The 62,217-nt window shown below is 36.1% G+C and overlaps 2 protein-coding genes across 2 annotated transcripts; both read left to right on the top strand.

Moving 5' to 3' along the window:
- Nucleotides 1-11,300: 11,300 nt before the first annotated feature.
- On the top strand, nt 11,301-39,127 carry CDPK2 (calcium-dependent protein kinase 2). Its single transcript, XM_010258098.3, has 8 exons — nt 11,301-12,086; nt 19,473-19,616; nt 19,736-19,888; nt 20,006-20,121; nt 37,573-37,740; nt 37,939-38,163; nt 38,327-38,488; nt 38,738-39,127. Exons 1-7 carry the CDS (start codon nt 11,543-11,545, stop codon nt 38,453-38,455), a joined length of 1,479 nt encoding a protein of 492 aa, XP_010256400.1. The 5' UTR covers nt 11,301-11,542; the 3' UTR covers nt 38,456-38,488; nt 38,738-39,127.
- Nucleotides 39,128-53,413: 14,286 nt separating this feature from the next.
- RPL21C (Ribosomal protein L21) lies at nt 53,414-58,819 on the top strand. The gene is made up of 5 exons (XM_010258097.3): nt 53,414-53,807; nt 53,912-53,992; nt 56,756-56,857; nt 56,938-57,012; nt 58,589-58,819. Exons 1-5 carry the CDS (start codon nt 53,478-53,480, stop codon nt 58,658-58,660), a joined length of 660 nt encoding a protein of 219 aa, XP_010256399.1. The 5' UTR covers nt 53,414-53,477; the 3' UTR covers nt 58,661-58,819.
- Nucleotides 58,820-62,217: the final 3,398 nt, after the last annotated feature.

The raw sequence follows: 62,217 nt of genomic DNA, 5'->3' as shown, positions 1-62,217 counted from the left end.
TTTTAGCAACTGTTTTTTGTCCGTTGTTGCAAAAACCTTGGCTAAAGGCCACTTTTCTTCGTAGAGCTGTTCAGAATCTCAACTTAATTTCAATTGGATAAACCTCCAAACCTCATAAATTGTTAATTTGAGATATTTGAGCAAGCCTCCTCTTGTTAAAACTTAAATAAAATTGAGAATTGGAGAGTAAAGAGAATATAAGATTGTATAAGAATTGGTGTGATGAGAATAGTAGAGGATAAGGATATTTATAGGAATTAAAAATAATTCAATTATCTAAAATACCCTAAAAACTAATTTTTTTAATTGCTAAGAGGGATATTTTGGTCATTATAAAGCCATTTATTATTTTATCTAAACTAGCTATTATATAGCTTTTAGGGGAAATTGTTGTCAGGCATACCATACTCCCCTAAAGCCAAAATTGTTGTCAGGCATACCTAAAGCCAAAATGCATAAATACCCCTCTATATAGTTGTTTATAATTGTTGAGGGGCATCCCGACAGATAGTTTCCTCAGGCATACCATACTCAGTCGACTATGAGCCCACAAGCCGTACCGACATGCAAGGTGGCATGGCCCACTCAATCATATCGTACTATGTCAACCCATAGACCTAAAACCCCAAACCTGGCACGACCCGTATTGTGCCTAACTCTAGTTTTTCTTGTTCGCCCCTACTTTTGCCTCCACATTACCCAATGTTGATCCCGGCTACCTCTACCTAGCGTGGCGTCTTAGGATGGGTAGCCTGGATACTTCCTAACTTTTGGCATTTTTATAGGAAGTGGCGGCTCTCATACTCCAACCAGCATTATCATACTTGCCAATTCAAGATTTTACCATTACACGAAACAATGGTTCCTTTAACACTAAATAGTAAATACTAAAAATAGAAAAAAAAAACAGTCTAATACAGTTGATATTGTCATTTAGTCCTTAAAGGCTTATTTGGATAAGTTTTCCTGCATAACCCTACCTTTTCTTTCAAACCAAACACAGCCTAAATTATATATTTAATTTCTAGCTGCAAAGTCAGCCTTTCAACTTTTCTTTGACTTTGACTTGTATTTTAGTTTTATCATTTTCTTTAAAATAATGTTTATAACATTATCATATGTTACATGTCTCATAAGACTCGGATTTATCAACTTATTGACCCAATGAACTAGTCTTTCATCTTTTTTGACTTTATTGATTCCAAATCTATGGTTACATTTACAAAACATAGAAAATAGGTTGCACTAAAATCCGTTGGTTGCCATTTATTTTATTCGAGACTCACGCACTATGTTTGGTGTGACAAAATAAAATAGTCAAGAATTTTCCATCAACTTTCTGTTTTTCTGGCAAAAAAAGAAAAAATAAAACAAATCTTTTTCTCTCTTATCTTATATCAAACCAAAAACGTGACGGGATCTGCTCTTTACAAATGGGTGCCTTACAGGCACATCCACCATACATTGGGAACATCTTTTATGAATAATAATTGATAAGTATAGGAGATATTCCCATTGCATGATTGGATGTGCGTGTGAGGCTCCTGTGAGGCGCCAGGTGTGAGGAGCAGATCCAGTTTTACCAAAAACAGCCTTGAGACATTGCATAGTGGTCCCAAATCTCTAATCGGATAGGATGTCTAGGTTCAAATTTGAACCCACCAATTGGGCCTACAGTTGTTAGACTTGGACCAAACTGGATAATTGGACCATCAAAACTCAGAATGACAGCAAAAGCAGTTTTTTGGTAGCCCTACTTTCAGAAATGTTGACTTGGTCGAACCTACATATATATATATGTATGTATTAATATAATATTTATTATTTTAAGCTTATTTTGATATAAGATAGCTTTAGAAATTAATTTGTATGTTTTATTTGAGTGATCAATCCAGAAATCTCTTTCAAAAAAGAAAAAAAGAAAATCCATAAATCAAACCAAATGGTTTGACCACTCAACCCTTGACCCAGTAATCAAAATGGTTTTCTATGGTCTATAGGTTCTAACCGCCTTTCTTTTGGAGCTTCCTCATGCCTTCCTTTGCGATGCTTTCCTCTTTAGACTGCGATAGAAACCTTCTACTAGCTGTGAGTGGAAAATCTTGACCAATTCATTCACTCTTGGGTCAGGAAATTGATTGAGATCGACTGCTACATCAAACTGGGACTTCAATGTTATACTCTTTTTTTATTCAAAGTTCTCATTTATTCGGCTACCCAAGCCATTTGACCCGGTAATAATAACTCCTTACCTGCTTTTAATAATAAAAAAAAAAATTTAAATTGTTGATTGAGTTAAAGCATTGTTTTCAAAACCGGACCGGACCGGACGGTCGGATTGGAAAAACCGGGAACAAATCATTTAACCAGTTCTGTTTTTCTCCAAAACCATTGATTTTGGTCAGCAAACTGCTGAATTGACCGATTAACCGTTTGAATTGTTCGAACGGTTTTGACTATTTTCCAATTTTTTAAATTTTTTATTTTTTTGTCAAAATGAGCTGGCCGTTCGGGTCGAATGGTCGGACCGTTCCAACCGACCTGGTGACTAACAGTTAAACCGGTCAGACCGTTCCAATTTTTTTTAAAACCATGAGTTAGAGACCTGGTGACTAACAGTTGAACCATCAACTGGATTAAAAGGGTACAAATTATAGTATTTTCTTTGATAATTTTAGGTTTAAATTCTTTTAATCTTTATTGATATAAGTATCTGTAAATGTATTATTTTGTGCATATTTTATTGTATTTTACTATTTTTAATATTTATTCACGAATCATGACATCATGGGCTAACTGTTCAAGCAGCCACTAAAGGGTCAATCTTTGGCTTAATTTTTCTAAAGGGAACAATTATAACCCTCCCTTGGGTTTAGTAGCAATCCTAAAAACCTCGTTTGTGTTTTGATTCTAACAAAAACTCTCCATATGGTTTTGAAAAAATGTACAAATACCTTCCTTTTGTTTAGCTTTCTAGATGGAAAATGCTGATGTGATACATTATTTTTTTAAATATCAGATTTACCCTTGTTCAACTTTGTTCAGATGTACATGCACTAAAATACCCTAAAAAGAACATGTTCAATTCTCTTTATTTCATTTTTTCCTTTTTACCTTATTATGTTTGAAAATAGTACAAAGGAATTCCCTTTTGGAAGTTGTTAGGCATAGTAAAGTAGCATAGGGTAAATTTGGAGTTTTAAATTGTATACAATAATGCCTTAACAATAACAAGGGCATTTTAGTAACTTCAACATCTCTATTGCTTAAACGTTAGGGAAAGTGAAGTATTTGCATGTGGGAAGGGAGGGGTTGCTTCAAAAACACATGGGAGATTTATAGGATTGTCATAAAACTTATGGGAAGTTACCTTTTCTAAAACATTGATTTTGTTTAGAACTAAATGTCCCACTCTATGGTTGTTGGGTGAGGGTCTCTCCAAATCGAATGGGGACTCAACTTTGAACCTTAAAATTGAACCTAAGTTGGGCCCTAGCCTGAAAAGATTTGGTATTCATAGTCTTACTAATAATGTGCTTCTTATCTGTGATGGCACTAGGGATAGAAATTCTGTTGCTACATTTGGATTCTATGCTTTTTTTCATGATTTTAAATTTTTAATTACAGATAGAAGTTTAAACCCTATTTTGGACCCATTCAAAGTAGAATGTATGGCGGTTTGGGAAGCTCTAAATTTTGTGAAAGCCCAAGCTTGGTTGACAGTCACCATAATTTCTGATTCCAAATTATTGGATTTTTATCTTATTAGACATTAAATCCAATGGGGTTTGATTGGTTAATTACATGGAAAAACACACTTGCACATATATAGTTTTTCTTATATTAAAACCAATTTTCACTTTGTCACACATTAAAAATTACTAAACTTGCTTTGAGTTTTTTAAATAAGAACTTGTTTACACTCCTTAGAATTATAAAAAGATAATATGGAGGCTCGCTACCACGTGGGCGTGTGTGCACCACAATGAGGCGCTTTAGAGACATACTTTGCTCGCACCCGCATGAGCATAAGGCGCATTGGCTTTTGGTGCAAGGCTGAATCATGACCATTGATGTTTCAACAATTACAATATGATCGGGTGTGATCAAGAGGCACCATTCAAAAATTAACAGTCATTAACTATTAACTAACTTTTAACAGTCATAATGTTTGAAATTGCGATTGTTCAAAAAGGCTTTTCTGAACCAATACCTTCCTCTTCTCCATGGCTCTTTAGAAATTATTAAGGAGCATGAATCAAGCAAGTGAATACAAGATTTTGAAAATCACTCTTGTCCCTCATCAGTTCGATCTGCTACTATCTCATAGAAGGTTTCTTCAAAGACTTCTACTTTGCTGGTTATACATAACATTCCCAAGGCTCTATTGTATATTGGGAACGAATTTGCATATAACCCAACAACAAAGTCAATAAAATTGAGTAGGGGCAAATAACGTTCTAAAGACAATATCTTTAGACACGCCTCAGAACTTCTCCTCCAAGTTTTTGTGACCTCAATTCCCAACACTAATTACTCATTAATAGTTGCAATGGAGATCTTTGTGGCATTAGTTGATAGCTTTTGATCTGGATAGACAAAATTGTGAATATATTTCAAATTTTTTTTCTAAAGTGTATTTTGTTTTGTACAAAAATACGTCTAAGACTATGTGTTCACATGTGGTGATGGGTCTTATTGGTGGGGCTGCCCCAACAAGTTGGCTAGACTTTAGTATAGTTATATTTCACTTATTGACAAACGAACCAGTGAATAGAAATGGAAAGCATGAAAATTGTATTTCATTTCATACATCGATACATATATATAGAAATGTGTAACTACCTTAATATAAAGCTAGTAGAAAATTCTGGTAAAGTAATTGCACAACTTGAGTATGCTAGTGTAGTAGAAAGTCTGATGTATGTTATGCTTTATAGTAGACGATATCGCATATGTAGTAAGTAAACTTAGTCGGTTTACAAGTAATCCTGGTGTAGAGCATTGGAAGGCAATTAGGAAAGTTCTTGGATACCTCAAAAGGACCTTGTAATTTGGCTTATTATACTGCAATTATCTAGTTGCATTAGAAGTATACACTGATACGAATTGGATTATTGATAATGGAGATAACAAGTCCACTTCTAGATGGATTTTCGTCCTTGGTGGGGGTGCAATCTCTTGGGAATCCAAGAGACAAACTTATATATCTCACTTGACCGTGGAATCTGAATTCATAGTCTTGACGGCTGTTGGAAAAGAGGTTGAATGGATTAGGAATTTATTATTGGATATAAAACTTTAACCCAATCCTATGCCTTTAATTTTCGTCTACTATAATAGTGAAGCAACTCTGTTGAGAGCCTATAGTGGTACCTACAATTGTAAGTCCAGACATATAAGTCTGAGACATTAATTTTTTAGGTAACTGATTCAATATAAAGTCATTAGTATAACTTATGTAAAGTCAAGTAAAAACTTGATTGATCCTCTTACCAAAAGTTTGCTTAGAGAATTGGTAAGAACAACAACTAAAAAGATGAGATTAAAACTCTTTACTTAGTAACCAAAAATGGTAACAATATAAGTTATTGTAATGTGATTGTTAGTATTAATATTGAAAAATTTTCCATCACAACATAAACAAGGTTGTCCATTACGACGAGGGGTTGAGTTAAACTCTTAATGAAATTTTGAAATGTATTAAGTAATGGAACACATGGTGGAACTTCACCTATGTGAACATAAAAATTGGTGTTGCTTCTCATGATAGTTTGGGTTTGCTCTCGAGATTGTTCATGAAACTAGGAAAGAAAACCATGGCCATAATAGCGCTGGGCAAAAATTTGAAACTCTTGCAAAGATAGGACATTTTTATGTGTATGGGTTATCTTCGAGCTATCTTGAGATTGATTTAAAGTCTTACCACCAATAACTTTGACAAGACTCTGAGATATCTGTATTAATTAAATGTTTAAGTTATAAAACACTTTTTTTATATGCATAACTGTGTCATAGTAGTTTGGGTTGAGAGAGACCTATGTAATTAATCAATCAAAGTGGGGGATTATTAGATTTTAATCTCATTAGAAATTAAATCCAATGGGGTTTGATTAGTTAATTACATAGAAAAACACACATACACATATATAGTTTTTGTCATACTAAAAATAGTTTTCAACTTGCCCCACATTAAAAATTACTAAACTTGTTTTGAGTTTTTAAATAGGAGCTAGTTTACACTCCTTAGAATTATAAGAAGAGAGTATGGAGGCTTGTTACCGTGCAATGCACGCACACACGTGTGTGCGACGCAATAAGGTGCTTTAGAGGCACACTTTGCTCGCACCCGCATGGACATAAGGCATATTGACTTTTGGTGCAAGGCCGAATCATAACCCTTGATGTTTCAATGATACAATTTTGATCGGGTGTAATCAAGAGGCACCATTCAAAAGTTAACAAACATTAATTGTTAACTAACTTTTAATAGTCACAAGGTTTGAAATTGTGATTGTTCAAAAAGGCTTTTCTAAACCAGCACCTTCCTCTTCTCCATGACTCTTCGGAAATTATATAAGGAGCATGAATCAAGCAAGTGAATACAAGTTTTCGAAAATGACTCTTGTTTCTCACAGTTCGATCTGCTATTGTGTGACAGAAGGTTTGTTCAAAGACTTTTCTACTTTACTGGTTGTAGATAACGTTCTCAAGGCTCTGTTGTATCCTGGGAACAAATTTGCCTATACCCCAACAACAAACTCAGTAAAATTAAGTAGTGGCATTTAATGTTCTAAAGAAAGTGCCTTTAGGCACACTTTAGAGCTTTGCCTCCAATTTTTTGTGACCTCAATTCCCAATAGTAATTACTCATGAATGGTTGCAATAGAGATCTTTGTGACATTAGTTGGTAGATTTTGATATGGATAGACAAAATTGTGAATATATTTCAAACTTTTTTTCTAAAGTGTATTTTTTTGTACAAAATAGGTCTAAGACTATGTGTTCACATGTGGTGATGGGTCTTACTAGTGGGGCTGCCCCAAAGAGTTGGCTAGACTTTTAATATAGTTTTATTTCACTTATTGACAAACGAACCAGTGAATAGAAATGGCAAGAATGGAAATTGTATTTCATTTCATACATCGATACATATATATATAGAAATGTATAACCACCTTAGCCATTTGGCCCACATGTGTCATCTATACAGTTTTAACAAACTCAAGTGTTGCCTCACCTCTTACACTCCTCAAGTTGGGTGGCAAGGAAATAAATTGTTTTGAACCCAAAGCTTTGGTAAGTAAGTCAACTAGTTTTGATTGAGTGGGAAGATGACTGAGTTGTATAGCCTTAGATTATATATGCTCCCGAGCAAAATGACAATTGATATCAATGTGTTTTGTTTGTTCATGGAATATTGGATTTGTAGCAATATGAATGGTAGCCTTGCTATCACAAAATGGCTTATAGGTTGAGAGAGAGAAAGGCCAAGATCATGTAACACGCGCTTTAACCACAAAAGTTCTTTGGTAGCAATGGCCATGGCATGATACTTTGCTTTAGCTAAGGAGTGTGATATAGTGGCCTGTTTCTTGGTCTTCCAAGAAAGTATAGATTGCTTAAGTATGGTCAAATACTTAGTGGTAGAGCATCGAGTTAGGGGGTAGGTCATAGGTGGCTCAATCAAAATCACAATAAGGCTGAACAACTAAATCATTGGAGGCAAAACAGAAAATGCCACGTCCAGGCTCCCCCTTAATGTAATGAAGGACTCGTTTGGTAGCATCCATGTGTTCTTGATGTGGGGCATTTAAATGTTGGGTTAGCACATATATTGGGAAGGTTAGCTTTGGCATGGTGATGGAGGCACCAATATTGGCCTGGTGAGGGGAGAGGACACCAATATAGCCCTAGGATTATCCGAGGGATGAAAGTAATAAGGTGAGGTTAGATCAAGATCTCCAACCATTAATAAAACTGTATAACAATGAGTTTTATCAAGAAACTTTGTAAATTCTGCCAAGAAATAGAGTAGTCTTCAATAATGAGCTCTCTCAAGAATTGTTTCTATTGTAACAAGAATAGAAATCAGGCATCAAGAAATCTTGACAATGGTGGTATCAGTCTTGACCAGAAGCAATCAACATCAATAACTGTCGATCATTGAACTTGTATAGTTAGAAATAATATAGGGTTGGGCGTCAAGGCTCTAATACCATGACAAATGAACCAGCAAAGAGAAATATAAATTTATAAGTGTAAAACCTTATATTTTGTATGTATTTGCACAGTACATATTTGTATTTGTATTCTTTCCAAACTGAGCCTAAGGCTGTGTTTGGTTGCAATGCAAATAAATTTGTATTGATGCAAAACCATGGCAATGCAAATGATTTAAGTGTAAGTTCTAACCTATTTTAGTTTCAAATTTTAACTTATTTTGCTTGATTGCAGTAAAAGTGAAGTAAATTAAGACATGAAGCAGAATAAAGTAAAATCCAAAACAAAATTAAACAAGAATTTGCATTTTTTTACATTTGCACTCCCATGCATTTGTATTAGTGCAAATAAATTTGCACTGCAACCAAACACAACCTAAGGCTCAATTTGGAAGGAGTACAAATGCAAATATGTAGAGTGTAAAACCTTGTATTTTACACTCTAGGGTACAAATACGCAAACAGAGCCTAGGGTGCAAATTGAATTGCCCAAATTAAAGACCTTCAACTACATAGGCTTCTTAGGTCAGGGTTTGCGTCCATTCAAAATTCAACAAATGTGAATCTAACTTGATCCAAATTATAACCTTAGGCTGTGTTTGGTTGCAGAGCAATTTTATTTGGACTAGAACAAATGTATGGGAGTGCAAATGAAAAAAAAATGCAAAATTTGGTTTAATTTTGTTTTGGATTTTACTTTATTCTACTTTATATCTTATTTTACTTCATTTTTAATGCAACCAAACAAAGTAAGGTAAATTTTAATACAAAAATAAATCAAAACTTGCAACCAAATCATTTGCACTCCCATAGTTTCACACAAGTGCAAATTCATTTGCACTGCAACTAAACATAGCCTTAGTTCCAATTGGTTTTGGTTAATTTAGTCTGCTTCTCTACCATCACTGTTCCATTTCAATGACATTTTTTTTTTATTTAGTTTTTCTTTGAATACTTTTGTATTCATTGTTCACCAATTTATTTTTAAAAAACCGTGATTCTGTTTGAGTTTGGTCCAACCATCTAACCTAATTTGGATTTTGAAACATATATCCAAAGGTACGTAGCAAAAAATAAATGGTATAGATTATATTTGATCAAGTGTTAGAGCCTATTGGTTTCTTATTAATACCTCTTATCTTTAATTAATGCTTAAATTTTCAGTACTAAGAGCATTCAACTATAACTAATAAGATTGATTAGTAAGGATATGCCATTATTACTTCAAACATTTTCAGTTACTTCCCCTTTCACCCTTCTATTGTTTACATGTATATTCGTATTCTGCTAAGGTAATTTAATTGTTTTGGTTGATCTTGTGGAATACAAGTTCTAATAAATTGTTCATAATAAATAAATAACAACAATACCGAAAAAAACAATGTTTAACTATCAATTAACTATTTATTAAATGTTCAATTATTCAATCATTTTTATTAATTACTTATCTTTTGAATTTTTAATTGTTTATTAAGTATTTAGCAACTTAGTAACTATTTAGTGATGATTAATTGACAGGCATATGCATAGTATAGTTTAATTAATTATCAATTAACTATTATATGCATAGTAGTATAATTAATTATTAGTATAGTTTAATTATCATTTTTTGAGAACCCACCATTCAGATTTGACAGGCATTAGATTTCATAATCAACAAAGATTCATCACTAATGTATACTTATAAAAATAATTAACAAAGTATTGACTTTCTTTTAGTATTAGAGTCATCGATTTAATGCAATCAAACAAGGCCTTAGCCAATAGCCACGTGCCTACCCATCTTTTCAAAAAAGAAAAAAGTGCATATTTCTACCAAAAAAAGTTGGAATAATCAGCATCACGTGGAACCCATGTTAATAACATGAAGAACACTTTTATTTTTTTAGTAAAATCAATTTTAATTGATTTTTATTAAAATACATATAAAAAATTATTAAAATGCAAATATTAACAAATAAAATTGAATTTCTTAAATTTATCATATAGACTATTAGAAGTGCACATGTTATGTCACCATTTACAAGTAAAGGATAAAAATGTAAATTAAATATTTAAACATTTTATAAGAAAAATTTAACCTTTATATCTATACGGAAGCCAAGGCCCAAGGGTATAAACTATAAAGTATAGAGGATACGAAGAATATGTCATGGGTGTTGCCTAATGTTTTTGAACCGTTATTAATTTGGATGGTTGGACTATTTGGCAAGAAAACCATTTAGATAACCGCCCTTAGGTCTTAATTTGTCTTTTGGTAAGAAACTGTTGATTTGGTTAATGATTTATTGACTTGAGTAGTTAAACCGTCAATTTATTCAATTAAGACAATATTTTTTGATTGTTTATTTATTTTTATTATTTTTTATTTTTTAAATTTAAACAAGCCATCCCTTCAAATTGGATGGTCAATGGATGACCTGAAAATCTATGGTCAAAGCGGTTTCGATTCTAGATCAGTTTTTAAAACATTGGTGTGGACATTCAAAAAATACGTGAAAATACACCCTAAGAATTTTTATTTGCATTGTATGATTAGGGTAGGTACCTGTTTAGAATTGATTTTAATACACAAAGGAGTATTTGTATTTTAGGGGGGACCAGATCTATTAGGCACAACATAAATAAACATATTAAATGAACACTTGATAAATATTTTGACAAGTATCAAAAGTGGTATTAAGGACTTAGGGTGCTTATTAAATGTGCTTACAAAGTTGTGCCTACGGGATCCAAACTGGGATTAGGGTGGGGCATTTATCAATAATAATTGTGTCGTACTAGGTACGGGTTGATACATTATTAGTATCGAAATGAATGGATTGCAGTTTGGAGATGATGATATATACAGGGTCGCTGGTATGAGTGCTAAGGTCATTCAATAACGTGCCAGCCACGTAAGGAGACGACTTTAAACAATTCTCTGTGTCAGATTGTCGGATGATACTTTTACCCATACAGTGAAAGTTGATTCCAATCAGACGATTTTAATTCCTTGGACCCATATCAGGAACCAAAATCAGAATCAACCCCCCTTCACATGTCAAAGCGGAACCTTCACTGCATCTTCACCTTTTCAACCTTTCCAACCCGTGGAGCATGCCAGAGAAGACCTGACTCGGCCAACACTCAACAGTTCTGAGACCCCCGACTCACGACCCACTCAACTGACAAAATTTCTCCCATCACCCAAAATGCCAAATATTCTGTCTCACCTAAAAAGTGAGAGAGACGCCCTTCTTGCTCTGAAAAACCCAGGGACTCTTTCGGAGAGGGAGGGAGGGAGCCGGTGATCAAATCTTGCAATCTAAGATACACCCATGAAGAAATCTTCCTCAGCTTCGGTTTCACGGCCAGCCGCAGTCCTCCCCTACAAGACCCAGGGCCTCAGGGAGAACTATCTGATCGGCAAAAAGCTTGGTCAAGGCCAGTTTGGCACCACGTACCTCTGCAAAGAGAAGTCCACGGGCCGTGAATATGCCTGCAAATCTATCCCCAAGAGGAAGCTCTTGTGCAGGGAGGACTATGAGGATGTCTGGAGGGAGATTCAGATAATGCATCACTTGTCTGAGCACCCTAATGTGGTCAGGATTAGAGGGGCCTATGAGGATCCCGTGTTTGTTCATCTGGTCATGGAGCTTTGCGCCGGCGGCGAGCTCTTTGACCGGATTATCAAGAAGGGGCATTACAGTGAGAGGGAGGCTGCGAAGCTGATCAAGACTATTGTTGGGGTTGTGGAGGCATGCCACTCCCTTGGGGTCATGCATAGGGACCTCAAGCCTGAGAATTTCTTGTTCGTTAGCACTGACGAGGATGCCGCACTCAAGGCCACCGATTTTGGATTGTCTGTCTTCTATAAGCCAGGTTGGTTGATGGGTTCCTTCCAAATTCTTCGATTTTTGCATTCACGTTTTTTACTTGATTCTTTGAATGAAAATGACTGTTTATTGGGCGATGGGTTTGAAGTTTGGTCATCGGGAGTCTTGTGTTGATTAGTCTTTTAGCCAGAGCTGATATTATAGAAATAGATCGTCTTGTCGTTGCGCGTGGTGTGGATTCCTATATATTTGATTGTGGAAAAACATAAATAAAAGATGCTTAAGTTGTGTGCACTAGTGAATTGGTTATATTTTGAACAAAAAGATTGCTTTATGCTGTCAGAAATGTATATATTATCATCATCATCGAAATCGAAGATGGCATTCTAACAGAGAAACCGGAAGGATACAATAAACGAGAGTCCACCCACGTGATAGGGTCTTCCTTAAGCTTCCACTAACAAATAGAAACAACTTATTTTCTAAATATGTGGGGATAATGACATGACAGGAAAAAAAACAGAAAAGAAAAGAGTTTCAGGAGATTCAGATGTCTCTATGGATGGACAGGAATACATGCACGGAACAAACAACTATTATTTGGTCAAATTCTGGACTCCGGTGAAATGTCCAATGGACAAATTCCTTTTTCCATGGCGTGAACGGCCTTTATCATAGACTTTAGACAGGAAAAGGCCTAAAGGGAAAACATTTTTTATTTTTTTTACATGGCATTACTGCATGATATGGTACATTTTTTTATAGTAATATGGGTCACCATGTGGATGATATTAAATGTGTTTTGTTTCCACGGAAGTGATGAGTTGTAGTAGGGAAGAGAAGTGTTGAAAAGATAACCTCACCAATGACCACTACTAAGCATCTGCAGTAGGAAACATTGAAGGCCTTCAGGCTCATTCTTATTGAAAATGTGGTCTCTGATAGCCATGCGCCAATCTTATGCTATTGAGACATTGTAGACGAGATTAATAAGAGGCAGGAATGTAGCCTGTTCTATCTCATCAAAAAAGGGTTGCTGATTTCACCATTGTCCTGTGGTAAATGAATCTCTTCTTTGGAGATTTGAATTAATAGAATTAAAGCATGTTGCAATAGCTCAATTATGTCTTTGCATGAAAGTGTTCCTCCTTGAAAATTCTGATACACAAGTTTTACCATATGGTATTAGAGGAATATCAAAGTTCTTTTTTGGTGTCATCAATAACCTAAAGAAATTTTCAGGATGATAGAGCCTTACAGCCCTCATCCAATTTCTTCTAAGGTGACTTTTTGGGTACTCAGATCTCTTTTCTTGTTGAGATCCAAGGGTATTAGACATGAGCCTTGTATCACATATTTAGTTGTTATAAGTTTGGATTTTATGAAACAAAGAAGGTGAAAAAGAAAAGCTACAATGAGAACGAAAGCAATGGATTTTCTACCAACTCAAGGTTGGAGCATTCATTTGTTTCTCTTTTTCATGGTTGTTGGGGTGGAGGGAGTTGGTTATATAGATCCAGTGGGACTCAATGCCCGAAACTTTTTAAAATACCAAACTCAAAATGGGTGTTTTGGTGAAAATGATGGGTTCTATTAGTCTGACATTTTAAGATTGTTATTATTAACTCAAGTTGTTGACTTGTTGCTTACGTTTATATCATCAGATGCTGTCATATATATTTCCCTGCATATCTCTTTCCTCTTTATATTTCCATTGACCTTAGCTTGGAACATGACAAAGATATCATACTCTAATGTTGAAACCTTTATGAGTTTCCTTTTTCAAAAGCATCTGATATCCAAGTCCAAGGAGTTCTCCGAAACAAAAATATAAGTCTTTTTGAGGTGATAATGATTTAATTCAAGAGTACACCATGTTTACGTTATTTGCCTTGTTTAGTTCCCTAAATATGTTAGGTATCTCTTGGTTGTTTCATTAAGGCAGTTTCTAGACGAGGCAGAAACAAAATCATAAATGGGAATTGGCACCCTAATTTGCAAGTTTCTGGTTGTATCCTTTGGCTTTAAGAATGATGTCAAGTGAAATCTGGAAACTTGTGGAACTGGAGTCACTAGTTCTCCAGTTTTGCTGAGTTTCAGAATTTGCAGGGTGTGGTGGGTGGTTAGCTGGTTATATGATTTATGAGGTTTTCGGCCACACTAGTATTAAATCTATTTCTCATGTATCCTGACCTTACCAAAATAAATGTGTTTTTTTAGTATCATCTCTGCTAGTATTGAAGTATTCATTGTTTTCATATTGAGTGAAAATTAGGAATGTTGGTTGGCTAACCATTTAAATCACTTCATGAGTTTTTCTATCCAGTCTATAAAAATGGGGTAAGTAATAAGTGCATCTTATGTAATTGGTTGTCATTAACTGTTAGAGGGATGAGTAATTTATTTTAGGGAGTTTTATTATTCATAAAAAAATTTCTCTTGTTTGTTCAACAAGTTTGGATGTCCATCAAAGGTTTGGAGTTCCAGGCCTGTCCCTTAGTTTCAAACAAGAAAAAAGGAAAAATTCACTTATTTTCTTTCTTTTGGAAGTAGCTGATACTACCTGCTATCACACTTGGTGGGAGGGGGGGGGGGCTTCTCTGTGGAAAATCAGAGCCTCCTTTTAATGGAGGTGTATATACCAGAAATCATTGCCTCAATGTAGGCAAACTTGTTTCTCCAAGAAGCTGAGCTGATTTACTTGTCCTAAGGTGGCTGGGTGCTTCAAAAAATTCCAATCTTTCATATCTAATTCCCCTTTGCAGCAGTTACTTTCTATTACAATAAGAAAAAGAGTCCTGTTTTCACATGAAAAATAAAATTTATTTTGAATCCATGCTTCTTCTTGCAGCATCCTAAACCACTCATTATCTCTCTTTAATTCAGTCTTAGGTATTCTAATTTCTAAACGCAATATTATTAGATCATATTAATACTGGAGTTTGGGACTAAAACAGAATGGAATGGCAAGCAGGATTTCATGTAGCTAACCACATGTGGTTGGAATTGATAAAAAAAAAAACCACATATGGTTGGAACAAGGCTTAGCTTTGATGATGATGATGATTAATATTGAAATTTGGGACTGCTGGAGACCCTGAGGCAACCTGATGCCTGAGTTTTTGAACAAACAACCCCAAGAAAGACAATTTCTAAAAGGTTTTGAAAATATAAACAACAAGCCGTTTCCCTTCAAATAGAGTGTCTTCTTGAATTCAAGGCTTGAGATGGTCTGGTCTCGAAAAAAGAATTTACAATAAAATACATCTAGATGTGTTTTAACTTTTCTTTAAGAAAAAGAATGGGCTTAATGCAATCCAATAACTTACAGCCTGGTTTTTTTTATCATAACTAACTTGCAGCCTGTTTAAAACCCAATTAAGTAGGTTGGATCATGTCTTTGAAAGGAGGCTAATGAGAGGGCTTCAGCTTTGATTGAGATGCATTGACTGAGCCACTTTGAAGAAGCATGTAAAACTAGCTTCGTTGACTAAGCCACTTATTTTGACTTTCTGGAGTTTTCACCAAACATAGCTTCTAGGCTTTCTGTGTAGGGCCTGCCTTGCAACGCAAGAAGCCACTGCATGAAAGTCCTCCCAACTGGTCATTTAATCTCCTTAGAGGGAGGCTACACCCCTCCTTCTGGAGAAAGATTTCCGTGTAACCCAAAGAACTTTGAGAGAATTAAAGAGTTCAATCTCTAAAGAATGAAGAGAGAAAGAAAAAATAAGAATGAAGAGTGAAAAAAAAAAGGCTTGTACAAAGGAAGCAAAGATGAAGAAACGGGAGGAAGATAAAGACACCTAAGATATCTATTTTAGGGATTCTTTAACAAGAAAAGAGAAAAGAACTATCATTCTACCTACATAAGGCTCCATTTGGGAAGAGTGCAAATGCCAATTCAGTGCGTATTTGCAGTCTGGTTCAGTTTTGCTAGTGTTTGGTAAGAGTGCATGTTAAAAATTACAGTAAATGCAGATTTCAAGACATGTTTGCATCCAAAAAATGGAAGTGAACTTTGCACTCAAAGTTGACCAATGTTAAAAAGGTATATTTCGATCTCAGGATCCGTGTTTGTACCTATCACAACTAAAAATCGTTTGTCAAGAAAGTATATTTATTAATGCAAAACTAAACCAACTTTACATTTGCATGGACCAGAATGCACTCTACATATTTGTATTTGCACTCTATTTGTACTCTTCCCAAATGGAGCCAAAATGTATGCTAGTATAAGGTTTCTCTTCAAGTATCCTCTTCGAATATGTCTTGTCTTTTATATTACAGTCTTCTTATTGTATTCTCCTCCTCTCTTTCATTCGGTTTTAAATCTCACTTGTAAAAGAAAAAATGCAAATGCAGAGGGAAATAAGCCATCTGCAATTGAGTGCTTTTACTTGGCTGATTATGGATCCTCTATTGAAGACTGTTACTTTAAAAAATATATGGGGATCAACCTATCTACGGTTTTATTCTTTAACTTGGCTGACTATAGCTTTCTACAAGTGCAAACCAGAAGACTAAAAGAAGAGATAAAAATTATTCATAATCTGATTGTTTAATCCAATGGACCACAGTTTCTTTTGAATATAAGGGCCTGTTCGTTTGCTCTGAAATCTGACATCTGAAAGTACAATAATTACATTAAGAGGTATATTGGTATTGGTGAACTTTTCTTTCCTCTGAACTCTGAATGCAGAGAATGTTGTTCTGAATTCTGAATTCTGAAAATTATCAAATATCCATTTTGACCCCATATATGAGAGTTTTTGTTTGTCTTTTTGGGGGTATCATTGGAAAACAAAAAGTTGTATGATTGCACTTTAAGAGAGAAGAGATAAGAAGAAACGAACAACCATTTTTCTCTTAAAGTTAAAAGATCCCTCTTAAGAGATAAGAGTTAAGAGGAAACAAACGGGCCCTAAGATCCAGAAGAATCACACTGTTTACATCCGGGTTACTTAAATTGGCTAAGTACAGTCTTTTGTATGAGGAGAAGGAATGGGAAGAATTTGCCAAGTATTTGTATCAATTATCATATTTGTAAAGAGAGATAACATTTTAAGTTTTCTGATTGTATTTCTCATTTCTATGAAGTTTGTAAAGTTATGTTAAAGAAAACTAGAAATTTCTTTATGTGGTTTTGTTGCACATATTGATTTGTTTTGCTTGTTTATTTCTTTAGGTAAAAATCAAAGGGTTTCTTTGCTCTTTGCTCTTTGAGTAATTATGTGCTACAAGAATTTCTTTAAAATTTAACACCAACATCTGGTCATTGAAGCCCCTCCATTCTAAATGTAAAGAATAGTTGATTAATACCAATTGCTTCATTCCTTCCAGTGCACCACCAAATTTTGAGTGTTAGATAAAAGTGGATTCATTGGGTTTGAGGAGTTTTCTAAACAGATCTTGATCTAAGAATTATTTCAAGAAAACTGTTTCCAATAAGAAAAGGAATTATTTCAAGAGAAAGAACTAGATCGTAAAAGTCACAGAATTAATCCATACTGGCCTATTACAAGAAGTCGGCACTATTCCTTCCTAGCTATTTTGGAATAATGCATTGAATCAGGGAGACATGCCTTACCATTCTAAATTAGGTTGTAGTGGGTTGTCTGCATTAGAAGAGTGGTGTTTCAATCCTCCTAAGACTCCTGAATGGAGGTCTTTTTATGGAAGACGCTTTGGCATTAAATCAAGAATCTTGAAGTTTTCAGCAGCATGTGATTGCTGCAACTGGTATCAGCAATGGACGGTATAACAGAGAGATAGAGTCAAACTGTGGGTTGACCATTGAGATTTTAGAAGCATATTATGAATGGCTTTGTTTGTTTTTATCAGCACATTCAGTTCTAGGTGTATTACCTGAGGTGACTTGGGGGTGGGGAGAGTCTTCTAAGTTTTGTTTTTTTAGCTGTACCTTATGGACGGAGATGGAAGTGTGATGCTTTCTCTAAAACTTGGAAACAGCTTCAAACAGCTTCAATGACTAGGAGGTTGTATATTTGGTTGGTATTTTTTCTTGTATGAAGAGGAAAATTTGCTTTAAAGTTCACCTTATGGATACATTCTCAGTTAAATATTTTCTTTGAATTTGATGCCTTCTGCTACTCCCCCCTGAAAAACTTTGTCTTGGCTCATCCCATTCTCAATGAGGTGGCTTTAGTTTTTCTATGTATTTTCTTTGTTGTTGGTCAGGCATCTTTTGACAAAATTCTAATTAACTTACCATTTTGATCATTAGTGTTGATGCATGTAAAACTTTTCCAGCCTTTGTTATTAATCATAGATAAAAAAAAGAAAAATACACTTTTACATTTTCATCCTTGGCTCCTTTGGTTTTCAGCTATGTTACATGGACACAGCAAGGACACATCTTGTCCAACAAGTCTGAAACGTAATTTACAGTTAAAGTTTCAAGTTTCAAACATAGATGTGCACTCAATTTGAAGTGTCCATGCAACGTAGGTTTTCATTCCTTCTATTTCCTTTTCTTTGAAACAGAAAGAAGCCACATGCTACTTATTTTCAACAAGCTAATAATTAAATAATCCGTGAGATTATTTTCTTGGTTTTGATTTCTCAGGCAAATATCACATTAATCAGCTTTTCCTTTGGGGACATTTTGAATTTCCTCAACCTAGAACTCTATTTATTTTGACATTTTAAATTTCCTCAATCTATAGCTCTATTCATTGGTTGAGAAAAGTAGAAAGGTGGAAGAAGAACAAAAGTAAAATCTTTGAGAAGAGAAAGGAGAGAGGTTGAAAGAAGAGAGAGTTTGGGCAATAAAAAAATGTAGTATTGTTAGAATGCAGAAGTTGCAATATTACCCTTGATAACTTGATATTGTGAAATAGACTTGTTACAATATGGTAAAATACTTTATTTAATAATGAACATTAGTAAGACCCCAAGGATCATACAGGAGTGAAATTGTAGTTCATGCAGTGTGCATCCAAGGGTCCCATCATCCATGGTTCACCATGAAATGAACATGGCCAGAACAAATAAAATATCTAGGCTACAATCAAGATAAATGGACAAACATACAATCCTAAAGGTATAGCTGTGAAATCATATTGATAATATTCTATGTTTGCACATCTATACTGAACAATGTGATGGATTAATTTATTACCAATGTAGGATCTCAAGTCAATTTCTTCCTTTCTGTATTCATCAAAAAAAAAAAAATCTTACTTTCTGTATTTCTTCTGTGTGACCATTGATTGGAAAGCTTTGATCTGATTGGCGTCCTTTATGATCTTTCCACTGCTACAATCAACCAGTTTTCATGCTTTTGTACTCCTTGATCTTCTGGGGGAGGTCTAACTGATTTGCATTCCATGGTACTTTGTGTTTTTTCTTTTTATTGTGAATGGTGCTTTATCAGATATTTAATTGTTCATCTCTTTGTCTTTCTTTTTAGGGGATACTTTTTCTGATGTTGTTGGAAGTCCTTATTATGTTGCACCTGAGGTATTGCGCAAACAGTATGGACCTGAATCAGATGTCTGGAGTGCTGGAGTTATTTTGTACATCTTATTAAGTGGTGTTCCACCTTTTTGGGCAGGTACTGATATCAATGAGTTTATACACTTAATTTCTCTGAAATGCAGATCTAATATTAAAAATATCATTGTTTCTATCTCTACCATGTATTTTCATGCATTTGAATCTGTTTTCTTCCAGAAACTGAGCCAGGGATCTTCAGGCAGATTTTACAAGGAAAACTGGATTTTGAATCTGAACCCTGGCCTAGCATTTCAGAAAGTGCTAAAGATCTGATCCGGAAAATGCTTGAGAGGAATCCAAAGAAAAGACTATCTGCCCATGAAGTTTTGTGTAAGTTATTTGCAATGGAAAGCTAGACAAAGTTCAGATTTTGTAAAGTTATCCATGGATCATAATGGTTAAGGGTCTTTATATATCTTCCATAATTGAGGCGGCTTTCTGTAACAGGTCATCCTTGGATTGTTGATGACACAGTTGCACCAGACAAACCTCTGGATTCTGCAGTTTTATCACGCTTAAAACAATTTTCTGCAATGAACAAACTAAAGAAGATGGCTTTACGTGTAAGTTTTTAGCAAATTTGTAAATTATGCCATCCCTGAAATGTTTTTTGTTACCCCTTGATTGTTGATTGCAATGGATTGCAACTGCATAATGTCTTCAGACAAGTTGGACTGGATTTTGGTATCCATCTTGTGTTGCAACTTGCAAGTGTTGGTTACATCCATTATAGATTGTTATCACGTGTTCCCAGAATAGTTTGACCTAGTCTCCCCAAATCACGCCAATCCATGGATCTGTCACCTACTCCTGTGATCCATATTGACACCTTTTGTTACACTTACTGTTCAAGATAGTTAATGGTTATATGGTCAGCTCAACTAAACCTTAACCCATCTATATGGAATTGGCTGCATTAATCCTGTTCACCACTCTACTAAGCTAATTTTATATCTTGGATATAGTTTTCGTATATTACTTTTCTTTTTTGATATTCCCATAGCTCTTTTCTGAATGTGTACTATTTAATAAAACATAAAGAGCTGAGGACCCCAAAAGCCAATATGTATCTTAATAAAGAGCTGAGGGATTCACATTTTTATGTTTGTGATGATGACTTAAATATAGGAATACTCAAGATTTGATACAGTTAGCTGCTTGGGATTTTACTACTCCTTAGTAGCATTGACACCATAAACCCACTTGCTAGCTCTGATACCATATCAACCATGATGATTGATATCTCAAGGTCTGAGCACAGGCACATTTGAAGTCTTTTGCTTGGTATCTCACTTTCAGGTAAGGTGCCATGAAGTATCATGTGTGCATGTATGCAACATCATAGAGGTAATACTTATCTGTGCCAATCATGCATCTCTTAGAAGAAAAAAAAAACATAACCAACTATATTGTAAAGTCATAATGGTGTGAACAAATCCTTACTAGCAGGGGGTATGGGAAGTTGTTAAGATTGCATGAAACATCGTACAACACTCTAGCATCATGTGCTGTACCTTCCCAACCAGGGATACCATATTGAAATTACATACACCCAACACATTTTGGTAGCACGCCTTCCCTCCTCATCCTCGATATGCTAATTGCCTCTCTGGTGGGACTATTGCATGGACAAGAGTTCCATCCAAAGCACCAACACCACCCTTCAATATTATTAAACAATCTAGTATCAATGCATGCAGTTTACCAGTTTGGGAATTTTTTTATATATTAAATGGCTAGTTACCTTGAATATCTGTTAAAGTCTCCTATGGTATCCCGGGTTGTTTGGATTTGGGTCAAATGTGGTAGGTTGAATCAATTCCTTTGCAAACTCCATCATGGCTTGTAATACTTGATGGAAGTATGCATGCGCAGTCTGGGATGCATGCTGAAACCTTCTCGTCAGAACAGAGAATCTTTCGTTATGGCTTATGCTCAAAAGAAACATTTCTGTCTTCTCTTCCACTGATATATAACAGCTATCCTTTAGCCATCCTCGGCGATGAAAATGGCAACAAATCCTAATATATGCCTCAACCAACATTCTCATCAAATTGATGGCTTTCCGGTCACTTCCTTGTAATAGCTCATGGGGTATAGGCATGGCCAAATAATGACGATTGGTTATGTGGCATCCTCTGTATGCGCCTCCACCATGTTCTTTTCATATACCAATATAGGACGAGAATAACAAAATTTCCTCATCCTTTGTGTCAACATGTTTGATTTTTTGGTATGTACCTATTGTTCAAATACTATCAATTAAAACCAATCTAACAAGCTTCAAATGCATATGTTCAAAACATAACCATTATAATAAAATAATATATACTCGATTTATCAAAGCCAAGGTTCATAAAGTAAGCACAATAGATGTCCAAGCATCCAAAGTAAAAAAAAGTTCCCAGTTCAAGTTCATGGGGGCCCATCCAATTAAAACAATAGAAATCTGCTGAATTAAAAAATATGAAAGAAAGTAGTTTCTTGAAGAGAGAAGGAAGAGAGAAGGAGAAGAAGAGAAGAAGAGAAGTTGAAAGAAAAGAGAGCAATAATCTGGCTGCCCCCTTCACTTATTATTTATACTAAAATAATAGAACAGTACAAAGACAACTATGCCCTTATAGGGCAGCAAAACATAAAACAGCATATATAACACTTAAAAAACATAATAAAGTTTGGACTCACATAACTACTGTGGTCCCCACCTCCTATCTAACAACTAACATAAAACATCTACTCAGAAAACATCATAAAACTAATTAATCTTCAACACTCCCCCTCAAGTTTGGAGTAAATATCACACATTCCCAACTTGCGTAGATCATGTTCAAGCTTGTTCCTTGCCACCCCTTTAGTGAGAACATCAGCCAGCTGCAACTCTGAAGAGACATAAGGCAAACAAACTTCTTCGGTTGTTACCCTTTCTCTTATAAAGTGTATCAACTTCAATGTGTTTTGTCCTATCATGCTGAATTGGATTGTGGGCAATATTGATTGTAGCCTGATTGTCACAGTATAACATCATAGGTTCCTCTGCTTTCACCCCAATCTCACTCAAAAGAGATCTAACCCAAAGAAGTTCTGAGACACCATGAGCCATGGATCTATACTCAGCCTCTGCACTTGACCTTGCCACAACCGCTTGCTTCTTACTCTTTCAAGAGATCAAGTTTCTACCTACAAAGGTACACACTCCTAATGTAGACCTCTTGTCATCTAAGCATCCTGCCCAGTCTACATCTGTATAGGATTCTAGCTTCAGATTCTCATGATTTGAGAAAAGAAAGCCTCTACCAGGGTGTTTTTTCAGATCTGCAAGTATTCTCTCAATAGCTTCCTAGTGTTGAATCCGAGGTGCATGCATGTACTAACTCACAACACTGACAACATAAAAAATATCTGGTTGTGTCATACACAAATACAACAGTCGGCCCACCATTCTTTGATATCTCCCCACATCCTTTACCAATTCACCATCCACACCATTAATTCTGTGATTTGGATCAATAAGAGTGTTTGCTGGTTTGGTCCCCAGCTTCCCAGTCTCTCGCATTAGGTCAAGTACATACTTTCTCTGTGAAATGAAGATCCCATGTTTGGATCTTGCAACTTCAATCCTTAAGAAGTATTTGAACTCACCAAGATCTTTGATCTCAAATTCTTGCTACAATGATTTTTTGAAATCATCAATCTCCTCTAGATCATTTCCTGTCACCACTATATCATCCACATAGACAATCAGAATTGACTCCAAAGCATCTCTCCTCTTCACAAAGAGGGTGTGATCATACTGTGTCTGTGTGTATCCAAAATGGATGAGTGCCCCTCTGAACCTGTCACACCTTTCCTTTACCAACATTTCCATAAAAGCCTACTGGAATGTCCATATATACCTCCTCCTGTAAGTTACCATTGAGGAAAGCATTTTTGACATCAAGCTGGAACAAGGGCCATGAATAGGTGACTACTAGAGATAAAATGATACAAACTGAACTCATCTTAGCTACTGGTGCAAAGGTTTCCAGATAATCAACACCATAGGTCTGAGTATACCCTTTTGCTACCAACCTTGCCTTGTACCTCTCTATCTTGCCATCGGCCTTATACTTCACTGTGAATACCCATCGACATCCGACTGTCTCCTTGTCTGGGGGGGAGATCAACTATTTCCCAAGTTTGGTTTTTGACCAAAGCATCCATCTCGTCTTGCATGGATGTTTTCCACTCAGGTTTGAAGAGAGCCTTAGTAACATTCCTGGGTATAGACACAAAATCCAGGGAAGAAAGAAAAGCATGGTAGCAGGGTGATAAGGTACTATAGGAAAGATGGTGTGAAATGCAGTGGGCTGTACACTTTCTCTTCCCCTTACGAAATGCAATGGGAAGATCAAGGTTAGTGGGATCAGCTGCAACAATGGTGTTGGGGACAGAAACATTATCATCAGAAAACATAACAGGCTCTGGTTTAAGAGGAATACCTGGAACTGTATTTGCCGAATCTGGAGTTTCAGAAGGACTGACAGAGAGTGGTGTGGGTCGAGGATGTGTGGAGTTAACCATCATCTGTCAGCGCTGATATTGTTGTGAGGCTGCTCGTAGTGGCTCAGGTAATGAAACTAGAGGTGCAAGTATTGGCTGAACCAATGCTGGCTGAACTGATGGTGCAGGTGCTGGCTGAACTAATGGTGCAGGTGGTGGCTGAACTGATGGAGGCACCACAGAAACAGGAAGAGCAACAGATTGTGAGTTCTCCTCCCCAAAACTCTCCCCCTAAGGAGAACCACTCGAGAAGAACAATGTGGATTCAAAAAAGGTAACATCCATAGTGACAAATCTGCTCCTCGACACTGGGTCATAACAGCAATACCCCTTTTAGTTTTGAGCATACCCAAGAAAAACACATTTCTTGGCCTTAGGATTCAATTTCTTGCGATGAGGGCCAAGAATGTAAACAAAAGAAACACAGCCAAAAACCTTCAGAGGTATATGAAATATCTCTCCATCTGGAAAAAGGAGGCTAAATGGCACCTTAAACCTCAAAGTCCGTGAAAGAACACGATTAATCACATGTACGACTGTAAGAATTGCATCTCCCCAGAACTGCACAGGAACTGAAGCACACACCATAAGACTCCTTGCCACCTCCACAACGTGTCTGTTTTTCCTCTCAGCAACTCCATTCTGTTGCGGTGTATATGCACAACTGCTCTGATGAACTACACCATGTTCTAAGAGATACGTGGTTAGGTCTTTCTCAAAGTACTCTCTGGCATTATCTGATCTAAAAACCTTAGTTCTCACTCCAAATTGTGTGAGAACCATCTGGTGGAATTGTCGTACTAAGTTAGGAACCTCATCACATGATCTCATCAAATATATCCAAGAATATCGTGTATAATCATCCACAAACAAGAGAAAGTAACGGAATCCTCCCATGGAAGGGATTTGATATGGCCCCCATACATCAATGTGAACAATATTAAAAGCAGTACTTCTTTTATTACTTGGTTTAAAAGACTATCTACAATGCTTTCCTAACTAACAACTCTCACACTCTAAAGTAGATAATTGAACAGACTCAAACAACTTTGGGAAAAGACATTTCAAAGAACTAAAAGAAAGATGTCCCAAGCGATTGTGCCAAAGCATAATCTGGTTTATTGACTCTGACCCACTACTACTACTACTGCTAACATGATGGCCCTGATGTCTCGGAATCTCATCCAGAAGGTAGACTCCATTCACCTCACGACCACTCCCAATCATCTTCTTTGACTCCAGGTCCTGCAAAATACAATTACCAGGAAGAAAGGTCATAGAACAATTCAAATTTTTTGTCAAAGAACTAACAGACAATAGGTTGGTATGAAGTCTAGGGACATGTAAAACATAGGACAGAGTTATATCATTGGTCACTCTAACTGTCCCCTTCCCAGCAATGGGCATATGTGAACCATCTGTTGTAGAGACTCTGTCTCTACCAGAGCACAACTGATAGGAACTGAAAATGGTAGGGGCATTAGTCTATAATCCAGGGAGGTCCCTCCTTACCTGAAATGGATGCAAGATTCGCAGTTGCATATGAACTACCTGCTTGTGCAAAGGAAGTGGTGTAGTTGGCTCCTGCATTCTGCTGTCCATCTGGAAGGCTAGAGCTGGGTGAATCTTTCTTACTCATAAGCTGTCCAAACCTCTCCAATTCTGTTCTCACTGCTACTACTGCAATGGATTCCCAATCAGTTTGGGAGAGAGGGGCTGAAGAGTCTCCTGTAGTGGCTACATTTGCATTTTCCTTATTGTTTCTTATCCGAGCAGGCATAAGATTTGGATGAAGCTTCCAACAAGTGTCCCTGGTATGCTTAGGCTTGCAATAATCACACCAAGTCCTTATCTTCCCTTCTAATCTCACTACTCTCCCTGTCTCCATTTGGCTTAGGTTTTGTTGTACCAACCATATGGTCAATCCTAGGTTGTCTCAGCATTACATTCCTCATACTCTCCTCTCCAGAGACAAAAGCATAGGCCTGAGAGTGTCACACCCTCCCTGGAAAGAATATGCTGCCTAGCAAAAACCCTATTCCTCTCTACCAGTTTGTGATAAGTTGCTGCATCATTTGCATTTTCCCATACCACAGTTTCTAAGTGATCTATTTCCTTCCATAGGATTTTCAGCATAGAGAAATACACAACAAGAGGTTTTTCTCCCTGTTTCATACTTATCACCTAATTTCTTAACTGATAGGCTCTGGTTTCATTTTACTTTTGAGAGTAGGTTTCAGTCACTCTATCCCAAATCTCCTTAGCAGTATTAGCCCATAGGAAATTTTTTGCAATATGAGGTAACATAGAATTACACAACCAAGACATTACCATGTAATTCTCTTGCACCCATCGGGAAGAGTTTGTATATGGTTTCTTCTCCTCCCCAGTGAGATACCCTAATTTTCCACGGGCACCAATAGCCATCTTAGCTGATTGTGCCCACTCCAAATAATTTGTACCATCAAGTTTTACTGTAGTAATGATTCCAGACCCAAAAATATCAGTACTACTTCTAACACCCAGTCCCATAGTACTGGTAGATTTCATCTCGGTATTCCAATTCTCCATTTTACTTCAAACAGTTCAACAGTAAGAAAAAAATAGATTGGAGACCTTCAAAAAATAATTTAATACCACACATAGAAACCAACCCTTCCGGAAGAAGAAAACCCTAGCTGGAGGGAAATCTCTCTCCTCCCCACGCCTCCCAACAGGGAGAAAAGTGAATCGATCACTCCAGGAGGCCTAGAAAATTTCAAAAACCAAACCGCCCTCTTCAGAAAATCAAAAGAAAACTAACAATACCTGGGCGCCCAAGATCAGATAAACAACAAAGAGTCCAACTTTTCTGGGACTCTTCCCCATACTCCAATTCTTCCTGATTTTGATGCCGAATAGTAGATCACCTTCCTGATGTCTAGATCCCACCAAAAACTCCAAGAACTGGGCAATCTATAGCAGATCGATCAGCCCTTTACTATTTCATGCAGTTAGCTGATTTAGGGCTGCATGAGAATGCTTCAAGAAACCCTAGCCGATGCTTTGATACCAAGTAGAAATCTGCTGAATTAAAAAATATGAAAGAAAGTAGTTTCTTGAAGAGAGAAGGAAGAGAGAAAGAGAAGAAGAGAAGAATAGAAGTTGAAAGAAAAGAGAGCAATAATCTAGCCGCCCCCTTCACTTTTTATTTATACTAAAATAATAGAATAGTACAAAGACAACTATGCCCTTATAGGGCGGCAAAACATAAAACAGCATATATAACACTCAAAAAACATAATAAAATTTGGACTCACATAACTACTGTGGTCCCCACCTCCTATCTAACAACTAACATAAAACATCTACTCAGAAAAACATCATAAAACTAATTAATCTTCAACAAAAAGAAAAAGGAAACAAATCATCAGCCCCCCTGATGATAGATAGTCCAAACAACATATCAAAAGAAATCAGACTTGTCCTATGTCAATCCCATCCTCTTGTCAAAAACTTGCAGGAATCTGGTCCTCCCTCCCCCACTGTTGGTCCCACTTTCCTCATACAACCAGATCCATCCTTTCCTCACCTTCACATCAGCCGTAAAGTTGACTATAGCATCAACAAACAGAGGAGTCTCCATAGTCTAGCCAAGATCTTTCAGCTTTTTCATGCATTTGTCCACACTAGACCCCCTTTTTTTATTGAAAATGGTAACTTCATTAAAGATCTTTCACAGTACAACTGTCAACCTGTAGTATAGGGTGTTGAACCAAAAAACAAATTAAATTACAGCATTGCTCAGAACATAATCTCCCTAATAGTCTCTTGTTTTCCTAAGGTATCAACTAACCATTAGTTGATCTTCTTGTCCACTTAAAGCAAATACCAACCTCCCTTGTTAAACTAAAAATTTTCCTTATCATTTTTTCTGTGTCTAGGTTCCCAAACAACCTGATAGCATCCACCCAATTACCAATTTGGGACTCCCTTCTATCTCAATGTGGTGTAGCCCCAATTCTTTGGCATATCTTACACCTTGAAGCAAAACCATGACCTCCGCTCTCAAAGAATCTCCCACTTCTATTGGCCCCAAATACATAGCAATTATTCTGCCTTCTCCATCTCTGAAAACACCCCTATACCCGATGGGCTTGGATTGCCTATGGAGCTTCCATCAAAGCTCAAATTCACCCTTTGTTGTGTTGGAAAGGACCAAAGTTCTTGCACAATAGGCTTAAGAGGAGTTGTACCTACCACATCATCCCAATCCCTGTATATATCTTCAGTTGAGTAATCTTTAAACAAATCAATTGTTTTCAACCAATGAATAACCTTAATGGCTACTCAATAAAATATCCTCCTTGGATCTAATCACTCTTTTAAAGATATTGTTTCTTTCCTCTTAAACTGACCAAAGCATAACCACTCTTGTAGCTCTCCACATAACCCTTCCATGCATCTTTGGTTGAAAAAATTTGGGTCAAAGAGGCTCACCACATCCGGGAAGGGGTCCACTTGCAACCAAAGAGAGAAGAGGACCAAGACCAAATAAAGAACATAAAAGGACAGGAGATTAATAGGTGTGTGATTGTCTCAGTAAAACCCTATCAGAGACTACAACCATGGGGTGAAAGGCAAGGATTTGGCCTTTTTCTTTGAAAGATCCAAGGTATTGATTTTTTGGAGTACAATCTCCTAACAAAAAGTCTTTTGAAGGTACGTGAGCTACACTAAACCTCATTTGTTGGAAAGTTCCTTGCAAGGATGAATGAATGGACAACATTACCAAATAGGTGATTCTTGAAGCTTATGTAATGTTGTCCATTCATTAATCTCCATAGCCATTTCCCCAAAAAACCTGTATTCCTTAATCTTAAAAGCTTCGGTAATGTAAGAGGTTGGAATGTAAGACCTATTCTAGCGGCAATCTCCATAGCCATTTCCCCAACAAAGCTGTATTCCTTAATCTTATATTACCGATTCCTAGCCCTCCATCATCCCTACTCCTAGAAACCACCTCCCACTTCACTAGGTGATCCTTCTTGGTGTCTCCCAATTCCCATAGGAAATCTGTCATAATCTTCTCTAATTGGTTTTCCATTTTCACTAGTACTCTGAAGCTAGACAGGAAATAAATTGGAAAATTGGACAAAGTTAATTTGATTAAAGTTATCCTACCCCCAAAGAAATGTAGTTTCTCTTCCAATTTGCAAGCTTCTTAGTAAATCTTTCAATCATTGGGTACAAAAGCTATGTACACTTGGATTTCCTCCCAGTGGTAGTCCTAAATATTTTAGTGGCCAATCCCTTACTTCACACCTTTAGAGAATATCAACCTATTCAAGGACCTCACCTAACAGCTTAAGCTTTTAGGTTGAATGGTTCTTTGAGATGGTATCAGAGCCACTTTGACCAAGTGGTCTAGTGTTCGATCCTCATTACACCCATTATAATTAATTAAGTTTCAGCACAAGGTATGGGTGGGTCTGTGCTTGTTCACACTTCAAGCCCAATGGGCTTTCTTGTGAGGGGGTGTGTTAGAGAATATCAACCTATTCAAGGACCTCACCTAACAGCTTAAGCTTTTAAGTTGAATGGTTCTTTGAGAACACACCAAAAATCTAGCTAGAAGGTCCACCTCTTTTCTTTTTTTCCTCCTAAACTCTACACATTCATTGGCAATGAGTATTTGATCCATTATTTGTCTCCCAAAAACAAAGACCCCTTGATTTGGAGAGATTAGTGAAGGAAGGACCATGTTTATTCTTAGGGCCAACACCTAAGAAATGATTTTATACACACTTCACACTAGACTTATAGGTCTGAAATCCTTCGGTTATAGTGCATCCATCTTTGTTGCGATCAAAGCATCAAAAGTCACATTTGCTCCCAAACTAAATTTGCCTCTCTCTAAGAACTCTTCAAAAACTTCCATTAAGTCACCCCAGTTATCTCCCATCAATCTTGATAGAATGCCCCTGGGGCTTTAGAATGATCCATTGAGAATACTGCACTTTTTACTTCTTGGACCTCAAAATTCTTTTCCAAAGAGTCCAACAGCTCTTTATTCCCCGCCCCCACTCTAGATCCTCTAAACTTTCTCTTAGTCTCCCAAGACAATCTTAAATTGCGTTGAAAATTGAAATGGTACACAAAGGCTTGTGCTATTTCCTCTTCCCTTGTCAAGATTTATCCACTCCACTCTAGCTTCAAGATAGAATTCTTCCTTTTTCTACCATTTGCCATCATATGAAAAAAAAAAAAAAAAAAAACTAGTTTACTATCCCCTTCCCTTAGCCACTTACATCTAGATTTCTGTCCCTATCTCATGTCCTCCTTCCTTAGCCACTCGTCCAGTTCCTGTTTTAACCTCTATCTTTCGACCTCAAACTTCTTTTAGCTTCCATGCCATCTAATTCCTCCACCCTACGAGCAATCTCGACTTTCCTTTCCTTAACTCTTCCAAGCACCTCTTTATTCCAAATCTTGATTCTGGCTTTCATCAACTATAGCTTCTTGTAGAATATATAAACCTTATATGTAATGCACTTGATCCTCCTCCCACCATTCTTTCACCTTTGGTATGAACTCAGGGTGAAGTAACCATATGTTTTCAAACCTGAACTGGCAAGGGCCTCCTCCCAATCTTACTAAGGACAACCTAATTGGGCAGTGGTTTGGTACAGAACTCAGCGAAGCTGTAACTGCTAACCCCCTCCATTCCACTTCCCAATCAGCAGTAAAAAGGAACCTATCTAGCTTGCAACAATTGGGGATCTCTTAAAAATTTGACCAAGTACAATTTGCTTGTAGAAGAGGAAGGCCCTGCAACTCAAAGGTTTCCACAAGTTGATTAAATTTCCTCATGCTAAAAGTAATCCTATGGCCTGGATTATTTGTTTCACTCAAGAATCTAATTACATTGAAGTCCCCACCCAGACACCAAGGGCCATTCCATAACCCTCTAATAGCTGCTAGTTCTTCCCAAAGTCCTTCCCTTTTCCCTATGAGAGGTTGGAGTTGGTTAATACCCATTCCCAACCATCTTCCTTTCTCTTTAAGTTAATGGACACTGAGTAATTCCCAATTATCTCCTCAACACACTTCAAGTCTACATTTTTCGACAAAGTAATAATTCCCCCTAATGCTCCCCAAGATTGTGCAAAGGCCCAAATTAGGTCCCTTTCTGACCATCTACTCGACACCCATTTCCTGTCCACCTCAGTTAGTTTAGATTCTTGGGTTAAGACTATATCTGGCTTTTGTCTTCTCAATACATCCTTGACCACTATTCTTTTCCTTGAACTCTCCAAACCTCTTACATTCCAACTAATTACCTTCATGAACAGCACTTAAAAGGTCACCCTTGTTCAACACCACCCCCTTTACCACTTTTTCCTGTCCTTCCTACCTACACTCCCTTTATCATAAACCACTTCACATTTCAGCCTCTCCACCGCACTTAACTTCTTCTTTCTCTTCTTAGATAACCCACCCACCTTCTTGCTAGACTCTTCCAGCTTTTCCTTCCCCACTTCTTTCCTCCTTCATTCCTTCTTCTTTTTCCTTTGTCCTTTTTTTGAAGAGGTCTTTGTCTTTCCACTTTTCTCAAGTCTAGGACTTGGAGTGTCACCCTCCTCATCCCTTATCTTCTGACCATTTAAATCCTCTTCCACACAGATTCTAAACAGCTCCACAATAAGCTCCCAAATTCTATCCTCCAGCTCTCTATCCTCTTCAAAAGTCAACTCACCCCCCACCTCTTATCTCTCGCATTGAATCACATGAATTGGCAGACTTCAAAGTTGGGTTGGTCTCACCTGTAGGCACAACACAAAGGACTAGAGGAAACATTAGTAGTAACCAAAACCTGAACAAGATCAGTACCTTGGGGAGGGGAAGAACAGTTAGGAGGTGTTGAAATAGTCAGAACCCCCATGATTGGGCTAAAACTGGAGGTAGGGCCTTTAAAACCAATCCCTGGACAGTTTGCCAGGGAATATGGGCATGCTGTAACTCTGCTAACAAGCTCTGGGTTGCCATATACAGTCTATGGACACCTTGTGTTTGGTCTTGAATTGATACTAGTTCTCCCCTAAACTTTGTCTACATATTCACCTCACCCTAACAGGTAGCTCTTCTTCCCGCATCCTTACAGGCCTGAATTGACACTCTATCTTGTGTAGTAGAAAGCTCTTCATCAAAATGTAGCCTCGACCAAGGTTCAAAGTATTGATACGCCCCTGTGTATCGGCAGAGGCGTATCGGTACTTAGAAACACACGCTTTTATATTCTTTTTTAGTTTTTTTTTTCAAAATTTGGTTTTTGGGGATTTATTTATGCATATTTTTTATTAAAAAGGAGAGGGGTCCAGAAACACCTGTAAACAAGTGTATCGGAACCCCAAAGATACAATCGTATCGAAATTTTGAACCTTGGCCTCAACCCAGGATCTTCTTCCTCCCTGAGCCTTAATTGACACTTACTCTGAATGCTACCATAGTTGGACTCCTCAGAAATCTTCTCAACTTCAGTGCTTTCTTCATCTACCGATCTATGCTTAACCAACCCAAATCTGTAATCTCTTTGCTTTTCTTCCTACGATTGTACACGATTATACCCCATGTTAGGTTTATCTGGACTGGTAAAGCATGATACAAGTCTTGGCACCAAAGCAAACACCATACCAGACCTCGTCTTTTCTTTAGAACCAGCCACAACAATCCTCGTCTTTTCTTTCGAACCAGCCACATCTTTTGAAAGGGATGATGATGCACCAAAAGAAATGTCCCCTAACGTTCGAACCTTAGCAGAACTCACATGACCATTTAAGTGGTCACGTGTTCCACTTTTAGGTCCAACGCCTGATGGGGGAAAACCTAAATGACCAGGCCCACCAACACCCCACATCTCACCCGAAGACCCATGTTTTACTGACTGGTTATGGGGTTGGGCTAGCCTCTCTGATTGTCCAACAAGAAATTCCTCCAAATTACCTCCATCTGTCCCCACACCTAGACCTTTGTTTGAATTTGAACTTGTAACTACCACACCTTCAATATTAGGATATGTTACTGCCTGAGTATAAGTCCTAACCTGAGCCGTTGGATTTTTGGTTTGTGGTTTTCATTTACCAATAAAAGAGGGAATCTAGGTCACACCTTTCCTTCTACCAGCCTCTGCAGTTTCCTTAAACTTGAAACTTTTTGTTTGTCTCTGTAATTTCTTCTCTCCAAGGTTACCTTGAGACTAATTAGTCATGTCATCATCTTCTTATCCAACCTGCCCAACCTTCCACCACAGTGCTTCAATGGAGGTAGCAAGCTAAGCTCTATATTTCTTGACCATCTGAAAATACTTCTAAAGATCTTGGGATGAGCTTTGGCTTTGCTTCAACCATTCTGATTAGCACCACACTCAGATCCGACACATCAAAGAATATCAAGTCTCCTCCACACACTTTGCAATTCTCTTGAACACCTCAGCCGAGTAGAGATGAAACGACAACCCTAGAACTTTCAGCTCGATACAAGCTGTGGGTTCTACTAGTCTTTCATTACAAATTGGTGACCATTTTTCTATCAACACAGTTGGCAAATCAGGACTGTAATCAGTCCAATTTTTGATGTAAATTCAATGAGAAAAAACAGAAAAGAAGAAGGAAGAGAGAATAGAGAGAAGAGAGATGAGAGAAAGAGTGTGGGTTGACTTGAGTTGCTGCCCCACTCAACTATTTACATTAACATTAAAATATAAGACTGCAATTACACTAATGCTCCTCCTTACATAAGCAAATAACTAACAAAACTAACATTGCTAACATCAATCTAACTGGAAACATAAAGCAGGAAATAACTAACAGCTGTAGTGCGGACCACAATAAATAAAGTAACTGAGCAATATAACAGCACTAAGTATTGCTCTACATCTCTACAAACATCAAGCCTTGTTTTATTACTGTTGAGACTACTGACACAACTGCAAAATCTGGTGCAAGCTTCTGTATAGATGCCACAGACTTTTGTTCATCAAAGGGGGAAATCTGCAACATCTCTGTAGTCTTCAAAATCAGTTGAATCTCTTCTCCCAAACTCTTGCAGTCTATAACTTTCTTATTTACCTAGAGTACAAGTTTATTCTCCCAGTCTTCTTTGGTTTGTTTACCCACATTCTCATCAAACCTAACCTTGGATGAATTTGCATATCACCTTCTGTATCAGCTTCAACCTCTTCTGAAACCTCTCTCTACTTCTACCAACCTCTCTTCAGATTGTTTCTTAATATCTTGATCATTTTTTGGACCACACTTTTTTTCATTGACTACCACCAAGAACTCCTTTATTGCTTGTGCTAACTTATCCCAACCCAAGGCTTCCCTTCCTTCAGGGAAGCGGGTAAATTGCTTCAGCCCTTCCTCCATAGTATCCATGGATTCCAACGAACCTACCTTTGCTGTTTTCCTTTCTTTTAGCAACATATTTTTTGTCCGTCTTCCACAAGGCAGCACTTCCACTCTCTTGTTTGCACTGCCCTCTTAGTTCCATCAATAACACCTTGAAACTAGGGCACTGCATTTACTTCAAGGATCAAAGATGCTTTTTGCAGTTCAACCATCTTTAAGAAAGCCATCTTCTGGTCCACTTCTTCCAAGATGAACATCTTTACCTCAACCTTCAGAACTTTCTTCCATCTCCTTGTCGGCACGAAAATCACCATCCATGGCCAAGAAGCCCACATTAGGCCCTCTTTCATCAGAAATTAGTATGTCAAGGAGCTGTTCCATCTTGTTGTCCACAACTCCACATCATTTTGATATTTCTTCAACTTCTTTGAGGACCGGTCACTTAAGACTTGAGACTCCCCATATTTTGGTGCTGAGGATGAGTGATAGGTGTGTCATCAATATCATCCAGTTCAATGGGACTAGTCTCTTGTGTTTCCTTGTCAAATGGTGTTGGTGAAGAACCTATCACTGGTCTTGGCCTTGTGCTAGAATACCATCCAACCTTCCCAGTAGCACATGCCCCATCAAACAAAGGCTGACACTCATCAGCAAATGGCAATCCAACGAGACTGGATCTGCTCCTCACACCTGGTGCCTCACAGGCGCCTCAGATGCACATCCTATCATGCATTGGGAACATCTCCCGTACTTATTAGTTATAATTCATGGGAGATGTTCCCAATGCACAGTGGATGTGCCTGTGAGGCGCCCATTTGTGAGGAGCAGATCCCATCACCAATCCAACATGCCTAAACACAGATGCTTTTGGGTAGTCCTGTTTCCAATCAAAGAAACTATCCTATGAGAACCCATGCACAAACACAGATGCTAAGCCTAAAAGTGTCAATAATATCTTTAAGAGAGAATCCCACAGCTCGTTTGTCCATCAACAGTCTCAGTCACTGGATTGTACCCATTTCTAGTCTTATTGATATGCGCTGTCCACAATTTATATTTTCTCTTAAGTTAGTTATTCCCATTCTTCAACTGTTTCTAGGAAAACCTCCTCTTGAAACTAAGGGCCTGTTCGTTTCCCCTTAATTCTTATCTCTTAAGAGGAATCTTTTAACTTTAAGAGAAAAATGGGTGTTCGTTTCCTCTTATCTCTTATTTCTTAAAGTGCAATCATACAACTTTTTGTTTTCCAATGATACCCCCAGAAAGACAAACAAAAGCTCTTATATATGGGGTCAAAATGGATATTTGATAATTTTCAGAATTCAGAACATTCTCTGCATTCAGAGTTCAGAGGAAAGAAAAGTTCACCAATACCAATATACCTCTTAATGTAATTATTGCACTTTCAGATGTGAGACTTCAGAGCAAACGAACAGGCCCTAATAAAGACCTTGTCACTAATATGTAACGAAGATTCCTTAGAGATCCACCCTGCTTTCCATGAGATGCTATTTCTTCAAGACATGAATCAAGAAAACATTTTTGTAGTTCTGGATCCTTCCAATTTGTCCTATCACTATTGTCATCAGAAGCCATTGGCACCTCTATAAATAAGAAAAATAATGAACACAAATATCACAGTGAAGTATGTTTATTGTTTGGGGGTAGGGTAACAAGTCTATGAATGTGTCTACAGTGGGTTATATATGTTTGTATACACCAAATATATGTTGAGGTAGGAATTATACCTGAAAGTATAGAAGGTTGCAAGGGTGGGTGTATATGACCTGCCAAAAAACAACACAAAGAATCATAATAGGGTCAGCTATGTTAGCAAAGTGCATCAAATCCAACCATTCTCGTACTGTTATACACAAAAAAATGTCCAACCATTTACCCATCAAAGCATCATAAGAGACAAGTATTCAAGCCAAACATAATACACCATTCAAGTATTTAAATATATTCCAACAGATAGTAGGTTCACCATCGAAACACCCATCAATATTTGGTTTGATTTTATTTGTTCAAACATCCCTCAACTCCGACATTATGAGAACCACTCCTATCAGAGTAGAAATGATGTTTGAACAAATAGCACCACACTAAAACTGCTCTTACATAGGTATGCTCTAAAACCTGCACTGATTTTACACAACAATTCCATTAACAATCTCATTGCAATCAAAGTCAAGATGCAATATATAACTGCCCCATTCAAGCAATAAATAAAAGTTCCATTTAATATATAATGATCCTTATCAATTAATACATAATAGGGCCCTAAACATCATCCAATATAAAAGAAACCCATGATAAAACATTCCTAAACAAGAATGAAAAAAAAAAGAATGGAAATGTTCAATTTGGTAACAAAAAACAAGAAAGAAAAAAATCAACACTGGGAAGAATGGCATGAAGCATGTTTAAATGAACAACATTGATATACTATTTCAGTCACATTAAAAAAAATCAACAATGGGAAGAATGGAGATACAATGGCAAGATACATGTTTAAATGAGTAACATAGATATACTATTTCAATCACATAAAAAATATTCAATAGTAGGAAGAATGGAGTTCCAATGGTAGGATACATGTTCAAATGAGCAACACAGATATACTATTTCAGTCACATAACAAAGAAATTCAACAGTGGAAGCAATGGAGTTTTAATGGCAAGAAACATGTTTAAATGAGCAACATAAACATGATATTTGGCTACCTAAAAAAATTAACATTGGGAAAATGGGGATAGGTGGCATCTCAAATGGGCCGGAAGTCTGAAAAGCAAGTTTTTCAGACTTCAGGTCCCAAATTCATCGTTATCAAACGCCACCTGAGTGTATTGATTTTGATGCGCCTAGCTTGAATTGTGGCTGACATTGGACCACTTTAATGTCTGCTAACTGAACAAAGAGATTCATGAGATGCATTTGATAAAAGTCACTTGCATGAGTGTACTGCCTTGCACTTAATTATTGTATATTTATGTTTCCAAGAGGGCTAAACCTAATTGTTGTGTTCCATTCCAGGGGTTTGCGTGTAGTTCGCTAATTATTAGACTTGACAAAATCCTTTTGCAGGTCATAGCAGAAAGGCTATCAGAAGAGGAAATTGGTGGTTTGAAAGAGTTGTTCAAAATGATAGACACGGACAACAGTGGAACAATAACATTTGATGAACTAAAAGAAGGTTTGAAGAGAGTAGGTTCTGAGCTCATGGAATCCGAGATCAAGGACCTCATGGATGCTGTAAGCAATTTTTGGCAAATTTTTTAGCTAAAAGTTATGGTAACTGTAATTCATTTACCATGAGATCTATGGTATGGGAACTGTATTTTGAATCAATAGGACTGAAATGCTTGGGAAATCTTTTTGCTTTGTCTTTCTGTAAATTTTGTGATTGATATGAATAACCAATATGAAATGTTTGCATGGGCGAACTTGCAGGCTGACATCGATAATAGTGGAACAATAGACTACGGAGAATTCCTTGCAGCTACTATCCATTTGAACAAGATGGAAAGAGAAGAGAACTTAATAAAAGCCTTTTCTTTTTTCGATAAAGATGGTAGTGGTTATATAACCATAGATGAGCTTCAACAAGCTTGCAAAGAGTTTGGTCTCAGTGATCTTCATCTTGATGAAATGATCAAAGAAATTGATCAAGACAATGTGAGCCTTTTCTCATATGTCATGCTTTTAAAATCATATATTCACCATTCACATTCTCATACATTTTTTTTTTGTAGACCGCAAATCTTCTTCTCATTTTTTTATTACTTCTTCCCTTTCCATTTTCATGCTTAAAATCATATCTGGTTTTTTTATTTTGTAGGATGGGCAGATAGATTACGGGGAATTCGCCGCAATGATGAGAAAAGGCAATGGGGGAATAGGGAGGAGGACAATGAGAGGCAATTTAAATTTTAACTTGGGTGATGCCTTGAGAGTAAATGAGAATTAATGTACCGTAACAGGCTGACCAAAGCAATGAACTGTAAGAAATCTTTTGTATAATTAGGCAATACTTGGTAGAATGAATGAAATTGCTAAATCTTTTTCTTCCTTTCCTTGATTTGTTTTGCTACTATCTTCTTTTTTTCGTTGTCTTGCCTATCAGAATGTTTATATTTGAAGCTTAATTGAACTCATCAGTCCATTTATCTTTTGAGTGTGAAGTTTCTTTTATCTTCTATCATCCAACCGTGTGCAACCACGCAGATTAATAACTGGTTTTCTTTTACAGCTGAATCAAAGATGATGAAACGTCGAAGGCAAAGTTTTCAACATTTACAAAGATATTGCAGCTACACCTACATTGGTTTACTCTCACATACAGCATTTTTCATGCTTCTGAGTTCTGACTAGAAGAGTGTGCACGCGTGACAAAAAAAAATCTTGTAGTTGTTAGCATCAGCAGTTTTAGAAACCCTTACGATTGTTTAGATTTTAGAGCCAGACCCATTTGGCATTCAAACATGGTTCTTCAAAGTATTGGTACCATCGGTTTTGAAGGTCACCGAAATCATGTTTATTGGTTAATACCCTTCCCAGATATAACCTTGTTCAAAGCTTGATACCTTGGACAAATTGTATCCATGAATATCACTCCTTTGAATGTTTTATTTTTCCTTTATTTTGTTTTTTTTTTATAAGAGATATAAATGAGGGCAATCTAGGAAAATAACTACTCAAGGTCAGCTAACAGTATATAATCTAAACCCCAATCAGACTCCCTTTGAGCTGACTTAAAGACACGCTAAGAAGATTTAAACCTTCAACCTTCAGTAATAGACTTGCATTCTTTTTTTTTTTTGTAATCCATCGAGCTGCACCTCTAGCTCTAAGAAGTGTTGATTTTCCCCCTGAAGAGCATGAATGGTGATCATTGATTGAATCCCCTTCAATTATAATGTTGTAGTGCTGAAAGAAAGACGGGAGTTTGTGAGTCTCAATGAATGGTGATCATTGATTTTCCCCCCGAATAGCATTTTTTATATAATATTATATAAATTATAATTATATAATAATAAATAGGATATAATATATTAGTAAAATAAATATATATTTTTTTAATTTTATTATACTAATTTATTTAATTATTGTATATATAAGCAATTGTATACACAAAATTCATATAAAATTAAAATTTTAAGTTTTTTGTCAATTTTTTTTAAATAAATAGCGTTGGCCCGACCTGGCCCAATCCCAAATTTTTTCACCGGAAGGGCGGCACGGCCTGTTATGGCCCACGGGCTAACACGGCACGGCCTGCACTTTGTGCGGGCTACTCATGGGCCCAGCCCGGCGCGCTTTACACCTCTCATCCAAAGGAGCACATTTGACATGCCATCACTTCTTTTAGCGTGCCGTACAGTCATGCTCAAAAGATCTATTCTTATGATGCCTAACCACTATTACATCATTGTCTGGTATCCATATTCATTTCATTTGGATCCGAGATTTGATCATTCACCAGTGACCAGACTTGGACGGCTAATTGGCACTTTGTAAAAATATGATTTGCATCTTCCATTTCACCACAAAACTGACGCTTCGGATCACAGTTGAATCCTTTAAATTTTGTTTCTAAATACAAACCATTTTCCTCATCTTTGTTTTCAGAAGGGATGTGAATGGATACAGTTTTCTAAAATAATTCCTTAGGGTTTCAATTCTCCATTCCTTTGTATTGGAGTTTATGGCTTCTTTAACTTTGCAATTCTCCCCTTGTAGGGTTCCATTTGAAGGTGAGACCAGGTTCATGACTGATCCAATTAATAGTCCAAAAACTGCAAGAATTCCCATTTCCGATTTTCCATACTAAACCTTTTCTTCTTTGTTTTTTAATCAAAGTTCTTTGTTTACAAATTCCTCTCCATGCCCAAGAGAATATTTTGGAATTTTTGCATTAAGGAAATTTTTATTTTCTAGGTATTTTATTGTTTGGAGTTTGGACCCATAGGTTATTTTCTCTTTTCAAAAATTTTCAGCTTAATTTCATTAGATTTGCCTTGTTTATAAGGTCCATTTTTATAATACCAAGACCACTGTTTGCCTTGAGCATACAAACCTTGTTCCATTTGTCTAAAAACAAAGGGTTTTTACTTTTTTTATTTTCCCACTTTTTTTGTTTTTTGCAAACCATACATTTCTTTTAGATTCTGGGCCATAATCTCTTTGGGATTTTAGTTATTTTTGCCAAATATTTTACAATTTAGCTGGATTTTTTTTTGAAAAAAAAACATACTTGATTTTTGGAAATTAGAGCATTGATTAGATGCTTTAGCATAATTTTTTAAGGTATCTTTAACCTTCAGGCTAGCTAGAATTGAAGCTTTTGAGAAAATTAGATAGTTGCCTACAAATTGTATAATCAGATTATTCGGTGAATTTTTTGATGGTTTAATCCCCAAAATTTCTTTTCCTATTTCTAGTGAGTTTTTCCATTGGGGTGCTCATGGTTCGGTTAACCAAATCGTGACCCTATTTTCTAAGCTGAACTGATACCACCGGATTTTGGAAAATCATGTACTGAAGCCAATTGGTTATCTAGTTGATTAGTTTGGTTTGTCAGTTTTTTGGTTTTTTGATATTTATAATATATATTATAAATAAATATAGAAATATATAATAAAAATACTGAAAATATATATAATACATTATAATATAAATAATAAATAAAACCAAATTGAAAGGGTCACGGATATACAAAATCCTTGTTTCGAGGTTTACCCTATTTCAGGGGGTAGACAGTCCTTATATCGACCCCCTCTAAATGGGTTAAAAAAACTAAAAAAATGTATGATGTTACAAAGTCTGATATGCCCCCTTCTGATGAATTAGACTCTATCAGTACTTTGAACCTTCGATCAACTGCATAGCTGATTGGTTGCTGACTAGAACCAACTTGTAGATCTTTTCTAGCTGTTTGTTTTGATGTATTGTCATCGAAAATGGATACTTAATTCAAAGTTATGGCAGTTGAAGTATCAACACTCACATAGGTCCTATTTCCTCCTAGGCCCCAAAATTACAATTCCTTGGTATCATGACTCCAAATTTAATAGTCATGGATCAGGTCTAGAAGGTTAAACACGGCTTACCACTTTAAAATCCAAATTGGCCCTATAACATGTAGGATTCACATAAAATGCATGAGTCATGCAAACTTATTCAAAATGCTAAATTACAGGGTTGTAATTGTGCCAAACATTTACAAAATTATGTAAAATCATGTAAATTATGTGAAAAAGTGTGTGAGTTGTGTGTTAATCATGCAAAATGTGCATATGTGGGGGTATTTTGTCCAACACATGAATGTCTAAGAAGAAGTTTAGAAAGACAAAGTCAAGTGGCTATTGGCATTCTCTCTTAGTGAGAAAGAGACAAACTTGTCTTGTTTTGGCTACTAGTGGATGGTGGGACCTATTCTCTATTATTTTTTGGTTTTCTCTACAAGCCTCATTTGTGTTAAAGTTGACTCTCTTGACATCCAAAACTTATGTGTTGGATATCCTCTTTGCAAGTGAAAAAGGGTTTTCATCTTTCTTGCAATATACCAATCAACATTTTGGTTATTACTTTGTGTCCATCAAGTTAGTGTGGGTTTTTTGGATCTTCAACAGTGGTTTTGGAGAGGGTTTTAATAGTCTTGTTTGCTGAGGTCTTTCTCATATTTTGTTTGTTGAAATACATTATATTTGATTATTGTTTTTGTATATCAAACAGAGGTTCTTTTCTTTTGAAGTTGAAACTAGAGAAGTTGTAATTCCATTATTTTTGTTGATAGTAGAAGTTTCTTGAACTACGACCTTGTGGTTTTTACCCTTACACCAAGGGGTTTTCACATTAAATGTTTTGATGCATCTTTGTTCTTATTGTGCCTAATTATTTGCCTCGGTGAACACCATTTATTGTTTCTCCTTTTCATTTTACATGGTTGATTTGCACATTGTTATAAGGGATTTTAACCCCAACAAAGTGATATTAAAGCCATGGTTGAAGCATTTTGTGTGGATAAATCATGGATGCTAGTACAAATCATATGGTTATGTTGAATAAAAGAAAATTGACTATTTGTAAGTCAATAATAAAAGATTTATTGTTTTGTAGGGGCTTATATGAATCAATTGAAGGAGAAAAAGTCTAATTAGAAGGGATGTCCATTGAAAAATAAAAGAAACTTAACCAAAAATCTATAGATGTCATTAAGGCTTCATTTGGATGCGATGTAAATCAAGAACCGATGTAAAATTTACACCGGTTCGCTTTTGTATGCATTTGGTAAAATAGTGTAATTATTATCAATGTAAAACTACACTCCAGTTCAGTTTTGCGTGCGTTTGGATGGAGTGTAGTTTTATGTCGATAATATATGTAAAACCTCACCACCTTCAAAGTTTTACATCAATAATCGATGTAAAAACTACATCGATTTTATCGATGTAAAACTTTACATTTTTTACATCAATTTTCAAAATGCAACGGCCATTATATATACGGTTCAGTGTAAAATGTCATCAATGACGTTTTACACCTCGTCCACATGCAGCCTAAGCAATGGATTGAAAATAGCATCTTCTACTATGTTTTTATAAAAACTTTGGTACACTCTTTGGAAGAAGTTTGAAAGTAAATGAAAGAAAAATAGTGGAAAACAAAGTTTTTTGTTTAAGAAGCTTGTGAACTTAATGTTCAAGAATGACACTTCAATTATGGAGAATTTGAATAAAATACAAAGCATTGTGAATCACCTTTCCTCTATGAAAATGGTTTTACATTGATAAATTTCAAGTCTTGTTATTTAGTTCTGTGTATCTAAGTAACTCCGCACCCAATAAAGCTCTCACACTGAGTCAAGTTATAACTAGTTTGTTAAATGAAAAAGCAAGAAGATCAAAAACATCTAATTTATATTAAGGAGATGCACTTATTATAAAAAAACTAAGGGAGAAGCAAAGCTAGAAATCCACGATGCCATGACAAATTTAAAAGAAGGTCTAAGTAGAGAGAGAGAGAGAGAGAGAGAGAGAGATTTCATGCTATTATTGCAAGAAGCTAAGCATGTAAAGAAGGAATGCAGAAAATTCAAGAAAGAACAAAAAGAAAAATATGAAGAAAAAGAAGAAAAATAAACCATTGTAGTTGGTTTTGACAGAGAGGCAATCATTTTTCAAGGTGTGAGGAATCTTGCATTAATCTCACTTTTCATATATAAATTGGGTGGTTGATACCAGTGCATTCTACCATGCTACCTCAAGGAAAGAATTCTTTACTTCTTACAAATCCGATGACTTTGGTGTGGTGAATATGGGACAAAATGGAACTTTAAAAATTATGAGAAAAGGTCATGTACATGTGAAGACAAATGTTAGATGCAAATTGATTTCAAAGATGCGAGGCATGTTCCAAATCTTTGACATAACATAATTTCAATGAAAAGAATAGATGAAGGGTACTTAAGTCATTTTGGTAATGGTTGTTAAAAATTTTCCCAATGCTCTCTTGTGGTGATAAGAGGAAAGTAGTGTAATTTCTACAAGACCCAAGCTCACTTTTGTAGTGGTGATATATATAATATATATATATATATATATATATATATATATATATATATATATACATACACACAGCGGTTTAGAAATTTTCTCCTTTTCTCTTTTTTTCTTTTATTTTTTATTCCATGTCATTTTTTAAAAACAACCAATGAGATTTTCTCTCTCTCCCGCACACACCCACCCTCCCAATAATCTAAATAATATCATCTCCTAAAATTTCTCCTAAAATACCTCCCCCATTATCCCCCACTTTCTCCTAAATTATCTCTAATTCCAATTTATCCTCTCCCCCCCCCCCCCTTTTATCTATATCTATCTATAGAAAGTTTGAATTAAAAAACTTAAAAATTATTTAAATATTCTAAAAAGTTATATATAATAACTTTAAATATTTATTAAAAATACAAAGAATAATTATAATCGAATAAATAATATTTATATTATTAATAATTTTATATTTTTACAAAATGCATCACGGAATTATGTACTAACAATATAAATTAGGGTTTTCCGGATTATTCAATTTAAATGCTATTCAAATAATAAAAATTTAACAGTAAGAAGTAAAATATTATTTAAATACTTCAAGAACTAAATAACTTAAATAAAAAAATATTTAATATTATGTAATAACTTTAATAGAAATAAAGTTCAAATAACGAAATTTTTAAATATTTTATATATTTAAATAACTAAGTATTTTAACTAACAAAATATAACACAACTAGATTTTGAACAATTAAAATAATGAAATTATGTAATAAACTTAAAAAATTTCTTAAAACTAGAAAAGTAACTATAACATAATATTCAAATTATTAATAATTTAATATTTTACAAAATTATGTAATAATATTATAAATTATAACTTTATGGATTATTAATATTCTAAAATTTAAATGATACGATTATTTAAATAACTAAATAATATTTTAAATAACTAATTTCACTTATATTAATTAAGAATTCTAGAAAATATATTTCAAAAAAATTAATATTTATTAATAATAATTTTAAAATCATAATCTATATTTGTTTTATTTTAATATATACTAAAATTAATATTTATTGTATTTTAATTAATTATTTATTGTTTTTTGTGATAAATATATTTTCAATAATTATGTATAGATCTATTTTTGTTTTTTATTTAACAGAATTCTTTCAATAATTATTAGAGATTAAACTACTATTGTTTAACTTTTTAAGTTTAATTTATTGCACTTATTGTATTTTTGTTATAATTTATTGATTAATATTTATTAGAGATTAAACTATATGTATTTTTGTAATTATTGTATTTTCATTATCAATATATTTTCAACAATTGTGTATTTTTAAATAAATTTTCAATAGTTATCGGAGATTAAACTATTATTATTTATTAGAGACATATTAAACTATTAATTTAGCTGAAATTAGGAATGTTCATGGGTTGGTTCTGTTTGGTTGTAGGCTATTTGGCCAATCAAATCAACCTAGTTAGGTTGGAAAGTTGGTCACCCAAAGTTGATTGATCATTAGTAAAACCAGACAATTTGGGTTGTATTAGTTTGGGTCATTTTTTCGATTTGGTTGGTTGGTTCAAAATATTTAAACTTAAAAAATTAAATTTAAATTTAAAAAATTATAGTGGCATTATTAAAAAATAAAATTTAAAAATTAAATTTATGATATAAAATATTTTAGGTCTACAAATTCTTACAAAAACGCAACTTCTCTCTAGTAAGATAGGTACATTTTTAACTCAATTTGTTTGTTATTTAGTTGGCAAGAAACATATATAATGTTCCATTTTAGAAAACTTCGATCTTACAAAAAAACTGATGTATTAAAATTAATTCATTTTGATGTATATGTTTCTATGAAAGTTAAAACTCTTGATGGTGCCTCTTATTTTGTTATTTTCATAGATGATGCATCTAGAAAAATATGGGTATATGTTATGAAGTATAAAATGATGTCTTAGAGATATTTAAGTAAATGCATGTTAAGGTTGAAAGGTGACAAAAATGATCTCTTAAATGCATTCGCATTGACAATGGTGGGAAATACATGTTAGCTCATTTGAAAATTATTATAGAAATCATACCATTATACATAAATAGTTCATTCTCAAAATACCACAACAAAATGGTACGGATAAAAGAATGAATCCCAGTATTTTGGAAAGAATTTGATGTATGCTATCAAATGCAAAATTACTAAAAGGTATTTAGAGAAAGGCAATGTATACTTTACATTATTTGATTAATCCATCTCCATCAACACCGTTAATGAACAAGAAAGAATATTTCTTATAAACATTTGAGATTGTTTGGATGTAAGACAGTTGTGCATGTTTCAAAAAAAAAGATAGATCCAAGCTTGATGATAAAGCCGTGTATTTTTTTGTGATATGTAAATGAAAAAATTGGTTACAAGTTATGGAATCTTATTGAGAAAAGATTGTTAGAAGCTGAGATGTGGTCTTTTTTTAAGACAAAACAATTAAAAATGTTAAAAAAGTTGAGCATCAACAACTTTGCATAAATGGTCTAATTGAATTGGATCCAATCACTTCTTAAGTAGTGCATGGTGATATAAAGGAAGAAAATGAAAATTAAGAAAATAAAGATGATAATGCTCATCAGATACAAGATGATGAATAGAGTACAACCCCCTCAAAAGTCACCAATAAGAGTCATTAGAGAGAAACAACCATCAAAGAAGTACCTACTTGAAGAATTCTTTATGCTTACAAATAAAGGAGAGGTAAAAAATTATAAAAAATACTATCTAGTAAGAAGAGATGAACTTCTTGGTTGATAACCACACATGATTTGGTGAATTACCTAAATGCAAGAGAGTACTTAAGAAGAAGTGGTTGTTTAGATTGAAATCCGAAGACAATAATTCATAATAGGCCAAGATATAAGATAATATTAGTTGTACGAGTTTTTGGGTAGAAAAAGAGTGTTAATTTTGATGAAACATTTTCCCCTAGTATAAAAATGTTATCAATTTGTATTGTATTGGAATTGACTAGAAGTATGAACTAATGTGCTAAAACAAACTCTTAGGCAATGGTGCAATAAATTTGACTCATTTTTTGTTGATTATGGGTACATAAGAACGACTTCAAACCATTGAGTTTGTTAAGAAATTTTTATATTGTTATTTTATTATCCTTTCACTTTATTTTTATGTATGTTACTTGTTAGACTTGACGCTTGTTATCCTACAATGCAATTTACTACGTGACTTGACCCATAGACATATCTAATTGGGAGTTTGGGAATTGGCTTCTTGATGTAATTGGTTACCTTTTTGATTTATTGTGCTACTTTTGCATTGTAGTTGGACTTTTAATATAATTTTTTATTACTCTCTTATAAAACATTAACAAGAAGAATTATTAAATCTAGTATTTTATTTTATTTTTTATTGTATTTATGTAGAATGAATCAACATTCTAAAGCTATATTGGTAAATGCTAAAACCATTTGATCATGTTGAGCTCTATATGTTTAATTGGTACCTATATAAACATAGTGATTTAATTTGACACTCATAATCTTGTACTACTTAATGTTACCACACCACTGACCCCTTCCAAACAACTAGGGGCTAACCTTTCCCAAAACCACTGGGGGCTAATTCACTTGAAATTTTTCAAAAAAAATTAAGGCTGATTTCACTTGAAATTTTCAAAACATTTGAGGTTGGTTCACTTAAAGTTTTTAAAAAATTTAGGGGTTTGTTTTGTTAAAAATTTTACAAAATGTATAGACCAATACTTGTAACTTTCCTTCGAATTTTGGAGGCTAATCACTTGTAAAATTCCTCTTGGCTTTAGGTCTAATGACTACTAAATTAGTAAAATATAAACATCACTTCAAAATGCAAATGTCATTTCAAAGGCAATCTGGACTCATTAATCTAAAAATTCATGAAATATGCAAATTTGTTTCCTTGTTCCAAATTCACAAGTCACAAGCTTGCTACACAACAAAATTAGCATAAAAAAGTGAATATCATGCTTGTAAAAAACAAAATTATATTCAAGCATCTTGTGTTTTAAAATCACAACAACACAACTAATAAGATCATAGTGTCATGAAAGAATATTAATCCAATCAACCCTACTCAAATCCAAGTCAGATCGGTATGTTTTCATGACACATAAGGTGCACTAAGTGTTGGAATATTTCAAAACATTAATTAAGAGAGTATTTATGATTAGAACATTCTAAAATGACAATTGAGAGCATGTGCACTATTTAAAAAATAGAATATTCTAGAGTAACATTAGTTAAAATAAATATTTACTCAAATAGTTAAGGGACATTCCAAAATACTCAAGAGTAAAATAGTAAATATAAAGATCTAAGAATAATCTAGAATATGGGAACCCAAACTTTTATAAATAGGAGCTTCATACCCACTTTGGGGGACTCTTTCAACCAATTAATCATGGGAGAGCCATTCTCTCTCTCTCTCTCTCCTCTTCTTCCATTACCTTTGCCCTCTCCTATAGTCATCAACTCATTTCCTCCATCTCCCCTTCATTGAAATTCCATCTCTAATAAGCTATAGAGGATAGATCCCTTATTGGATGATATGTAGGCAGCTTGCCCGAGGGTTTAACCATATCTTCTCTCCTTTTTCCTCTTCCTAATTTAGACTATCAGGCATAGACCACATCTCCACCGCCTTACAATAAAAATATCAACAACAACAATAATAATAGTAATAGTAATGTCTCTTTTCATGGTTTCATGCTTTCATATTATATTTTTTATATAATTAGTTTAAGGGCATTGTGTAAGAAAAGATAAAAGGATAACCATATATGATGTGATCAAGGATAAAAATATCGATATAATATGCCCCATATCGGACATATCATATCCATATTGATGCATCCAAATATGCATGGATACATCAGATGTAAAAATTTTTTAAATACTTAAAACTTTAAAAAATACTGGGTGGGACCCTCTAATACTTACAAAATAAAAAAAAAAGTAAAAAAAAAAAATAGGGGGTATTAATCATATCAATACACATCAATACCCACTTAAGGGTATTGGGCATATCCGCAAATGTTGGCATTATATAGTAATAGATGTATGCTTCATCTAATAATGCATCGATTATAAGTATATATTTTTTAAAACCTTAACTCGAAAAAACATAGAGATATGTGAACCTCACATAATTTTAAAATACTAGCTAATATCTTCATGGTTTGCATGTGGAAAATAATTTATATTAGTTATAAGAGAAAATGTTATGTAATATGTTACAATTTCTCATTTTGGTATGTTAGAAGAATTTAAATCGAATTTAATATTAAAACAATATTTCAATTTTTACCTATAAAATTACATTATACTTACTATTTTGATTAATTTATCTTATACAATAAGCTAATATTATAATTGTCAAAAATATACATAGTGGAGAAATAACACATACTTTAGAATTTTAATTGTTGTGATACTTAGGCTTTGTTTGTTTATTGACAATTTGGACGGGGCAATTGGACCAACTTCCTCACGTTCATTTGGATCATGTGGGTCCCATCACAAATAAACTTCCCATGGTAAGTTTTTTGGTCACTTACCAAGGAAAGATTTAGCCTTCTCCCTTTCTCATTATGAGGGAAAGAATTAGACTAAAATGCCCCTACAAAAAGAACATGGGTTGAGGCAAGGAAAAAATGATAACAGAGAAAAAATTATGACAAAAAGAAAATGCGTAAGTGTATTTACTCAGGGAAGTGTTATTGATAAACGAACAAGGCCTAATACATTGTTTATTTTGATAACCAAGAATCTATTTATACAGAGCTCTTCAACAATTAAGTAAAATTTTGATTCATATTGGCTTTATCCTTATTTTCTAGACATTGATAGGAATATATTATGAAATTTGATTGTTACTTGATGAGTCCAACTATAATGCATTTACAAATATTTGTTGCATGTTAAATAAAGATTTAAGACAATCATGTTAAAGACATCACATTGTCTACTTTTCCTTCATTCATGTGTCACAAGATATACCTACCATCAAAACTTTTACAACATTAAAGATGTCAATTGTGGCATGTTTTATCACAGATTCATGTTTTTACTTCACGGTGTAATTCATGCAGCATAGATTTTGAGTGGTAAAGATAGGAATAGAAATATGGTCATACAAAGGAATCTAAGAGTAATTCCAGTAGGTGATAAAATGAGAATAAATTGAGATGATTCTGTCATGTGTATAGAAAACCAATGACAACATTTATAAAAAAAAAATGTGATTTATTACAAATTGAATGAGAATTAATTAGCTATAGGCATATCAAAAGGACTTGGGTGAAAATAACAAGTAATAATTTAAATACCCATAATTTAACAAAGGATATGACAATAAATAGAATGGAATTATGAAACAGGCTTCATGTAACCAACCCAATATATACTTGGGACAAAACTTAGATGATGATAGATGATGGTAGTACTAGGGATGGCTAGGGGCAGGTTCAGGGAGGGTTTTGTAAATTCTAGACCTTATCCGCCTCTCTAAACCTCTCAACCAATACCCACCCCAAAACTCGTAGCGGGGTTGGATTTTGAGAATCCAAACTCTCATTGCACATGAAAATGCAAAACCACATCCCTAACACTACCCTCCCTACATTCAAGGATAAGGTGGGTTGGGTTTAGAACCCACATCTAATTTCCTATTATTTCTTGTTATATATAAGCACTAAACAAGTAAAATAACACAAACAATCAACAAATTTTCCAATTATTTGATTAAAACATGTAAAAAACACAAACTCTTAATTATCCTTCACATAAAATTCAAAATATTATTAAATTAAACACCTAATGTATAAAGTTTATATGCTTTCCAATAATGTATGGGTTGGGGAGGGTCTGGTTTAGCCTAATACCATACCCTACCCGTACCTATACAGGTTGTAGAAATTGCCATCCCTAGGTAAGACCTTTACCAATCATACAATGTTGCAAAACTCATTCTAATTCCAATATGATAGTTGAAAGCTTTCTAATAAAACAAGTACTTTTTTAATGTTGTTTTTATTTGTTATTATTTTTTATTTGTTATTTATAATTACCACTAGGGGTGGCCACAAGCTATTCAAGCTCGACTCACGAGCCTAATTGATCTCCATTACATATATACATATATATGTATGTATATTATATGTAAAAAAATAATATATATATAAACATATATAACATAAAAATGTTATATATATAATATTTATATTTTTATATATATAATAATAACTAGTTTTATAATTCTTAGTTTTTTATATGTCAAATAAAAAATATTTTTATATGTATAATTTTTTATTTTTATAAAACTCTTTGCTCATAGTTGAGCTCAAGTTGAGCTTGAACTTACAAGCTTTTGACTCAAGCTGAATTTGAGCTCAAGTCTCTAGCTTGAATCGAGCATGAGCTCAAGTTCGAGTCTCATAATTTACTAGCGAGTTGAACTTGATAGTCACAACCTAGGAATCTGGATTGAATCATGAATGGCTGATCCAATAACTCACCTCAACTGGTCCTTGGGCCCATTCAAGCCATTCCTATCAATGGCTAATTAGAGGTGTCTTGTGGGTCGAGCTAGGCTGGCATGACCCACTTTTGCAAGCCACTCGCATTTGTAGCAGGCCATGCTTTCCTAACATGAATTCCTTAAGAGGGAAGTCCAACATGTCCTAAGGCCCGAGCTTAAACGGGCCACAGGCTAACATGATCTTTTGAGAAAATTTGAAAGAAAATGAAAATTAAAATAAATTAATAAGATAGACAATAAATTAAAAAAAAAAGTCTTAAAATTTTATTCTATATGGGTTTTGATGTATACCATTGTTTATATATGAAATAATAACATGAAATTAAGAAATACAATAAAATTGAAATTAAATAGTATAATATCTACTATTTTATTGTAGTTGGCGGGATGTGCATGCCCATAAATGGCACAACCTGTTTTACACCTTTAACAAAAGCTAAAGAAAACATATTAGTCCAAACAAATAAAGAACAATAAGTCAAAAAGATCCCCCTATACTATGGGGTCAATGACAATTACCCCCCCAACTTTCACTTTACAACAAATATCCTCTCTTAGAGTTTCATCACTTAACTTCAAAAAACACTCTTATTCAACTATTTAAATATTTTTATATCTCCAAAGTCCAAACTACCCTTTTCTTATTTATTTAGATGATTTATGATTTGATCAATTTTCTAAGTATAAATTGAAGTCCTCTTGATTGCTCTAATAGATCCTTACAGATTTCTGGTTGCATTTAATATTCAGATGAAATGGTAGAGGTTTTTTTCTTATAGAAATATAAGGTTCCATTTGGTTTTTCTTGGTTTATTTGAGAAAGGAGTGCAAAGTTTCTTTATTTTAAGATGAAGAGAGATTCATTTGAGTGGATTTTTTTATTGGACTTTTTAATTATAATGAACTCTAGACCAAAATTATTGTGTAGTTTAATGAAATGAACTTGAGTTTCTAAGGATTTTAGTGGATGAATGTATTTAAAGGGCATTTTTCAAACTATATAGTGGCATTCTTGTAGTAATTTTCTCCATAGATCTAAAAAGAAATTTTCTTTTTGAAAAATAAAGATCTTGTCTCTTGAAAATAATGTTATAGTTCTACATAATTATACCACAATTTCCCATTTTTTTGGTGTTTATTTTACACCCCACCCCTTCTCTCAAAATACAAATGGATTAGCAGTCAAGAATTTAAAGAAACTTGTACTTCTATATTAGTCAAATGTTCTTATTATTTTTGGAGTCCGGATCTCTTGCCCACATCTACTCATATATCATCGCAGTCACACATGGAGAACATCTCATCTTCCTATATGATATTCTGCACAGGGAGATGTTCCCAATGCTCGGGGGTAGTGTGTTGTGGGTAGGCATGGGCAAAGTTATTGTGGACAGGAGATCCGGAGTCTTATTTTGAATGGTTTCGTTGAAAGAAAATGGAGGTATTTTTGGGTCAATTAAGGTTTAAAAGAAAATGGATGAGGTCAAAAAGAAAATAAGAAAAGTTCGGATGGATATCTGGTAATTTAATACATTATATCATATGATGTAACGGCCAGATGTATTTGTCCAAAGTAAAAGTGAAATTTGAGAGGGTTGGGTTGAAAAATTGCCACCCCTAATTGTGGCAAATGAAAGTTAAGGGGATAATTGTCACTAACCCCTGGTACAGGGGGTTTATATAATTTACCCAATAAGAACATGGGCATATGAGTCATTCAGAATAAATGGAATGGATAGGATAAAGTTACCCCAAAGGCGCAAACTGCAAACGGGTCTTAATTACTATAAGAAGGGAAGAGCAAGAGAGCAGATAGCTCTGAAGGTAGCAAAAATGGCGTCCACCACACTTGGTTTCTTCTCATCCTCCTCGTCATGGGCACCAACAGTTGCTATGCAGAAGCAAAGCCCAACGACTCTCCTTCTTTCCAAAACCAGCCTCAATTTCTTCCCTTCTACTTCTTCTCTTGCTTCCAACAGACTCACCTTTTTTCCCTGTTCGCCTTCTCCAATCGTCTACCGTAAGTCCACATTGTCTTCCATTCCCAAATTCTCTGAAACTGATGCACCCGTCGTCGAATCTGAACCAGATTCTGAGCCGACTCAACTTGTCGAGAACACGAAAGATGTCTCAAAACGTGAAGAGGTTTTTGCTGTTGTCATGGTGAGTTAAGCAGAAATTTCGTGTAATCTGTCAGTACCCAAATGATATCTTCAATTATTTTTGTGTTTCGTGATCTGGGTTTGCGCCGTTTCTTCGATTTTTAGGTTGGAGGTCGTCAATATATTGTTTTCCCGGGACGGTACATCTATACACAAAGGCTTAAAGGTGCTAATGTGAATGATAAGGTATGCCATTTGACATTTGTTTCTGTTCTTTTTAATTTTGTATCTTCTTAGTTCTACAATCACAGGATAAGTTATCGGATTATGACTGGTTCATTAGAATATAAAATTGTTGTTTTCTTGCATCGTGTGTGTGTTGTACAATGGTCCAATATGAGGGAATTGAAGGAGCTTCTAACTATTTGAACTAAGAATAAATTCAAAGCCTCAATTTGGCAGGTTGATACATTTTCTATGGAAATCACAAAGAAAGTGAAAAACAAAATAGAATTTTTATCGTTGTTTGATTAGTTGCTTATCTTATATAAAGTAAGTATAGTTGCTGGAGAATAAGTAACTATAGGTGCTGAAAATTTACAGGAAACTGGGAAAGTATCTTCACCATTTCAGGAACGTAGTTGTAGTTATCTTATGCATTTGCGGATTAGACACTTAAACAAGGTGGGAAGGCCGAAATTGTTGAAACTATCTATGTCAATAGATATTTTGTTAGAAGCGAAGTAAAAGTATTATTGGAAGGGAAATGATAGTAAGATGATTTTCGAGACAAAGTTTTCTCTTAGAAGTTAGTGAAGCATAAAATGGATAGAGAGAGACCCAATAATAGCCTGCAGGAACTTGTCAAGTAGGCTGGAGAATGTAGACTACTGCTGCACCTGAGGTACAGAAAATTTAGACTATTAGATACACTACAGTCGGAACAGTCCTAATGTCCTTCTGCCAAATCTTAGACCCAGAGCCTCTGCTCAAGACAATCTCTATTATTCCCTCCCCTAGGAAGAGAGTAAGCAAGATGAATCATTACCTGATGATTATCAAAATAAAAAAAAAAAAGAATCATTATCTGATTTAACCACTTATCTGAATAAGCTGTTCATCCTAGCCAACCAAGGGCCATTTTAGCTGGCCAATGACCATCAAAACACAACTTTGACCATGTACTTATGGGTCCATGTTATCTATTCATGAATGGACTTACTCTGAAGGCTTTAAGAAATATTCCAGGTAGATAATTTCATTGAGAAGATGTGTAAGTCTCCTAGAAGGATGAGAAGAACAAGGTAAAAACATGAAACACAAGAAAGGAAGCTTGTTCATCGACAACATGATTATTCAAATCTGTATTGAGAAGAAAATAAGGGAATGCCTTGTCACCTAGTCACCTTGGTGATGAGTTTTTTAAATAAAAAAAAAAACATATAAATCCTAGGGTAGTTCCCTAGGTTTCATAGTGATAAGCAGTAATCATTAACTAATAATTACCATAGTCCTCGTGAAATATGTATAAAGTATAAACCCTATCTCAAATGACAGGAAATCAACATATTTATTAGAAGAAAACTAAGAAGGAAAGAAAGCATAAAAACATAAGAGCTGAGCCCTTGTTTTGGTCCTAACCGATGATGATGGTGATGATGAAGTCCTATTGATTATTCTTGTGTGCCAATTGCATAAAAACTTAAAGTTGCTTTTTACTTATCAACTCAGATTTTAAAGTCTTAAAGGGCTCAAGACTATGGGGCTGTCTGGTAACAGTTGAAGATGCTAAACTGAAAAGATTATTGCTTTGTCTTTTAGTGACAAGTTTTTAAGGAGGTCTTGGGTTCATTAATGGCTGAAGCTGGAATTGGATTGATCACTATACCCTTGAAAGTTTTACTATTTATTTATTTTATCAACTAAAAGGCAAAGCAATGAGCCTTTCAGTTCAGCAACTTCAGTCGTTATCAAACGGCCCCTATGTCAAACTAGTATAAGAATAATGATATTAGTACTATAAACCCACAATATGAATTATTTAGTCTAATGATATCTGTTGTACTACTATTAATAACATAAAAGAAAAATATAACATATGCAAGAGCATATAAATGTTTAAGCATTGGGCAAGACAATCCTCCAAGAGTGTCTTATCGCCTAGGCCTCACCTTGACAACTATGGATTGAGAAATAGAGAATGTTCAAAGGGTCGAATTTTGGTTGAGACCCAGGAATCTCCAATCATTCTCATGGCTCTTCTGTTTGGAAGGGAGATGAAAAAGCCTAAGCTCTATTCTCATAAAGGATGTGAGTTTTAAAGTAGGGAATGGAAATCAGGTGATGTTTTGGAGGGATGTGTGGTTTAGAAGCAAGCCTTTGATGGATGCATTTCCAATTCTTTTGACCTGGCTACAGATAAAGAGGTTTGGATCATGGATTGTATGCTGTTACAGGATGGGAATGTAGTTTGGGTTCCTCAGTTTAGGAAAAACTTGAATGATTGGGAGTGGGTTGGAAGAGCTGATAGAAGAGTGTGGGAATGGGAAAATTCAGGATATTTTATCATTAAATCCTTCTGCAATTATCTAACAAATTCTAAAGAACCAGCACTTCCTGTTAATTTGGTGTAAGAATGTTACCTCAAAGGTTGCTTGCTTTTTTTTTTTTTTGGTACTTCCTCAAAGGTTGTTTTCTTCATATGCCTGGTTCTATTTAGTGAGATATGATTAAATGGTTTCTGTGCATATTACCTAGTTCCCATGTCCTTGGCCTCCATACTATTACTGTATTTTAAAACCTTTTGCATTAAGTTAAAAGATTGTATGGATTTGAGTTGCTTCATTATTGTCTTTGTCTAAAACAATATGCAATTTGTGCCAATCTTGCAGTTCTTTATTTGGTACTAATCTTGCAGTTCTTTTTTATTCTCTCATTTTCCCTTCCTTTTCCCTTTGTCCTGGCATAAAACTGAGATCCTTAAATATGACACAAATCCTTTTGATGCAGATTATTCTGAACAAAGTGTTACTGGTAGGAACCAAAACGAGCACCTACATTGGAAAACCAGTTGTACTGAATGCTGCTGTCCATGCTGTAGTTGAAGAACAGGTAGGCACTTGATACCTGCCTGAGTTGCATCATTTTACTTACTTCTTTGCAGCCTCATGTGTTCTGCCCTTATCATGCAGACGCTGGATCGTAAAGTTATTGTGTTCAAGTACAAGAAAAGAAAGAACTATCGGAGGAATATTGGTCACAGACAGGTATTACAGGGATTTTCATTATTGCTATTATTACATATATTTTTTTATGGATAACTAAAATTTTATTACAAGTGAAAAATAATGTAGTTTATACAATGCCTTTAGCCCCTCAATATTAGGATAGCCCCTGCTATCTTATCCCCCCCCCCCCCTATATTGCTCTGTAACAACAGATTGTCCCTTAGCTGTCTCCAAAACAACTTAGATCCATTGACCCCTTGTCTTAACCTTAACCTTGATAATGCATCACCCAGACAATTGGCTGATCTATGGACCTAACTACAGTTGCTAATTCCTCACCTTCCTAACTCTTGTAGTTCCCTCATGACATTTCAATGTCCCCATGTAACTCTACTTTTGAGCCTCCTTCCACTTTTAAGTTGTTGAGATTCAAAGATTTTGCTATTATTAACCCTGAAAATAGAGCTGTTAATTCTGCTCTAGTAGAGTCCTCAATGCTGATCTATCCAGGGTATAAGGCTTTAATTGAGCCATTGCCATCTCTGCAAACCCCTCCTAGGCTCCTATGCCAGAGGGGCCTGGGTTACCCAAAATACTGCCATCAAAATTTAACTTAATCTGATTTGTGGTTGGAGGGTTCTGTTTTGATGGAATGCAAACTTTAAAGCTAGTGGAGTCTACTATCTATTGCCATCTGCTAGAGATGTCAGTATTGTCACCCATAGGTATGTTGTCGAAGATTATCAATGTTTTCACCCAATGGATCACCATGGTTGTGATGCTTTTAATGATTGCACGCCTAGATCTTATCTTCCCCTTAAAATTCTTTCACTCCTCTCCTTCCACACTGTCCATAAAGTGGGTGCCCTCATGCATCTCTACAATGTCCTCCCTCTTTTCTTTAGATGAGTGAAGAATGATGGTTTGAAAAGACTATCCAAATCAGTAGGACTCCATCTATACTAAAAAAGAGAGGAAAAAAACATCCCCATAAACTTGTTACAAAGGGGCAAGAGATTAACAAGTGGTAAATAGCTTCTCCATTAGCAAAACAAAAGAAACAGATATATGGAGAAATGCACCAATTAGTTTGTCTCCTCTGCATAGTGTTGTGCTTAGACCTCCCAAAAGAAGCCCTAATTTTAGGTTGGATTGGTACTCTTAACACCCTCCTCATAGGAGGAACAAGAATAAAATCCAAAGGGTAAGGGAACCAAGAAAACATTTTCCAACAAAGACAGCAAATCACATACATCATAAATCTTAGTCCTTCAGCCCGCTTCCATAATTGAAGCTCATAGACTCTCAAGGAGATTGAGCAACAAAATGATCAACAATTCATTAATGTTACGTATTTCTTTTGAAGCTTTCATGAAAATGCTATTAGAATGGGTTGTATTGCCCAAATACAAATATAAGTTGACCCTTTTGTTGGGAGAAACTATTTTTAGGCTATCAAAGATATGTAAAGTTATATGGACGATTCATATTCCGTGATGGAAAAACTTTGTTAATCTTCTAATTCCACCTTGTATTGTTTTTGTTATTCTCATTTTTATTATTGTTCTTGTATTCCAATTTATGAGAAAGCAGACTTACAGAAGTACTTTTGCAGCCAATTACACGGATAAGGATAACGGGGATCACTGGTTATCAAGATTCACCAGCTGTTACACTGGACTCATAGGTGGCTTATGGCGGTTTATGATTTTCTAGATTATTGTAAATGGAGTTCCATTGCAAAATGTAGAAATTTGTATTTAGTTTGCGTTGGCAGCTGGACAATTTATTTTGACATGGCTTGTTTTGGCAAGTTAGTAAAGCCATTGGGGAGTTGTTTTTCATACTTTTCATCTTATGTCCATGGTATGGTGGAAAGATATGGATACACTTAGATATCAACCAAAGCTAGCCTTGGTTTAAAAGCTACTAATATTTATCCCAAAGCTCTTTTAGGCTTAAAAGCTACTCCTAAAGCTTGAAAGGCCTTAATACTTAACCCAAAGCTCTATCCTTCGGACTCATTTGGGAGGGCTGAAGTTTTGGTTGAACTGCCCTCCCAAACAGAAACTGACGAGTTACTGCTCATCTCGGAAGCCCCTTCCAGGGTGGCTTAACCTCTTGAAACAGAAGATGAAGGAGAGAAGAGAGAGAAGGGTAGGAAGAAAATGACTCCGAGAGAGAGATAAAAGAGATGTTCATTCACACTACTTATTACATGATCAGGGCCTTACATAGCTGGCCTACATGTGTGCAATCATGGATCTGGAAGGTTCTGAGTGTAACTGACTCTGGGGGTTCTGTCGCGTGTCACACTACCCTTTCTGTCTTCTAGTGAAATGTTGATTGGTGGTGGCCTGCTCTATTCCCATAGTTGGGTTCAAAGGGAGTGTTTGGGTTCCAATAATTCTTCCCCCCTAGCATTGACCTTGCCCTCAAGGTCTAGGTTCGGAAACCTCTCGTTCAGACTTAGATAAGGTTCCCAAGTGGTGTCATTTGGAGGAAGCCTAGCCCATTCTACCTTGGCTTCTGGCACAACCTGACCACCTCGTCGAACCCAACGGAAATCCACAATTCTGATAGGCTCTGTGTCAATGTCCCATTCTTCAGTGAATTGGGGCAAATTGGATGAGACAGGAGTATTGATGAGGGCAGATTTGGCCCTCCAGTGAAGTTGCGACACATGGCACCTCGTGACAACTAGGCAAGCCCCCAGGCAACAACTTACCAAGTTGGTCCCCCCCGGGCACCGGTCTGGCAAGCCTAGCGCGACCTGGCGCGGCCTGCGCGCGACCTGCGCGACCTGGCCAGATCAGCCTGCCACATGCGCCGACCTGATGACCTGACCCGGACACAGGCGCCGACCTGGCAACCTGGCCGGACACCGACCCGCCGACTGACACAGGCGCCGACCTAGCAACCTGGCCGGACACCGACCCGCCAATTGACACAGGCGCCGACCTGGCAACCTGGCCAGACACCGACCCGCCGACTGACACAGGCGCCAACCTGGCAACCTGGCCCGGACACCGACCCGTCGACTGACACAGGAGCCGACCTGGCGATCTGGCCCGGACACAGGCGCCGACCTGACAACATGACCCGGACACAGGCGCCAACCTGATGACCTGACCCTGACACAAGCACCGGCCTGGCAACCTGGCCCGGACATCGACCCGTCGACTGACAGGCGCCGACCTGACAACCTCGAGGAGTTCATCACCGTACCCCGGTTCTGACGGGATATGACGTCTTACCATTTGAAGGCTTTTTACCCACCTAACCCACGAGGGCACCACTATATAAGGACTCCGACCCCCTAAGCCAAAGGAGAGAAGGAAAAGGAGTATGGTAACTCCCGCTCTCTAGCTCTCTCATTTCTCTCCAAGCCCTCTGTAATCAGAATGCTAACTTAGGCATCGGAGAGTCCCCGCCGGGAAAATACCCCCGGGTCCTTTGATTCAGTTCCCACAGGTCCCTCAGCTCCCGCCGTCTACAAAGGAGAGAAAATCACCTCACACAGGGGGTAATCGGGTAGCGCTACACCAGGGAGCTCCACCATCCTCTGAGTTGCAGACCGCCTAGGAGCAAGTCAAGTGACGAGTTTGCCACCAGGCAGTTCGCCACCAAGGAGCACTGCCGGGCAGTTCGCCATCAGGTAGCGCCACCAGGCAGTTCGCCATCAGGTAGCGCCACCAGGCAGTTCACCATCAGGCAATTCGCCACCAGGCAGTTCGCCACCAGGCAGTTCGCCATCAGGTAGTTCGCCATCAGGCAGTTCGCCACCAGGCAGTTCGCCATCAGGCAGTTCGTCACCAGGCAGTTCGCCATCAAGTAGCGCCACCAGGCAGTTCGCCATCAGGCAGTCGCCACCAGGCAGTTCTCCCCCGGGAAGTTCGCCACCAAGTAGCTCATCACCAAGGCATGTCACCACCAGGTCAAACACGAGGTACTTAGCCAAAAAATTTTACACATCCCAAAAAATGGTACGTGACCAAAAACGGTTACATCAATTGGCGCCGTCTGTGGGAATACGCTACGAAAAGCTAAGTTCTCATCCTACAAAAGCTAAGTTCTCATCCTACCAAAGCTAAGTCCTCACTTTTTTGAAGATATCACTTTATAGTTTACATTTTTTATGAACTCAAAAACTATGCAGGGGGCTAACAGACTAAGTAGCTCTACCAACCTTACTTTCGATTCAGATGATGCCTCATCAGTCCTCTCCGCAAGGTCCCCCTACAAAGATGAGCTCTTCGTGGCTTCCGCGGGAGTTGACGGCCAACAGACTACATAGGCGCCCTTACCGGTCGAGCCTTCCAAGGCTCCCGTGTGAGCTGGCAACCTAAAGTTAGTAGTGCTGCCCCCGAAGGTCGAGCCCCTAGCAGCTTCTTGTAGGAGTGGGTGACCGGCATTACGAAGCTGATGCAGCACAATCATAGCTCGACACCTCACAGGCAAAGCCTACGGGCCACATTACTGCTTAATACCCGGTCGCCTCTCCAGCACGGGCAAAGTCAAAAAAGAGTAGACCACGAGTCACTCCCAAAAGCCTACGGGCCACATTACTGCTTAAGACCCGGTCGCCCCTCCGACACGGGCAAAAGTCAAAAAAGAGTAGACTACGAGTCACTCCCAAAAGCCTACGGGCCACATTACTGCTTAAGACCCGGTCGCCCCTCCGGCACGGGCAAAAGTCAAAAAAGAGTAGACTACGAGTCACTCCCAAAAGCCTACAGGCCACATTACTGCTTAAGACCCGGTCGCCTCTCCGGCACGGGCGAAAATCAAAAAGAGTAGACTATGAGTCACTCCCAAAGCCTGCGGACCACACTGTTGCTAAATATCCAATCGCTTTCTCAGCAGGAACAAAATCAACAAAAGTGAACTATAAGTTGCCCCAGAGCCTAAGGGCTACACTACTGAAACCGGCGGAGACCCCCATGTCTTACTGGCAGCTCGCCACATACAGGCAGCTCCCAAAGCCTAAGGAATTGGATCAAAACTTACTAACTCGTCGACTTATGGGCCAAAAGAAATCTACTCCCTTCGCTGAGTTACTCTCAGCTCGGGAGTGGGGGGCAATTGATGAGGGCAGATTTGGCCCTCCAGTGAAGTTGCGACACGTGGCACCTCGTGACAACTAGGCAAGCCCCCAGGCAACAACTTACCAAGTTGGTCCACCCCCGGGCACCGGTTTGGCTGGCCTGGCGCGACCTGGCGCAGCCTGCGCGCGACCTGGCC

Source organism: Nelumbo nucifera, chromosome 5 (genome assembly GCF_055504915.1).
Source record: "Nelumbo nucifera cultivar China Antique chromosome 5, China Antique-T2T, whole genome shotgun sequence".
Lineage (NCBI taxonomy): Eukaryota > Viridiplantae > Streptophyta > Magnoliopsida > Proteales > Nelumbonaceae > Nelumbo > Nelumbo nucifera.
The sequence above is the reverse complement of the archived record's forward strand: the minus strand, read 5'-3'. Positions and strand labels throughout refer to the sequence as shown.

Coding starts and splice junctions, on each gene's coding strand:
- CDPK2 (XM_010258098.3), top strand. CDS start 11,543: ATGAAGAAATCTTCCTCAGCTTCGGTTTCACGGCCAGCCGCAGTCCTC. Junction 19,889..20,005: donor ATCTGCCCATGAAGTTTTGT/GTAAGTTATTTG, acceptor TTTCTGTAACAG/GTCATCCTTGGATTGTTGAT. Junction 20,122..37,572: donor TAAAGAAGATGGCTTTACGT/GTAAGTTTTTAG, acceptor ATCCTTTTGCAG/GTCATAGCAGAAAGGCTATC.
- RPL21C (XM_010258097.3), top strand. CDS start 53,478: ATGGCGTCCACCACACTTGGTTTCTTCTCATCCTCCTCGTCATGGGCA. Junction 53,993..56,755: donor GTGCTAATGTGAATGATAAG/GTATGCCATTTG, acceptor CTTTTGATGCAG/ATTATTCTGAACAAAGTGTT. Junction 56,858..56,937: donor ATGCTGTAGTTGAAGAACAG/GTAGGCACTTGA, acceptor CTTATCATGCAG/ACGCTGGATCGTAAAGTTAT.